The sequence below is a fragment of the Cupressus sempervirens genome, chromosome 10 (assembly GCF_028749045.1).
Source record: "Cupressus sempervirens isolate cs-2001-9-10 chromosome 10, ASM2874904v1, whole genome shotgun sequence".
NCBI lineage: Eukaryota > Viridiplantae > Streptophyta > Pinopsida > Cupressales > Cupressaceae > Cupressus > Cupressus sempervirens.
Genome location: NC_143127.1, coordinates 624,806,741 through 624,878,829, shown reverse-complemented (window position 1 = coordinate 624,878,829; position 72,089 = coordinate 624,806,741). Strand labels below are relative to the sequence as shown.

Genomic DNA, 72,089 nt, shown 5'->3' with positions numbered 1-72,089 from the left:
TCATATGTTACCTTTCCAACAGTAGGAAAGTAGTTCTGTACATAGAAAAATATAAAAACCAATAGGGACCAAACTTACATGATGTGTTCTTAGCTCTTCTTATTGCTTCCAGGTTCTGTGTAAGTTGTTGTAACTATAACCCAACAATATTGTAAGCATGATCTTTCTTCACAATTTTGTATCCCAAATGAACTGTAATGCATGACATATTATTCAATTTACTAGATTGAGAAAACTTGTGTGTGATTACATGAACAATGAATTCAATTAGTGGATTGTCAATGCTATCTATTGACATTCTATGACTATTCCACTTTTCCTTGATTAGGTTTTCAATTTTATTCCATGTTCCAATTTTGTGTATGCACACTAGCATCTATGTCTTCTGCTAATAGTACAGTAATTGCTCCTGATATGTCTTCAACATTTATCTCATAAGGCATAGGCCTCAACCATGTTACCCTTGGTATTACTAGCTGTGCATACACAAAATTGTGTCCAAAATGAAACATATTTCATCATAATATTTATCTACAACTAATTTTAGAATCCTCAAATTGTTCTTCATTTTAGTTTTGAATTCTTCGAAATAGTTGTCCATGACTACTTAAAAATGATCTCCTAACCTCTTTATTAGGTCATTTTTCTAATCTACAATAGTCATGTTCCTATCCCATGTTACCTTTCCAACAGTAGGAAAGTAGTTCTGTACATAGAAAAATATAAAAACCAATAGGGACCAAACTTACATGATGTGTTCTTAGCTCTTCTTATTGCTTCCAGGTTCTGTGTAAGTTGTTGTAACTATAACCCAACAATATTGTAAGCGTGATCTTTCTTCACAATTTTGTATCCCAAATGAACTGTAATGCATGACATATTATTCAGTTTACTAGATTGAGAAAACTTGTGTGTGATTACATGAACAATGAATTCAATTAGTGGATCATCAATGCTATCTATTGACATTCTATGACTATTCCACTTTTCCTTGATTAGGTTTTCAATTTTATTCCATGTTCCATTCCTTATGCTCTTAGGTTGATCCAATATAGGATACCTAGTTACTCTTCGAATGATTGCCTTGTTGATCTTGATTGGTATGCTTTCTAACCATAATTTCATGTCATGAACTCAACTTAAAACTTTTTTTTTATCCATTTGTTCTTGAAAAATTTAGGAAAATATAAGGCACAAGTCGAGCCTTTGTCTGCAACTATTTTGAATTCATTTTTTAGAATTCCATCTACACATTACTTGTCATAAGCTATCCTGAATTCAAAATCTCCAATTTCTCCAATCTTACATTGGTAACATGATCTAATTTCTTGCATAGTTGAGACTCTAGATGGAATAGATGATAGTGCACATTTCAATATTAACTATGATTCTAAAATTTGGTGGAGGTTGGTGATCTTTCCTTATGATTTGTGCATTGTTATCCTTTGACATTTCACTTCCAGACACCATTGTGAACTAGGGTTTTCAATAAAATCTTTTCAAAAAATACCTTACTCAAAAATAAGAGTAATACTTACTTCTCTTCACAAATTTGATGATAACTTGATGTGGTTCCTTGCTCTAGTTGCCGAGATCATTTTTAAATCTTTATGTGAGCTCCTTGATCATTGGGTAAGAAAAATAATCATTCAAATTCAATATATACCTTCAATCTTTCAATTTAGGTATGTGATAAACATCCTCCTACTTAGATAGTGTATGACAACTAGGCTTGGCCATAACTTTAGCTTGATCAAAGTTATGCACTTTGTCATAACCAACTTACTCTATCAGTATGTAATCCTTCTTGATCACTCAATTTGTACAGAAAGAATCGGTCAATATAGACTATCCCACTGATGCTTGATACTCACTGACTATTCATTTCTATCATTACTCATTGCATCTCCAATTATGAAGATATATATTTTCATCACTTTAATGCTAGGAACTAATGTGAAATATAGCTTTCAAGTATACAGTTCCTACATACCTCTTCCTTTTAGTGAGATGTGGTGTAATCACAAAATCCATTAGATTGGGTATCATAATGTCTTCTACTCTATTCCTTCTAGCTCTTACTACCTCTATCCATGTTTTATTCTTTTTTGGTTTGTCATTTTCATTTCTTGGTGTTGGTGCAGGTGTCCTAGTTTTGTAATTCTTACTAATTTGCCCCACTCTAAGACAACTGAAACATACTATCTCACCATTTAGCCATTTCTTGCAATTTCCTCTGAATTGTGTCTTGAAACAATTCATTGGAATGTGTCCATATTCTCCATAATAGTGACAACTGTACCATGTGTTATAATCCCAATCATAGGAATTTCCTTTCTTTTCTACATGATTATGTTTTCTAGGCGACCAATGTGATTTCTTCTTAATTACACACTCATAAGCCTTATGCCCATACTTTTGACAATTGTAGCAGTGACCTTAGAATCAAGAGACCTTTCTAGTTGAGTTTGTGTTTTTTGCTTTGAATTCATGAGCTTGATGTCCTACTTTCTTTAACTTAGAATAATTACCACTTGGCTTAGGTTTAGGAGTTTTCTTACCATTTTTTCTTGTGCAAATGTTTACTATATGTCCAATCTTTTAATGACAAGTAGATTTTCCTTTTACTTTTCCATTGCTTTGTTCTCCACTTTTAGATGATTCTCGTTCTTCAGTAGTTGAAAATTGCTTGTATATAAGTCTTGACATTTCTTTTTCTCTTGATGAATTCATCATGTCTTCAAAATACTTGATTTCTTCATTTGGTTTTTTCATCCTTTCCATGAGTTACTTTTCATGCCTTAACTCATTTTTCAATTGCTCATTTTGTAACTTTAAATTTGTGTTCTCCAAATTGTTTATGTTTGCTTCCTAATTTGCAATTACCAATTGATCTATCATATTATCAAACTAAGTATTTGTAAGCTTCTAGAGTTCAAATGACGTTTCTTCAAGTCTTCTAGCTATCTGCCTTTTGTCTTCTTTAGCTATGATCTTATCTTCTATTGCTTTCTTCTTTTGTTCAATGGCTTCATGTAGTGTGCTAGATTGGATTTCTTGTTCTGTCTTCATATCTTTTTCTTCCTTCACTAGGGCATTGTTCTTTTCTAGTAGTTCTATCATTGTTTCATCTTTATTACTAGTTCTTCCATTGTCTAGAAATCCTTTTGTATCTACTTCTATGCATTGAGTATCATTAAGTTGTATAGCCATCTCTCTTCTCTTTTGAGGGATTTTCTCAACTCTTCTTTAGTTGTCTCTAATTATTGCAACCCGATCTAGATTTTAATTATCTAGTTCTCAATGATCTTTCCTATCTTTTATACTTCCATCTTCATGATCTTATCTTCTCAAGTTGTTAAACTTCCTAACAAGAGAACTAGGCTCTGACACCAATTGTTGGAATATATATGGGAAAAAATATCTTGAGAGGGGGATGAATCAGGATATTAAACTTTTGACTACAAAATCAATTTTATTGAATCACACCAAATTAATCATTAAAATTGTAATGCTTAAACATAAAATAAATTCATCACATCTATAATAGTTCAACACATAACACACTGATTTGGGTACCCAGAAACACTTCAAGATAAAAGGTAAAATTGGGGTGTGGATAAAACCCACAAATATTTACTATTGCAATAATAAAGTTAACCTATTGAGGTTACAATTTTTGACCATAAGATATGATCTACTTGGTGAAAGGTCTTTCCTTCTAAAGAATTAAAAGACTATTAGGTCTTGCCTTGTTATAGGGCTTGACACTTACAATAAAGTAAGGACTCTATTAAGAGATTTACATAGACCTATTAGGACCACTCTATTAAGAAATTCACCCTGTGTTAATTACAAAATAATTAATTCAGTACCTGACCCTTGGTATGCTCTACAAGCTAATCTTGGGTCTTGTCTTTCCTCTATCTCTGATCTGATTCTCCCAATTGAATAAATCTATTCAGTCCTTCACTACTCTGATTACTCTCTCTGTTGGATTAGTTTCTTTAAATCCTTCACATGTGTAAATCCTTTCTGCATTTCATCCTTTTCGCATTTCATCCTTTCATTTTCATCTCTCACTCTTTATCAATATGTATATGGTTCTAGTGTTAGAATCCTCCTTAAATAAACTTCATGTGAAGTTTCTAGATCTTAATCAATGGTTTAAACTTCATAAGAATTTATCGCTTATATCCCTTTTTCTAAATGGTTAAATTGTTTACCTATGGATCATTACCTTCTACTAATGATGCATAATCAAAATCTAATCTAGCTTTACATATATTAAATCTTATAGAAATGTTAGTCAAAATGATTCACATATGAGTTTGTGCCATTACAAACTCATATATCAAAACTGCATTGCTCGACACTTGAGTGCTCTGACACTCGGTCATATATGTTGTTGCTCGATACTTGATAAATTCTCAATATTCTCAGCCATCATTATATAACTTGGCTCATATTATATTCCTTGGCTCACATATTTTCTTGGTCTCTAGTGAATGCTTGACAATTGCTATTCTCTTTGTTTCTTGCTCGATCTTTAATAGATAACTTGGTTGTCCTAGTAAATGATTTAAAAATGACTAATTGTTTGGTCACTAATCGACAACATAGGCTTAGATATCAAAATTTCCATTTTTTTTTATTAATGCAACATGCTTTCTAGGTTTCCATTTGGGTTCTTGAGTTTAGTAATTACTACTTTTATTAGCAATTTTTTGCATTCTGCATTTTCTTGTGTAGTTCTTTGTTTGTTTCTTGCCTTGTCAGAACTAACCATGTTGAACCTATTAAATGTGAATGGATGAGTGATGAACTTGTGTGGAATAATCTCAAGAAAGGTGGGATTACATTGTATTAGGTGAAACCACATGGACATGATTCATAAATAACAAAATCCTTTCTTAAAAGTTGGAATAACAAAATGTTACTATTAGTGGGAGGAGAGTCAAGATGACAAAATAATTAATCATTGAGTGAATGAGTCTTCCTATTTCATGTATAGAGTTTTTCAAGGATGTTAAAAATTCAAAATATTTTGTGATAAAATTTCCTAAAAATCAAAAGGAGAAGGGGCTTGTCAAGACTAGCTTGGATTTCTTTCAAATGTCTCAAATGAAGTCATTTTGGGCTAATATTGTTATGGATTACTTTACTCTAGATGGTAGGACTAGGGTTCACAAATTTTGTTTTGTATTTATCAACCGCTTTCATTATAAAATTCTCATCAACTTCCCCTATTATCTCTTGAACTCATTGGGGAGAAGTATTAAAAAGAATAGGAATAATTCTACTAAGTTGGTGCTCCATAAAGGTTTGATTTTGCTCACTGTTGAGCATTATGAGGACAATAAGGTGGGTTCTTTGCTTGAACCTAGAAAAGAGTAGGTTAAGACAAAAGGGGAGGAATCCTTGGAAGGAAGCTCTAAGAAGAAGAATAAATCTCCTCATGGTAAAGACAAGGACTTTGAAACATAAACATAGGTGTTCAATAGTGAAGACTATGCTGTAAAAGAAGAAGAGGATGATAGGTCATAGAGTGATTCCAACAAGGAGAAGACTGGTAGCCAGGAGAAGTCTGAAATGTCCCTTTACTGATTTTTTATGATATTTCCAGCCTCAAATCTGAACTTTAAAATCAAACAACCAATATAACAAAGATCTGCCAATTTTCCAATAAAACCCAAATCGGGTATGTCCAAATTAGTGCCAAAAACTTCACAACTTCACAAATTATTAATAAATCTGAAAATGGACATTTTTACAGAGATTTCAGCAGCATAACAGCCTACAAAATGACATTTCCAGATTTGTATAGCCCTTACACAACAGATCACAAATGTAGGGCAAAACTATGCTCAATCGGGCTCCCGAAATTAACACAAAAAATGCCCGGAAACACCACAAAACACTCATAAATTATCTCAGAAGTTTAATCACGACCCAATACATATATTCAGCTCTATTTTAACATCATAAAGTCTGAAATACAACAGCAAACCAAACTGATATGAAACACTCAACTGAAAACCCAAATTCAAACCAAAAACAACTCCGAAAACACCCAAATCGGCACTATTCAGCACAAGGGCAAACTCTGTATGAGCATGCACATGGAATGGCTTCAAACTCCCATCCTTAGCCTTCCTGGAAACCTGCAAACTCCCGTTCTTGGGTCTCCTTCTCCACAGGTTTGGCAGCCTCTGAAGAACAACAAGAAAATTATCAAGAATCAAGATGTAGAATGAGCCCAAAATGCCTCCAAACCCCTTTTAAAGAGGGAATAACCCTAACTCACGTCCAAGAGGGGTTAATAAAATATAATTTAATAATAATTTTTATTTATTAGTCCATTGGTTTCCAAAGATTAACCCTTTTTTCTGAAATTTCACCTTTTTGGAGCCTGCCTGCCTTAACAAAGTTTATTTTTTTTTAATTATTTGAATAGGGGACATGACAAGTCCTCCCCTCCCAAATATTGCTTGTCCTCAAGCAATGAAGGTTGGAATTTTCAAGAATATGTTCTCCTTCCCAAGTTGCATCCTCTAGTGGTAATCCTTTCCATTTGACCAAATGCTCTGTGATGCTCCTATTTCTCAACCTTTTCTCTCTTGTATCCAAAATCTCTTCTGGTATCAACACTAATTTCCCTTCATCATCAAGAGGTGGTAATTCTGTAGATACTATGGTTTGCTGGCCTAGAACCTTCTTTAAGCAAGATACATGAAAAATATTATGTATTTTGCTGTTTGGTGGGAGCTCTAATTCATAAGCTACCTCTCCTACCTTCTTGATGATTTTATAAGGCCCATAGAACCTTGGCTTGAGTTTCTCTGCCCCACTTCTCTTCAAGGTGCTTTGCTTATATGGCTGCAACCTCACAAATACCAAATCTCCCACCTCAAAAGATCTTTCAATCCTTTTCCTGTCAGCATATATCTTTTGTTGGTTTTGTGCATGTTGTAGATTATCCTTGAGGGACCTTATTATGTCTTGGCTTTGCTTGATGAAATCACTTGCTGCGGGTACTCTGCTATCGGAAAGTATTAGATCAACAAAGGAAAGGGCATCATAACCATAAAGAGCATGAAAAGGAGGCATACCAATAGACATGTGATGAGATGTATTGTAACAATACTCCCCTAGGTGTAACCATTTCACCCAAGCATGTTGTTGATTTGAAACATAGTTCCTCAAATATCCTTCTATCCATTTATTAACTATCTCTGTTTGTCCATCTGTTTGAGGGTGATAGCTAGTACTGGGAGTGAGCTCAGTTCCTGCCAAATGAAAGAGCTCCTTCCAAAAAGAGCTGAGGAATCTACTGTCCCAGTCACTAACAATGTTTCTAGGCAAACCATGTAATCTAAAAATTTCCTTGAAGAACAATTCGGCCACTTGTTATGCCTTGAAATCAGATGTGATAGGAAAGAAATGTGCATACTTAGTTAGTCTATCTACCACCACATATATGCAATCCTTACCTTGAACTTTGGGCAACCCAGTGATGAAATCCATGGAAATACTTTCCCATTTTTGTTCAGGAATAGGAAGTGGCTGCAACAACCCTGCAGGAAAATTTTGCTCACTCTTGCTTTGTTGGCATACCATACATTCCTTAATGTGTTTAAGGACATCCTCCTTCATACCCTTCCATGAAAACCGCTCTTGAATTTGCCTGTATGTCTTGAAGTATCCCTGGTGACCAGCCAAAGGTGTGTCATGAAAGGCCCTCAATATCCTCTCCTTAGTTTTTGACCCTGGCACTAAGAAGATCCTGTTCTTGTAATAAATCAATTCATCAACAACCTTGTACCTGTTATCATCCACTAACTTATCCAAAATCTTGGTGGCAAATGAATCTTTAGCATACTCTAAAATTATGGAGACTTTCCAATCAGCAGAGATAGATGATAAGGAACACAAAGTGGGCTTTCTTGAGAGAGCATCAGCAACCACATTATTCTTTCCTTTCATGTATTCAATATCAAAATCATAAGCTTGCAATTTTCTTACCCATTTTTGTTGACGATCATTCAAATCCCTTTGGTTCAAGAAGAACCTGAGGCTATTATGGTCTGTCTTTACAATGAATCTCCCACATACCAAATATTGTCTAAACTTATGAAGTGCATGCATGATTGCCAACATTTCCTTATCATAGATGGAGTACCCTTTCTCTGATTGATTTAATTTTCGACTCTCAAATGCTATTGGATGTCCCCTTTGAGTTAGGACAGCCCCTATACCTTCTCCCGAAGCATCACATTCAACAACAAAAGGTAAAGAGAAATCTGGAATTGCAAGCACAGGGCATGAACTCATTACCTCCTTAAGCTTATCAAATGTTTTTTGTGCCTCTTCTGTCCAAACAAAAGCTCCTTTCTTTGTCAAATCAGTCAAGGGGGCAGCAAGCTGAGAAAATCCCTTGGCAAATCTCCTATAGTAGCTACACAACCCGAAGAAACCTCTCAACTGTGTAAGATTAGTGGGTGGAGGCCAATCCAAAATTGCCTGGATTTTTTGTTGATCAACCTGTACTCCTTTAGAGCTTATAATATGTCCCAAATATAGGATCTCTGTCAAACCAAACTCACATTTAGATAGCTTAGCATAGAAGGATTGCTGCTCCAAGATTCCCAAAACAGTGTCTATGTGCTTTAGATGCTCTTCCCATGTTTTACTGTATATCAAGATATCATCAAAAAATACCAAAACAAATTTTCGAAGATGCTGACTGAATACCTTATTCATACAAGATTGGAATGTTGCTGGTGCATTAGTGAGTCCAAATGGCATAACAAGAAATTCAAAGTGCCCATAGTGACATCTGAAAGCAGTCTTTTCCACATCTTCACTCCTCATTCGGATTTGATGGTAGCCTGATCTTAAGTCAATTTTTGAGAAGTATACAGCACCATGTAACTCATCAATGAGTTCATCTATGCATGGTATGGGATACCTATTTTTTATGGTCTTCTTGTTTAGAGCCCTGTAGTCTATACACATTCTCATTGTACCATCCTTTTTCTTGACAAGTACCACAGATGATGCAAATGGACTAGAGCTAGGCCTTATGAATCCCATGTCTAGGAGTTCTTTAATAGTTTTTTCAATTTCTTCCTTATAACCTCTTGGATGGCGGTATGGGGTTGTTATAACTGGTTTGGCACCCTGTTCTAACTCTATAACATGCTCAAAACCTCTATCTGGTGGTAATCCTGGAGGCAAGTCATTGAAAACTATACTATGCTTATCAAGAATATTTTGAATTTCAAAATGGAAATTACCTTGATTCTTGGGAGAGCTTGTTGGTTGGATTATGACTCCTGCTGCCCATGTTACTTGTCCTCTTCGAAAAGTCCTCTCCATCCTCTTTGCAGAGACCGCCTTAGGTGCTCCATTCGATAACCCTCTCAATATGAATTCTTTCCCATTGGAATGAAATTTAAACTCCATAGTTTGATGGTTCATGTAATAGCCTTCGATAGAGTGCAACCATTGAACACCCAATACAAGATCTGTCTCCCCAATACCAACCACATAGAAGTCATCACATAACTCATAATCTCCTAAGGTCATCTTGAGTTGTTTCACCACCCGTGTGCAAGGCATAGTGAATCCATCAGCTACAGTAACATTGAATCCCTCAAAATCTTCTGCTTTAAGCCCTCTTTTCATGACAAATCCCTCATCAATAAAATTGTGAGTTGCCCCACTATCAAGAAGAACAGTCAACCTTTGCCCTGCTAGTACCCCTCGAATTCGGAAGGGATGGTATCTTGGGACTCCTGATAATGCTGCTAAAGTGCCATCCTTGCTGATTTCTTTTACTTTCTCTTCTTCTACCTCCTCCTTAGTATCATGAAATTCCTCATGCTCATCTGAATCAGATTCTGAAGCAACTTCAATATAGTGCACTTGACCTTTCCCCAAACATCTGTGTCCTGGAACCCATGGTTCTCTACAAGTAAAACAAAGCTTTTTCCTTCGTAATTCACTCCTAGTCTCTTCATCTACCTTCTTTTTTGCCACATTTGTCACATCTTTTGGTGGTAGTGTTGGGAAAATCTTTTTCTGAAAATTTCCCTTATGTTGCCAAAGATTTGGGGGTTTTTGATTAGTGACTGATTTCATAGGCACGCAAGTTTCAAGTTGCAAGCTTCTTTTGATAGCTTCCTGTAAGGTTGAGGGTGAGAAAGCCTTAACCAAACCCTTAACAGAATCTTCTAAACCATCAAGGAAAAGATAAATGATCCTCTTTTCACTCATATCAGGTACCATAACAGCCACTTTTTGAAATTCTTCTATATACTCATTAACTGATTTGGTTTGCTTCAACTTTGACAATTCTTTAAAGTACTCTTCATCATCCTTGAGGTCAAATCTATCTATCACCCTTTGACTGAAATCTTCAAATGTAGTTACCTGATCGTGACCTTGAGTAGTCATTCCATGATACCACCAATCATAGGCTGCATCTTCCAAGTGTAGACTTGCAAATTGAATAGCATCACTCTCTTTCATGGAGTTAAGTGTGAAGAAAGTTTGTAATTTTTGTAGCCATGCTCTAGCTGAAATTTTATTTGTTCCATCAAAAGTAGGCGCTGTAAACTTGCTTATTTTATTTTTGAGCTCTCTTCCACTTGTGTCATGCTCCCTCCTATTCTCTTTCTTGGGCATCAAAGCGTTCATCATATCCACATATTCTCTAAAAGGAACTGAACTACGAAAGTCATCATCTAAGCCATTGTAAGTAGCTCTTAATGTAACCAAATTACCTGTAACCTCTTCCACTGGATTAATGGCTGGATTTGGTACTGGTGGCTCATCTGCAGGCAAGAAAATGGATTTGGTTGATTTAGATGGTGTGGATCTCCCATTTCTCGGCTCCTCTGAAGTGCTCCCTTTCTCATTAATAGATGCAATTCCTTGTAATTTTTCTGTCAATATTCGCAAAGCCTCTCTAGTTTCCGCCAAACCATCCACTGTTTGCTTCTGAGTATTTTGGATGTCTTGGAAGAATTTCTTTGCCATCTCATCTGGATCAGCCATACCTTTTTCTTCCTTGGATTTTGTACTTTTGCTTTCAACTGGGGCTTTGATCAAAATTTCTTTATTCTTTTCTCGCTGTAAATATCTTTTTTCTCTTTCACTTAGTTGCATGCAATCATAAAATATGACATGCAAGATCTGGGTAGTTATCAAAACTTGACATGCAAGATCTGGGTAGTTGTTAAAACTGACATGCAACTTCTACAAACCCTCAGGCTGGCAAGATCACGGCTCTGATACCACTAAAATGTCCCTTTACTGATTTTTTATGATATTTCCAGCCTCAAATCTGAACTTTAAAATCAAACAACCAATATAACAAAGATCTGCCAATTTTCCAATAAAACCCAAATCGGGTATGTCCAAATTAGTGCCAAAAACTTCACAACTTCACAAATTATTAATAAATCTGAAAATGGACATTTTTACAGAGATTTCAGCAGCATAACAGCCTACAAAATGACATTTCCAGATTTGTATAGCCCTTACACAACAGATCACAAATGTAGGGCAAAACTATGCTCAATCGGGCTCCCGAAATTAACACAAAAAATGCCCGAAAACACCACAAAAAACTCATAAATTATCTCAGAAGTTTAATCACGACCCAATACATATATTCAGCTCTATTTTAACATCATAAAGTCTGAAATACAACAGCAAACCAAACTGATATGAAACACTCAACTGAAAACCCAAATTCAAACCAAAAACAACTCCGAAAACACCCAAATCGGCACTATTCAGCACAAGGGCAAACTCTGTATGAGCATGCACATGGAATGGCTTCAAACTCCCATCCTTAGCCTTCCTGGAAACCTGCAAACTCCCGTTCTTGGGTCTCCTTCTCCACAGGTTTGGCAGCCTCTGAAGAACAACAAGAAAATTATTAAGAATCAAGATGTAGAATGAGCCCAAAATGCCTCCAAACCCCTTTTAAAGAGGGCATAACCCTAACTCACATCCAAGAGGGGTTAATAAAATATAATTTAATAATAATTTTTATTTATTAGTCCATTGGTTTCCAAAGATTAACCCTTTTTTCCGAAATTTCACCTTTTTGGAGCCTGCCTGCCTTAACAAAGTTTATTTTTTTTTAATTATTTGAATAGGGGACATGACAAAGTCTAGAAAAAAGGACAAGTTAAGTGGTGAGTAAGCCTCAAAGTCTAAAGTTAATTATGAGGATCTCATGATTGAGGGTTCAAAGGATGAGAAAGTGACCACTCTAATAAAAATAATTACATTGAGAGTCAAAGTATTAAAAAAGTTAAGACAACCCCTAAAAAAATTGGTGAAGAATTTGAAGTGAAGATCAACATTGACTCTCCTATGGATGTGAAAAATAAAGAGGTCAATCATAAAGATAGGATTGTTATTGAGCTTGTTATGGATGTGGGTGTGGCAGATAAGGATAAGAATAATTAAGGGAGAAAAAAAGGTGAAATGTAGTGCCCACCTATAGTTTGTTTTTCCATTATATTTACCAAACAACGTTTATGCCTATTTCATGGATGTGTTAGTTTCAAAGATATTATTTCATTACTTGGACTAAAGATATATCAACGATGATTAATTAGTTGACTTTATTTCATGTGTTATTTAATGATTATGGTTACTGGTGCATTAATGATTCTTTAATGATTCATAGTTAATAAATGTGATTCCTTTCATAGCAATGTCAGATGATACTTTAATGATGATTACTTCATATTCGTAATGATGCGTTATTTTATCTTAGCATTTGATGTTTTACTTATAATTATTATGGTATTTACCCCATACTTGCATGTGTATGGTGCATGTGTCTATTTTATCTTTTTGTTTGTTGTGTTAGATGTGGTTAAGGGAGAGAGTCGTAGTCACTTGCTAGTCATGATCTGCACGATGTACCACTCCCTACCATTGGTTGTTTAGTTTAGATATATTTATATACATGTACATGCTCATCTTTTATGCAGAATATAGGTACTGGACATTGACTTTCTTGAATTGTCAGGATGAGCGTGCCCTATCACAATAAATCAATGGTAAGAATGGGTAGATAATGTTCAAGTTCAATCCTAGCCATAGCCAAAATACTTGTCTTGCAAGGAGACTTGTAATTGACTTTCCATCCTTTTTAAAACCCGTGAATTTATTTTTGTCTGTGTTGTTTGATTTTGAGTTTTGGTAATGTTGCTTCTATGTGGATTTCGCTATGTGATTTATTTGGTAAATGATTTAATTATAATATTTAGGTTAATCATATAATTAAATATTATTTACTTAAAGAGAAAATATTAAAGTATGAGAATATATAATTGATTAAAAAAACTAATTAAATATGTACTTTGATTTTAAAGGCATTAATTAGAAGTCTAAATTTAGAAATTTGGTTAAAGAGAAATTAGAATATGATGATATTTAATTAGTTATAAATTAATTAAATATGTACTTTAGTTTAAAAGATTTAATTTAAGAAGTTGGACAAAAAGAGAATTAAAATGTTAAAATATTAAAGATTTAATATTGATTTATTATAATTATTTATTTAATAATAATTAAATTAGAGTTGCATTTAAACACTGAACTTTGATTATTATTATTAATTTAAATAATAAACCATGCTTTAATTAGTGCTTGCACTAATTAATACATATGAGAAAAATAAAATATAAAAGAATGAAATCTAAAGATAAAGTTATAGTTCTAATTGTGGCGTATTATATTTATTTAATTTAATGATAATTATTTAAGAGTTTTATTTTAATAATAAACTCTAAATAATGTTATTAATTAAATTAATAAATTTATTAATAAAAATGTTTCAAATTTTTTTTTTAAAGAGGGGTAAACGCTTTGACCTGGAGCTATGAACCAGTGAGGCCACAAACGGGGGACCTCATCCCCATGAGATTTGAACCTTGATGGCAAGGATAACAACACAACAACTTAACCATCACAACATGCCACTATTGGAAAAAATGTTTCAAAAATTAATTAAAGAGATAAAACTAATTATTTAAATTAAGATATTTTGTAATTAAATATCTAAAAGAGTTGTGCATGAAAAGGTAAAAAGTAAAGGAATAGACAGTAATTGATTAGTGAGTTCGCTCTCATGATTGCACAATTAGAGCCCCAATTTAGGGAGAACTATTTATTAGAGATCTAGAACTTATTTTGCAATTACACACGTTTTGTGAGTGAAAAATTTAGAATTGGATCAAAGGAATTGTTGAAAGTTGAGGGTTTGGATTTGCATGCATTCACAGATTGTCTCAAATTTTAGCTTTGGTTTTGACGTAGGGTTTGAAAACCCGTTGTAGAATTTTATTGAAAGATCTGTCCACTTTGTGTCTTCCTAGGTGTTTGCATATTGCTTATTAATTTACTATATTGATTGTTGAATAAATAATCATGTTGTAGATTTTAAAAAAGGAAAACTTATTAAAAAAGAAAACTTGACTAAGGAAAATAATAGAAAAATTGTAGAAAATTATTGTGACTATATTCTTATAAACCCCTTTCTAATATAATAAAAAATTGATTATTGAAAATTGAAAGAAAATAATAAATTGAATAGTTAGGGTTTCAACTTTAAATTTGTCATTAGAACTATGTGATTACTACAAATTTTCTAAATATAGATGAATATTTTTCTTACATCTAAAATAATTTAATTGCAATATTTATTTGGAAAGAAAAAGATTAATTGAGAGGAAAGCACGTTGTAACTAAACACATACATACATGTAAAAATAAATAAGCTAAAAAAATAGAAAACTAAGTATAGTATAGTTACATGCATGTGAAAATAAATATGCTAAAAATAAAAAGCTAAATATAGTATGGTTACATGCATGTGAAGACAAATATGCTAAATATAGTATAGTTACACACATGTGAAAACAATTATGCTAAAAATAGAAAGCTCCGTATAGTAAGGTTACATGTATGTGAAAATAAATATGCTAAAAATAAAAAACTAAGTATAGTATGCTTGCATGATTTGAGAGATCAAAGACATGCAAAAATACTAATTGCATATTTTTTTTATTTTTATAAAAATATAATCTATTTTTCAAATTTATTTATTTAATAATAATTTATTAATTTTTAAATGCAATAAATATTTTCCATTTAGTTATAAAGTGAACGTTAGTATTAGCGATTATTTAAGTTTAATTAAACTCTTAATTGCATATAAATGATTTTATAATTATTAATGAAAGAGGGAAGTTATAAAATAAATATTTAGAATTTTATTATATTTTAAGAGAAGTTGTGGTAGAGTTCACTTTGTAATCATTTAGTTAATAACTATTTGACTTTATGAATTTTTTTATAAATAATTAAATTAAATTTATAATTTTATCTCTAGTTGCATTATTGAATTAAAGAAAAAGTAAATATAAACATTGAACTTAAATAGAAGTCAAATTAATATTTTAAAAATGAAATTGATATTAATATTTAATCTAATAATATAGATTTATGTTATTAATTAAATCATTAATGATTTAAGATTATTTAAATTAATAAGATGATAATATTGCATGATATTTTATATGCACAAAAGATTGGATATTTAAATACTTATTATTTTAAGTAAGTATATTAGCATAACAATTTATATTAACATGTATATTCTTACTTTATTTCTAAACACATCCTTATGACCCAAACTAAATAAGAGAAATTGGTGGAATCAAATCATGTGGTTGAAAACTATGCATTTTCAAATATTCAATTTATAGTCTTGTGATGTTTATTTTCTTGATAGTTTTTCTTTATGGGTTGTTTAGTTGGCCAAGTTAGGATGTGCACTAGAAACTTTTTTTGAGATTTCTTTTATGATTATTTGACTGGATGTCATGATGAACTTTATGATTTGAATTGAGATTTATGTTTTATGAGCTTTATGCTATTGAACATTTATGAGAACTTGGGTTTTGAGAACAAATGTTATTTTTTGGGTTGCTTGTTAAAGAACCACATTCGACCAATATTACTTTTGCGGTATGGTACACTATTGTGGTTTATGATTTTTGGGAAGGTAGTCTAGGTGCATGTCTATGGGAGTGGCTTGCAATGGGGGCTGAGGCCCAAAGTGGTTGCCAGGGTAACTCATTGTAAGTCGTGTAATAAGTGATAACATAGTAATTGAAATATCTTTCCTAGCCCTTTTCCTTAAGATATATTAAAAAGATAAATTAGAAATTTTTCCTTATCCATGCCTTGAGTGCTTGTATAGACTAAAGGATGAGATGGAGATGATACCTTGAGAGGTATGACTAGTTTCCTCATCATCATGAGAGGGTATTCTGATTCTGCATAGAGTCACTATGGGGCTGGGGTCTTGAGAGACTGCCAAGGTAACTTTAGAGTTGGCTCGTGTGATGACACTCCATAGTATGTAGCCTGAGTCTCCTTCATGATTTTAAAAAATATATTTACCTATAGTGGTGTACTTGTTGGATATTACTTTTGAAGGTATATTTATAGTGAGTTGTTACTCATTGATTGGATGTCATTTATTTTTGACACTTGACTTTTATTGATGAATGATTAGTTATTCATTAGAGGTGTTTTTTTTATTGTTGGAGTTAGTGAATGGTAGTTTACTTTTATTGATGATAGTTGTTATCTGTTGGTCACTGTGCTTGTGACACTTGACATTGATTTTGAGGTGGTTGTATATTTTTGGTATTGGTATTTATATGTTGATTTGGTATGAGATGTTAGTATTGGAATGAGTGTCCTTTCGATTTTGATTATCTCTTCTTCTTGAATAGTTAGTGTTACCCTTGAGGTAGTTTTGGCTATTAGAATTTATTACCTAGAATTATTTTATGATTTAATTATCTGTGTGTGGATCATACATTATCTCTCTTGCATGATGGGAGTGGGAACCTGATTAGGTGACCATGCCATTGGGAGGTAGTGTATTCTTACCATTTGGGTCCCCCTCAGATTGAAAGATGTTGGTTGTTCCTTGATATAGTGGTACCATTATCATTCTTCCTCTTACCTTGAAGATTTCTATTCATTTGATGTATCTATGTATCGTGTGTTTTGAGATTTTACAGGATATTGTATTGTATATTGATGTACTTGTATTTATTTTCACATACCCTGTGACATGTGCAGTGGATGTTATTCATTAGATGTTCTTTCATATTATTAGTTGTACTTATGCATTTTCTTATATGATTATGCATGTTTTTATTCATTTTATGATTATGGACATTGAAATTGAGACTTAAACTTATTAATATTTAACTTCCTTAAATGTGACTCAACGTGAAGGAATCCTCAAGGAATTGAAACTTTATTTGTAATTGATTACGTGTTCTTGATGTGTATGTATATATTTCTTCCACATTATTGTTACTTTGGTGTTTTTTAAACTTTAAAAAAAATAGTTCAGTAAACTTTGTAACATATTAGGTTTATTTCTTTTAGGTTCCCAAGCAGACTGTTCAATGAAAATCCTTAGGATGAAGAGTTGATTATGGACGAATTGACCCCTAATGTTAAACTAGGTGAGTTTCTTGCTAAAATTGAGAAATTAGGTGTGATGAATGTGATGCAGGGTGCTCCCCTAAATACCATAAACTCATAACAAAATTAAAAAAGCAACAACAAATGAGAGAGCAAAATATGGACTTCTTATTTGCACCACAAATGCGAAATTACATAATTCATAAGTAAAATATGCTAACCCACATGGGTACCTTACTACAATAATTTGTAAGATAGGTTGTGAACTATCACCCAGAGCTCTTCTAGACAATGTTCGGGCCTTTCTTAAATAGACAATTTTATGCCGCCTGAGAAGGTTCTAGATGCTCAAACATAATGCCTAGGGCCGACTGACCCTAACAAAATAGATAAAGTTGGCCAAAAACATCTTTGACAATTATTTTATAAATTTTGTGTAGCCCAACTTCAGAAGGCCATAACTTACAAACCATTGCTCTGATTGGTTATTATAACCAATTTTTGGAAATGCTAGCTCCTGATCTACAACCTTGAACTATGTTAGCACCCTTTCGTCGAGTTTTTAGACCCCATTTGGGTACTCTAAGGCCTCTAATGGTGAGCCTAAAGATTTTTCTTCAAATTTTTCTACTGAAAATCTGCAATAACTTCTCTGATACTTAAGTTAGAGCAATGATATTTTTATGGTAGGTTTATATCTCTAAAATGAACCTTCCTATAGAAAATGAGAATATTTTGAGCTCATATGAAAAAACTTACTAAAAATAGAAAATTCTCATAAATATTAACCACCTTGTCTACTAGTCCTTATGAAAATAGAAAAGACTGAAAATAAAATATTTTTGCGTTATGCAAGATTGCCCTTACACCTCGGATGCTCCTGCATCAAACACCTAGGGTAATTTGAAAAGTGACCTCGTCACGTCTCTTGTGTTCAGAGAAAAACCAAGACAGTTAACCTCCTCCCTTGCTAGCCATGATGAATCCTCTATTGGTCTCCCTTTCCATTTGTCCAAATATTCCTCATAAGTTCTGTTTCTAGTACTTTTACCAGCACAACTGTCCAATATCTCCTCAATTTGCTTTGTAGCCAAAGTAGCTGTTGGAATGCTCCACTGCACTTCTGCAACTTCCTCTCCATCACCTCCTTCATAATACCCTTTCAAATCTGAAATATTAAATATTGGTGAAATATTCAATTTAGTAGGCAACTCCACTTTATACACATTTCTAGAATCATGCCTCTTCACTATCTTGCATAGTCCAAACTTATTCATCTTTAGCTTATTATATGTACCTACTAGAAAATGCTCCTTTCTCAAATGAACCATGACTTTATCTCCAATCTAAAATTCTTTATATCTCCTTCTCACATCTACCTTAGCCTTATACTATGTATTCATATATATGATGTGTTTCCTCACCTCCTCATGGATGCTCTTCAAATGTTCAACAAAATCTTTTGCTTCAACACTACTTATCTCTCCTTTATCCAACTGCGTCAATTCATAAGCATTTATGGGACTACTCCCATATACAATTTGGAATGGTGATTCACTGGTACTCCTATTGATAGAATTATTATATGCAAATTCTGCTTGTAGTAAAATCATATCCCATCCTTTTGGTTTATCTCTAACCAAGCATCTCAGCAAGTTTCCCAAACTACGATTCACAGCTTCTGTCTGTCCATCAGTCTATGGATGATGTGATGAGTTGAACTTCCAATCTATCTTCAACTTATTGCACAATGTACGCTAGAAATACCCAACAAATTTGGTATCTCGATCTAAGACTATACTCTTTGGTAGACCATGTAGTCTCACTACTTCCTTGAAAAACAATTCTACCACATGAACAACATCGCTAACCTTCTTGAAAGGAATTAAATGTGCCATTTTTGAAAACATGTCAACCACCACAAAAATAGATTCATACACACACTATGTCCTCGGTAACCCCAAAACAAAATTTATGCTAACATCCTCCCATAGCTTCTCTGGTATAGGTAATGGCTGATACAACCCTATATTTTGCATCACTCCTTTCGCCATCTGACATACTCTACAAATCTGTACAAAATTCTTCACATCTTGCTACAACTTTGGCCAGTAATAATTCTCAGCAACCAAAGCTATGGTTTTATCTCTGCCAAAATGTTCAACCAATCCTCCACTATGCTTCTCCTTAAAAAGATTCTCTCTTATTGAACTTCTGGGAATGTACAATTGGCTTCCTTTGAACAACATATTATCTTGGATCATGAAATCCAACCACTTTGTCCTGTCAAGTGTAACAGGTTCTATACAAGCCTTCCACACATCACTAAAATCAGGATCATCTGGATACAAAGTACTGAGTTCCTTGAACCCAACCACCTCTATCTACATTTCTGTCAGCAAAAGTTTTCTTCTACTAAGAGCATCTACAACTTTGTTAGACTTCCCACTCCTATGTTTCAAAACAAATGTACAACTTTGCAAAAACTCAACACACTTTAAATGCCTTTGGTTCAATTTTTCTTGACTATTCAAATATTGTAAATCTTGATGATCAGTATACAAAACAAAATCCTTAGGAAGAAGATAGTGTCTCCACTTCTTCAATGCTTAAACTATAACATAAAATTCCTGATCATAAAAAAAATATTTTTCTTTTGCATCATTCAACTTCTCACTAAAATAAGTAATAGGTCTACCTTCTTGGCTCAAAACAACTCCTATTGTAGTACCACTAGCATCACAGTCTACTTGAAACACCTTGATAAAATCAAGAAGTGCTAAAATAGGCTACTCAGTAACTTTCTATTTCAAGAAATTAAAATTCTTATCTACTCCTACAATCCACTTAAACTCTTTCCTATCCCCTCTCATTGTTTTAGTCAAGGGTCTACAAATACTGCTAAAATTTTTTATGAACTTTCTGTAAAATGTAGCCAGTCCATTAAAAGATGTTACCTCTATCACAATCCTTGGAGTAGGCCATTCAAGGATGGCCTTCACTTTCTCTGTATCAATTTTTATACCTTCTCTTGAGACTACAAATCCCAGGTACATTGACTCCTTCTTTACAAAACTGCACTTCTTTAGGTTTATCAACAACTTCTCTTCCCTCAACTTACCAAACACTTTTCGAATATGAGTCAAATGCTCCTCCAATGCCTTACTAAAGATCAATATATCATCTAGGTAAAGAATGATAAACTACCTAGAAACTTCTTCAGTACCTCATTCATGAGCCTCATAAATGTGCTCAGTGCATTGGTTAACCAAAAAGGCATGACTAACCACTCATACAGTCCTTCTCTTGTCTTGAAAGTAGTCTTCCACTCATCACCTTCTCTAATACAAATCTGACGATACCCACTCTTCATATCTATCTTTGTGAAATACTTAGCTCTGCTCAAACAGTCCATAATATCATCCATCCTTACCAAAGAAAATATATACTTGATGGTTATCTTGTTGATAGCATGAGAATCCACGCACATCCTCCATTGTCCATTCTTCTTTGGTACTAATACTACTAGTACAACACATGGACTTAAACTCTCTGAAATCAACCCCTTCTGCAACAACTCATGAACTTGCATGTTCAACTCTTCACATTTCCTAGGTGTCATTCTGTGTGCCACCTTGTTTGGAAAATTGTCTCCTAGAACCAAATCCATCTGGTGACTGATCTTCCTCATTGGGGGCAACCCATCAGGTACATTATCAAATACAATATCAAATTTTTTTTCCAAGATATCTACAACTTCTGTAGGTACCTCCTCTACTTCTTTTTTACTATCTTTAGGAATTATATCAAAACACATATGCTCATGCTTCATACCTTTAAGAGACTCTTTTCCATCAATAAAACATATTCTAGCAGCATACATACTTTTTCTTCTTTATCCTTTAATGGCTTCAACTTATGTTTGACTCCATCCTTAGAGTGTAGGTATTTTCTCACCTATCATTTACAACATGCCTGTCCTGAATGCTAGGTCTTAACCCATTAAGATAATGGGTGACTTTCTCCTTATTAGCTTTTGCATGGCCAGTTCTAATGAGAACTCCGTAGAACTCTTTGGTATACTCTTGAACTGATTTTCCTGCTTGCTTCAATCCTTGCATCTTTTTCAATAGATCAAGCTCATAATCCATGGGAATGAATTGTCACTTTAGTTTATCCTTCATCCAATCCCATTTCATGAATTTTTCCTTTCCCTTTCTGTTTAGCTCAAACTGAACCTCCTGCCACCAGATCTTTGCATGTGCCTTCAGTTTTTCCTTCACAAACTTGACCTTGTTGGAAATATTCAAGATATGATAAGTTACTGAGAGGGCGAGGGGGAGGGGTGAATCAATAACTTCAAAACTTTTCTTTTAATTCACCATAAATCCATCTATACTACTGCATACATTAGTACTGAAAGATAAAACATTCATCACACAAAAGAACACAATGTTTTGTTGACCCAGACACCTTCCAAATAGAAAGTAAAACTGGGGTAGAGATGGTACCCACAAAACTTCACTACTGTAGTACAAAGTTGGCTTGTTAAGGCTTACATTGACCACTTCTAGTGATCTGCCCTATTAGGAGCACAAAGGACTGCTAGGTCCACCTTGTTAGAGGATTTACAAACATACAATGAAGTATGCACTCAGTTAAGAGATTTTTACAAAGATTGTTAAGTCTACCTTGTTAAAGAATTTAGAAACTGATTCACCTGATAGGATGAAGCAGTGGATATACTTACAACTGATTGCTAATAAGATCCTTTATGCATTGATCACCTTATGTGATAGATATGACTTTTCTGCTTCTGTATTGACCTTGTTGCATTCCTTAAATTGCTGCTGATAATCCTTCAAATGCACTTCTCAAAAATTACTGCAATTATAATTTTATACAATGATATCTTACAATACATCTTACATATATACCTTTCCAATTAAAAAAACTGCAAGGTCGACCAAAACACAAGTGAACAACACATTACAAAGTCGGCTCAATAGTAAATAACTTGGGTTCACTAAATTGACTTGGTGACCTTCTAATACTTGACATCCACTGTATTACATGACATCATCATGCACTCAGTAGAAGTGAAGGCTCGGCCCATACTAATCACTTGATGTAGTTTTGAACTCAGTGACCACTAGTGACTTGATAGATGCAGTGTCACTTAGTAGATAATGTTGAATTTACCTTGCTTCACTTGGTAAACACTGCTTCTTCCAATGCTTAGTTCACATTGAATTTCCATGACACAAACTTAATACTCGATAGACATTGAGAAGCTCAGTAGACACTACTAATCTTCACATTGCATGTATTCACTTGGTAGCCACTATTCTACTTAGTGTAAACTGCTAAACACTTCGAAGCTTGGTTAATACTAGAATTCTCAATGAGTGTAGGAAACTAAGTGCTGAGCTCGGTAGCTATACTGATATAGATAAGTTTTGTCACTAATGGCAATAATAACTTAATGCCAATAGACCCTATTAGGATCATCAATATCTTCATACTCAAAGTACTCCTCGAGTTCATTGATCCAATCAATCAGCTCCTCTGGGTTAAGATTTCTCAAAAATGTAGGAACTTCAAACTTAGGTCTTTTGTCAATCTTGGAGATGACCCTAAAAATCCTCTCTTCTTCTAGGTTTAGAATTGTGTCTTCTACAACATTTTCTTCTACTTCATCCCCATCCTCACTTTCATCTCTTATAGGAAGATTTATTCCTCTCCACATTTGTTCTTCCAATGCTTGCATTTTCCTTTGAAGGGCTTGAAAACCCTCAGGTGTAACACCTCTAGCTCTTCCACCATGCTCTCTTCATGGAGTCATTTTTGCACTTCTACTAATACCCTAGAGCAAATTGCCTCACAATCGACAATCTATCTACACGCTCAACCCAAACTATAGTTCTGGTGCAAACTGACTCACAGTCAGTGATTTGTACACACACTAAAGAACTCTAACTCTGATACCACTTGATGAAGGGTGATCTATTAGGAATAAGGTGTCTCAACCTTGGATAATTCCTATTCTTGTTATTTGTTTTGTAAAATGTATTTCTTGCAAATAATGTTGATGTGTCAACATCTTGAATTGTGTATAAGGAGATCATCACTAAAATGGTTATGACAGATTCCTATGACACATAAGAGCTATGTTAGGAAGATTCAATGACAGGTGAAGACATGTGGCAACTGATAAATTTGAGTACTGTACACTCTACCCCAATAGTGGAGTTCGAGGCATCACCCCAAATTTTTTTGGGGTTCCTATTTTCTCGGAGAATGGTAAAACCCTAATACGGTTATCTTTGGGAGTAGCCCAAAAGTGAAGCGCATGTTATAAGCATTTTTAGGGTTTCAAAGAGAAGTGATGCAAGAAAGTGTATAGTTGGTACTGTGAGTTGCTATTGGTGTCTTTTGTTGTTGCTGTTGAACTTGCATTGCAAGTGTATTGTAACCTTGTGTTGAAGATAATACATTATGCAGGTTCTGGAGGGGTGGGATTGTTTTACCGAAAGGTTTTTCCCCACTAGCAAATCTTTGTGTTATGTGTTTCTTTCTCTATCTATTTTCCTTATGCTTGATTTTCTGAAATATTGTTGTTTACATGATATTGAATCTGTAAGTGTAAAATATTTTAATAGGATTTGCACCATACTTCTCTTAAGAGATTAGTGTAGGAAGCTGTTTCTGCACCTGAGTTTCCTTACAAGTGGTATTAGAGCTTGATCAACTTTTGATCCTAGTTGTTGGGTACAATTTTTTGAGCTAATCTCAAGTTGAGTGGGAGTCTTGTGCAGAGCATTCTGAATCTTATTTGTAGATTGAGATGGCGAGTTCATCATATGGAAGAATGGAGGTGGAGAAATTTAATGACACTAATTTCGAGTTGTGGAAACTCAAGATGGAAGACATGTTGGAAGATCGTGACCTATGGGAAGAAACTTCAAATGCTAAAAGACCAACAACTATAACTCAAGCAGTTTGGGATATCAAAGACCATAAAGCTAAGGGCCTCATAAGACTCTGTTTAACCGATGCAGTTCTTCTGAATGTTCTAGATGCGAAAATCGCATATAGTTTGTGGGAAAGACTTGGGGTTGTGTATCAGGCCAAATATTTGGTGAACAAGTTTTTCTTGAGGAAGAAGTTGTACTCTTTGTGAATGGAGGAAGGTGGATCCTTAATGGATCATTTAAATGCATTTAATCTGCTGGCTGCACAATTGACATTAGCTGGTGTCAAGTTAGAGGAGGAGGATCATTGCTACACACTTTTGTGTTCTTTACTGGATTCATGGGACCATCTTGTGATGGCTCTCGAAAGCACGTTAGTCACTTTCAAAATGGATGATGTGGTGTCTTCGCTGCTATCAGAGGAGATGTGGAGAAAGGCTTCCATTTTAGAAAAAGAAGCCCTTGCTGTTCGTGGGAGATCCATAGAAAGAGGGAAGAAAAATGACAATAAGTCTAACAATAAGGGTAGATCCAAATCCCATTGGAAGTCAAAGACTTCCAATAAGTCCAAGGAAAAATGTTGGAATTGTGATAAACCTGGGCACTTTTGTAAAGATTGCAAAGAGCCGAAGAAGAAGAAGAAAGGTTCAGATTCAGCTTTAGAAAGATCTCAAGAAGATGGCAATGCATTCATCATAGCTTTGGTAGCCCATGCATCTGATGATGTGTGGTTGGTTGACTCGAGTGCATCTTTTCACATGACCTCTCATCAAAACTAGTTCTCAAAATATGAAGAGTTCGATGGTGGAAAGGTGTACTTGGGTATGATTCTCACCTAAAGATAGTTGGATGCGGAAGGGTCACTATCAAATTTCCTGATGGACAAGTAAAGGGAATCAATGGAGTTATGCACATTCTAGGTTTGGCATGAAACCTATTATTTGTAAGTATGATGAATGATATAGGTGTGCAATTTTTTTTTTCAAAAGAAGGATGCAAGATGATGAGAGGATCGATAGTGCTTGCAAGGGGTACTAGGAGAGGTACCTTATTTCAACTAGATGCATGTATTCCTATATGTAATAGTTCTTCATCCTCACCATATGAATGAGCAGTGAAGAATAATGTGGTTATTGGTTTTGATGGCAATGCAAACACTTTGGAAGGTAAGCTTCCTGTAGAAAAGACAATGTTATGGCATTTGAGATTTGGTCACATTGGTGAAAAGGGTCTCAGAACACTAAAAAATAAAAATCTCGTTGAGCGGTTAAATGATTGCAATCTCGAGTTTGACTTTTGTGAACATTGTGTCTATGGTAAACAAAATTGTGTTCAGTTTTACTCTAGTTCTCACAAATCTTCTGATATTTTGGATCTTATTCATTCTGATGTATTTGGTCCTATAAAAATTCCTTCAATCTCCAAGTCTATATTTTTTTGTATCTTTCATAGATGATTATAGTAGAAGGACATGGATTTATTTCCTTAAAAGTAAGACACAAGTCTTTAGTTGATTCAAGGAATTTAAAGCCCTTGTAGAGAATCCGACTAGTAAGAAGATTAAGTGTGTGAGAAGTGACAATGGTGGTGAGTTTTGCTCAGTAGAGTTTGAACAATTTTGTAAAGAACAAGGTATTGAGAGGCATAAGACAACTCCTTATACCCCATAGAAAAATGGAGTTGCAGAGAGAATGAATAGGACACTGACAGAGAAGGCTAGGAGTATGCTTAGTGGAGTTGGTTTAGAACAAAGGTTTTGGGCCGAAGCTGTGGCCACTGCTTGCTATCTGCTTAACAGATCTCTTACATCAGCCCTTGTTGGTAAGACACCCATGGAGGTGTGGTCTAGTAAGAAGCCTTCAATTAGACATCTTCATGTTTTTGGTTGTGAAGCTTATGCACATTTTCCAAAGGAGAAAAGATCTAAGTTGGAAAACAAAGTTGTTAAATGTATTTTCATTGGGTATAGTGCTGGTGTGAAAGGATACAAGCTTTGGGATTTTGTGACTAGTAAGGTGTTGTATAGTAGAAATGTTATTTTTAGAGAGCTAACATCTTCTCCTATTGTGCTACAACTAGATGAAAAAGAAAAGGAAAAAGATGTTGTTCAGTTGCCTGCTACCCTTGAGAAGACTGAACAGAGAGACCATGTTGGGTCTAATGATGAGGAGAGCTCTAGCAGCTTTGATAGTTTAGAAGAAGAGGAAGAACAACCTCAATCACAACCCTTGAGGAGATCCACGAGAGAAAGAAAGCAACTAGAAAGGTTTGGTTATTCTATGTTAGATTCTAGTTGTGCTTTTGCTTTAATTACTAACACTAATGAGCCTAGATCTATGAAAGAGGCTCTGCGCATGGAAGATGCAAGTTCCTAGATTGAGGCTATGGATGATGAGATGGCTTTATTAGAGAAAAAAAAAACTTGGGACCTTGTACCTTTGCCTAAAGGGAGAAAATCTATTGGCTGTAAATGGGTGTTCAAGAAGAAATTCTGTGTAGATAGCAGTGTTGAAAGGTACAAAGCTAGATTGGTTGCAAAGGGGTATTCACAGGTAGAGGGAATAGATTATGGTGAAATATTCTCTCCTGTTGCAAAGTTGACATCCATTAGATTTCTGTTATCTCTTGCTGCATCATATGATTTAGTGATAGAGAAGATGGATGTGAAGACAACTTTCCTTCATGGTGATTTGGAGGAAGAGATTTATATGTCACAGCTTGAGCACTACATTGTTAAAGGTAAAGAATCCTTAGTTTACAGATTAAAGAAATCTCTATATGGTTTGAAGCAATCTCCTAGGATGTGGTACCTTAAGTTTGATGCCTTTGTGTTGTCAATTGGATTTGTAAGATCGAAATTAGATCATTGTGTTTATTTCAGAGTTGAAAATGATCGCCTTCTTATTGTTGCATTATATGTTGATGATATGCTATTGTTTGGGAAGGGTAAGGGTATGATTTCTGATTTTAAATATCAGTTGTCTACACAGTTTGAGATGAAAGATCTTGGGGCAGCTAGGTACATCTTGGGTATGGAAATCAGTAGAGACAGGTCTAATAGAAAACTTTGGTTGAGTCAGAGTAAGTATGTGAAGTCTATGTTGGACAGGTTCAACATGGTAGATTGTAGACCACTATGTGTTCCTATTTTTGTGGGAACAAAGTTATCTGTAGATGATTGCCCAAAATCTCCTAGTGAGATGGAGGACATAAGTAGAGTACCTTATGCTAGTGTAGTTGGTAGTCTTATGTATGCTATGGTTTGTATTAGACCAAAGATTGCCCAAGCAGTGGGAGTCCTGAGTCAGTTTATGGCTAATCATAGATGGGTACATTGGGATACAGTTAAGCGAGTATTTAGATATTTGAGGGGTACATCAGATTACTCCATATGTTATCATGGTAACTCTTCTAGATCTCCACATTCAGTTTGTATTCATGGGTTTGTGGATTCAGATTGGGCAGGTGATATTGACCGCAGGAGATCCACTAGTGCTTATGTGTTCACTATGTTTGGTGGTGCCATCAGTTGGATGAGCAAGCAACAACCTGTGGTTGCTTTGTCCACTACAGAAGCTGAGTACATGGATGCTACTCATGCTTGTAAGGAAGCCATTTGGCTTAAGAGATTGTGTTCTAATGTTGGTGTTGATTCAAAATAGATTACTATTTGGTGTGACAGTTAGAGCGCTATTTGCCTTGTGAAGAATCCAACTTTCCATGCCAAAACGAAGCACATTGATGTGTAGTTTCACTTTGTGAGAGATATGGTGGAAGATGGAAAGGTAAATTTGGAGAAGGTAGATATTGTGAAGAATGTTGCAGATGCATTAATGAAACCAGTGGGCACTGAGAAGTTCAGATGGTGTTCGAAGTCTATCGGCCTTTTGACCTATAGCGGTTAGTTCCTGTTATGTTCCTGTTGCTCTTACAAGGTGTTCGGCAAGTGGGAGAATGTTAGGAATAAGGTGTCTCAACCTTGGATAATTCCTATTCTTATTATTTTCTTTTTAAAATGTATTTCTTGCAAATAATGTTGATGTGTCGACATCTTGAATTGTGTATATAAGGAGATCATCACTAAAATGGTTATGATAGATTCCTATGACACATAAGAGCTATGTTAGGAAGATTCAGTGATAGGTGAAGACATGTGGCAACTGATAAATTTGAGTACTGTACACTCTACCCCAATAGTGGGGTTCGAGGCATCGCCCCAAATTTTTTTTTGGGGTTCCTATTTTCTTGGAGAATGGTAAAAACCTAATACGGTTATCTTTGGGAGTAGCCCAAAAGTGAAGCGCATGTTATAAGCATTTTTAGGGTTGTGAAGAGAAGTGATGCGAGAAAGTGTATTGTTGGTACTGCGAGTTGCTATTGGTGTCTTCTATTGTCACTATTGAACTTGCATTGCAAGTGTATTGTAACCTTGTGTTGAAGATAATACATTGTACAGGTTCTGGAGGGGTGGGGTTGTTTTATCGAAAGGTTTTTCCCCACTGGCAAATCTTTGTGTTATGTGTTTCTTTCTCTATCTATTTTCTTTATGCTTGGTTTGCTGAAATATTGTTGTTTACATGATATTGAATCTGTAAGTGTAAAATATTTTAATAGAATTTGCACCATACTCTCTTAAGAGATTAGTGTAGGAAGCTATTTTCGCATTTGAGTTTCCTTACATGATCCCCATAATACCATAAACTCATAACAGAAATAAGAAACAACAACAAATGTGAGAGAAAAATATGGACTTCTTATTTGTGCCACAAGTATGAAATTATAGAATTCATAAGTACAATATGCTAACCCACATAGGTTCCTTAGTACAATAATTTGTAAGATAGGTTACAAACTGTCACCTAGAGCTCTTCTAGACAATGTTCAAGCCTTTCTTAAATAACCAGTTTTATGCTGCCCGGGAAGGTTCTAGATGCTAAAACTTAATACCTAGGGCTAACAGACCCTAACAAAACATATAGAGTTGGCCAAATACATCTTTGACAATTATTTTATAAATTTTGGGTAGCCCAAATTCAAAAGGCCATAACTTACGAACCGTTGCTCTGATTGACTATTATAATAATTTTTTGGAAATGCCATCTCCATATCTACAAGCTCTAAATTGCACTAGCACTGTTCCATCAAGTTTTTGGACCTCATCTGGGCACTCTAAGGTCTCCAACGGTGATCTTGAAGATTTTTCTGCAATTTTTTCCACCAAAAATCTGCAATAACTTCTTCGATACTTAAGCTGAAGCAATGAGATTTTTATGGTAGGTTTATATCTTGAAAATGAACCTTCATGTAGAAAATGAGAACATTTTGAGCTCATATGAAAAACTTAAAAATAAAAAGTTCCCATAAATAGTAACCACCCTGTCTACTAGTCCTTATTAAAATAAAAAAAATGAAAATAAAATATTTTTGGGTGATGCAATATTGCCCTTACACCCAGGATGCTCTTGCATTAGACACCTGAGGTAATTTGAGAAGTGACCCCGTCATGTCTCTTGTGTTCAGAGGAAAACTAAGATGGTTAACCTTCTCCCTTGCTAGCCATGATGAATCCTATACTGGTCTCCCTTTCCATTTGACCAAATATTCCTCATAAGTTCTATTTCTGGTACTTTTTCCAACATGACTATCTAGTATCTCCTCAATCTCTTTTATAGCTGAAGTAGTTGCTAGAATGCTCCACCACGCTTCTGCAACTTCATTTCCATCACGTCCTTCATAATACTCAGTCAAATATGAAATATTAAATACTGGTGAAATATTCAATTCAGTAGGCAACTCCACTTCATACGCATTTCCAGAATTATGGTTCTTCACTATCTTGCACGGTCCAAACTTCTTCATCTTTAGCTTATTATATATACCTACTGGAAAATGCTCCTTTCTAAAATGAACCATGACTTCATATATAATATGAAATTCCTTATATCTCCTTTTCACATCTGCCTTAGCCTTGTACTATGTATTCATCTTTATGATGTGCTTCCTCACCTCCTTATGGATGCTCTTCAAATGTTCAACAAAATCTTCTACTTCAACACTACTTATCTATCCTTTATCCAACTGCCTCAATTTAGATGCATTTTTGGGACTACTACCATATACAATCTAGAATGGTGATTTACCAGTACTCCTATTGACAAAATTATTACATGCAAATTTTGCATGTGGTAAAATCATATCCCATCCTTTTGGTTTATCTCCAACCAAGCATCTCAACAAGTTTCCCAAACTATGATTCACAGCTTCTGTCTATCCATCAGTCTGTGGATGATGTGATGAGCTAAACTTCAAATCTATCTTCAACTCCTTCCATAATGTATGCAAGAAATACCCAACAAATTTGGTATCTTGATTTGAAACTATACTCTTTGGTAGACCATGTAGTCTGACCACATCCTTGAAATTTTTTTTTGCCACATGAACAACATCACTAGTCCTCTTGCAAGGAATAAAATGTGCCATTTTTGAAAACTTGTCAACCACCACAAAAATAGAATCATAGCCATGTTATGTCCTTGGTAACCCCAGAACAAAATCCATGTTGACATCCTCCCATGGCTTCTCTAGTACAGGTAATGGCTGATACAACCCTGTATTTAGCTTCACTCCTTTCACCATTTGACATAGTCTACAATTCTATACAAAATTATTCACATCTTGCTGTAACTATGACCAGTAATAATTCTTAGCAACCAAAGCTATGGTTTTATCTCTATGAAAATGTCTAGACAATCCACCACTATGCTTCTCCTTAATGAGATTCTCTCTCATTCAACTTCTAGGAATGCACAACTGGCTTCCTTTGAACAATATATTATCGTGGATCATGAAATCCAACCACTTTGTCCTATCAAGTGTAATAGATTCTAGACAAGCCTTACACATGTTGCCAAAATTAGGATCATCTAGAGACAAAGTACCAAGTTCCTTGAACCCAACCACCTCTATTTGCATTTCTGTCAGCAAAAGTTGTTTTCTACTAAGAGCATTTGCAACTTTATTAGAATTTCCACTCCTATGTTTTAAATTTTTTTTATAACTTTACAAAAACTCAACCCAATTTAAATGCTTTGATTCAACTTTCCTTGACTATTCAAATATTGCAAAGCTTGATGATCAGTATACAAAACAAATTCCTTAGGAAGAAGACAATGTCTCCACTTCTTCAATGCTTGAACTATAGCATAAAATTCTTGACCATAAACAAAATATTTTCTTTTTGCATCATTCAACTTCTCACTAAAATAAGTCATAGGTCTACTTGCTTGGCTCAAAACAACTCCTATTGCAGTACGTCTAGCGTCACAATTTACTAGAAACACCTTGTTAAAATCAGGAAGTGCTAAAGGAGGCTACTCAGTAACTTTCTGTTTCAATAGATTAAAACTCTTATCTACTCCCATAGTCCACTTAAACTCTTTCCTATCCCCTCTCATTGTTTGAGTCAAGGGTCCACAAATACTGCTAAAACTTCTTATGAACTTTCTATAAAATGTAGCCTGTCCATGAACTCCAAGGATAGCCTTCACTTTCTCTAGGTCCATTTTTAGACCTTCTCCTGAGACTACAAATCCCAGGTACACCGACTACTTCTTTAAAAAACTATAATTCTTTAGGTTTATCAACAACTTCTCTTCCCTCATCTTACCAAACACCTTGCTAAATGAATCAAATACTCCTCCAATGTCCTACTAAAGATCAATATATCATCTAGCTAAACAATGACAAACTTACCTAGAAACTCCTTCAATACCTCATTCTTGAGCCTCATGAAAGTTCTCAAGGTATTGGTTAGCCCAAAAGGCATGACTAACCACTCATATAGTCCTTCCCTTTTCTTGAAAATAGTCTTCCATTCATCATCTTCTTTGATACAAATCTGATGGTACCCACTCTTCAGATATATCTATTTGAAATACTTAGCTCCACTCAAATAATCCATAATATCATCCATCCATGGCAAAGGAAATCTATACTTGATGGTGATCTTGTTGATAGCACAAGAATTTGTGCACATCCTACGTTCTTCATTCTTCTTTGGTGCTAATACTACTAGTACAACATATGGTCTCAAACTCTCTTGAATCAACCCCTTCTACAACCATTCATGAACTTGCTTGTTCAACTCTTCACTTTCTGCTAGTCTCATTTTGTGTGCTTCTTTGTTTGGAAAACTGGCTCCTAGAACCAAATCTATTTGGTGACTAATCTTCCTCACTGGGGGCAACCCATCAGGTACATTATCTGATACAATATCAGAAAACTCTCCCAACATATCTACAACTTTTGTAGGTACCTCCTCTACTTCTTCTTTACTATCTTTAGGAATTATAGAAAACCACATATGCTCATGCTTTATACCTTTAAGAAACTCTTTTCCATCAACAAAGCACTACATACCTTTTCTTCTTTATCCTTCAACGATTTTAGCTTATGTTTCACTCCATCCTTAGTTAGATTGTAGGTATTTTCTTGTCCATCATGTACAACGTGCCTGTCAAACTGCCACAACCTACCCAACAACATATGACATATGTCCATAGGTATGATATTACATAGTACCTCATCCTAGTAGCTTCCAATCTTGAACTTTATTGAGCATTGCTCATTTACCATGATCTTGTGGTCATCTTGCACCCAAGCAATACAGTATGGACGTGGGTGTTTTTGCCTCTTCAACTTCAACTTGGTGACCATTGTTTCTAACACTAGCTTGTTAGTACTTCCACTATCAATGATCACATCACAACACTTATCCTCACATCTGCACCTTGTATGAAACAAGCTCCTTCTTTGTTCGGGTTCATTCTCACCACTCAGCAAGACCTTTTTGTTAACTAGGACTTCTCCTCTTTCAGCATTTTCAAAATGTGAGGATTTGGCATCTTCATCAAAATGTTCAACTCTGGCTTGGCCTTCTGTTCTTTGATCTATCCTTTCTTGGCACTGGGTACATTCAAATGCTCCATGCCCTTCTTCTCTGCAATGAAAACATTTCCCACAGAAGCCTCCTCTTCTAGATCCTTGTCTTCTACCTCTTCCTCTCTAATCTCTATTGTTCTGATCATAGAAATGATTGGAATTGTTTCCCCTCTATTTTTGACTACTACTTCTAGCCTCATCCTTGTTCTTTTGATCATCATTATGACCACCATAAGATCTCCCACCAAATTTTCCACCATGACCTCTTCCACTATTCTTATTGTCAAAATTCTTGCTCAATTTCTCCTTGACTCTTAGGAAAAACTGGCATGCCTCCTCAATACTACTCATTCAATCCAAACTCAGCTCATCCTGAATGATAGGTCTTAACCCATTAAGATAACAGGCGACATTCTCCTTATCAGCTTCTGCATGGCCAGTTCTAATGAGAACTCGAAGGAAATCTTCGGTATACTGTTGAATAGATTTTCCCACTTGCTTCAACCCTTGCATCTTCTCCAATAGATCAAGTTCATAATCTACAAGAATGAATTGTTGCTTCAGTTTATCCTTTATTTGATCCCATCTGGTGTTTTTGTCCTTTCCCTTTCTATTTCGCTCCAACTGAACCTCCTACCACCAGATCTTCGCATGTGCCTTCAGTTTTGCCTTGACAAATTTGACCCTATCAGGATCATCAATATCTTCATACTCAAAGTACTCCTCCAGTTCATTGATCCAATCAATTAGCTCCTCTGGGTTAAGATTTCCTAAAAATGTGGGTACTTCAAACTTAGGTCTTTTTCCAATCTTGGAGATGTCCCTAAAAAGCCTCTCTTCTTCTAGGTTTAGAACTGCTTCTTCTCCGACATTTTCTTCTACTTCGTTGTCATCCTTGGCTTTCATCTCTTATAAGAAGATTTATTCCTCTTCACATTTGTTCTTCCAATGCTTGCATTTTCCTTTGGAGGGCTCGAAAACCCTTAGGTGTAACACCTCCAGCTCTTCCACCATGCTCTCTTCATGGAGGCACTTTCATATTTTTAGTGTAACCCTAGTACAAAGTGCCTCACAATTGGTAATCTTTCTATATGCTCAGCCCAAACCATAGTCTTGGTGCGAATTACCTCATAGTCGGCGATTTGTACACACACTCAAGAACTCTAGCTCTAATACCACTTGATGCAGGGTGCTCCCTTTAATACCATAAACTCATAACATAGACAAAGAAACAACAAAAAATGCAAGAGAAAAATATGGACCTCTTATTTGTTCCACAAATGCGAAAAATTACAGAATTCATAAGTACAATATGGTAACCCACATGGGCGCCTTACTACAATAATTTGCAAGACATGTTGCAAACTGTCACCTAGAGCTCTTCTAGACAATGTTCGAGCCTTTCTTAAATAGGCACTTTTATGCCGCCCAAGAAGGTTGTAGATGCTCAACTTAATACCTAGGGCCAATAGACCCTAACAAAACATATAGAGTCGGCCAAATACATCTTTGACAATTATTTTATAAATTTCAGGTAGCCCAACTTTGGAAGGCCATAACTCACAAAATGATTGGCTATTATAATCACTTTTCAAAAATGTCAAATCCTAATCTATAGTCTCATAATTGCATTAGCACCCTTCTATTGAGTTTTTGGACCTCATCTAGGCACTCTAAAGCCTCCAACAGTGAGCCTAAAGATTTTTCTGCAAATTTTTCCACTGAAAATCCACAATAACTTCTCTGATACTTAAGCTAGAGCAATGATATTTTTATGGTAGGTTTATATCTCTAAAATAAATCTTCTTGTAAAAAATGAGAACATTCTGAGCTCATTTGAAAAACTTACTAAAAATAGCAAGTTCCCATAAATAGTAACCACCCTGTCTACTAGTCCTTATTAAAATAGAAAATACTAAAAATAAAATATTTTTGGGTGATGCAAGATTTCCCTTACACCCAGGATGCTCCTACATTAGAATTAGTATGAAGAAATGAATCCCCAATTGGTGGATTATGCGATTTTTGAATCTCCTAAGTAGAATAGTTCTAGTACTGGTCATAGTGATCCCATTGACAACAACAAAGCTGATAAATTGAAAAAATAATCCATCCAATTTGAGTTTGAAGATATAAAAAATGAAAGAGGCAACACTATGGGAGTCCTTTAGACAACTAAGGTAAGGTACTTTTACTCTTTGTGTGTTGATAAATGTATGGTCAAAGAAATCTCTAACCTGCATAGTAAAATTTCTAAGACTGAAGAAAAGCTAGTTTCCTTACTAAAGGTAACCAGTGTATTGAGAAGGCCAACATTAGTTGTGTTTTTGAGGATAAGCAATTTAAGGAAAAAGTTGACAAGAAAGTTCATTATATTATGGAGAAAAAGACGTTGATATTTAATAACAAAATAGGGAAAAATGAAACTCTTCTAAAATATATTCTTCTCCATGAGCATGAGGGTCTTAAATCTTCTACAACTAATTTAAAGAGCCTCTATGCTATGCTAGAGAAAAACAACAAACAAGTTGTGAAGGTGGAACTTGAGGAGGAGTTAGTGGCTAGTCAAAAAGAAGGCCAAGGAAAGAGAACCAAACGATGCCTAATAAAGAAAGTTGCCTTTAAGGAAACAAAGATCATGACCAATATTGACACAATAGAAATCAAAATGGCCTTTCAAAGGATTCAAGATCTTGAGATGCAGTTTGCTAGGATCCTTAAGAAACTATTGTAATGGTCCTTTTTTCTATTTTGGTCTATTTGTTGGTCAAGTTTTCTAGAACTGTTACTATTACATTTTTTGGTTATTTTATCTTGTTTCATCTGGGTTGTTGGATCTATTGGTTAAGAAGGTTATTGTTTATTTCATTGTTATGGTCTTTGTGTTGAATGACTATGGTCTGATAAGTCATATCTCATTTTGATGCTCTTTTTTTACTGATGATGTAAAGGGTTTTGAGTCCCTTCAAAACCCATTTTTGAATTAATTGAAAACAATTTGTTCATAAAAAAATGTATATATAAAAAACACTAGTCTATTTCAATGTAATTATGATTTTTGTCAAAATCAACCATTTAAATTCCCTTGAGTTTGCTTTGAGATTTATCTTGGAGATGAAAAACCAAGAAAGTCAACATCAAAAACTTGTTCAAAATATTTATTTGATGTTCCAATCTTGGAAGATATGGCCAATGACTTTTTGTATTTGAATTTGATGAAATGGAAATGAGATATTATGATGCTTTATTATAAATTCATTAAATATTTTTTTTTTCTACATGCATGTTAGTACCCAATATGTACAGGGTTTTAAAACTTGTAATTTGTGTTTTTGAACCACCTTGAACCTTAGTTCAAAGTAGTTCAAAATGGTTCAATGGTTTAGATGATCCATCCTATAGGTTCAATACAAGCAAAATTCAAACTCATGGTTCAAAGTGTAGAATGGTCGACTCAGAAAAGTTCACAATTCATGATCAAATTTTGTCAGTTCAGTAGTTGCAAAGGTTCAATGAGTTTGATGTTTCAAAGGATCAACAGTTCAAACTTCAAGTGTAGAGTCTTGAACCATTTTGAATTGAAGTTTGAATTAGTTCAAACTAGTTCAAAACTGTTCAATTTGTTCATGCAGGTTTAATGATCTATTTTGAGAGGTTCACATGTACATTTCAGTGGCTTGGTTTAAATAATTCATTTCCCAAGTTAGAATTGCAGTTTGTTATCTCACAAAATTGGAGGCTCCATGATACAAAGTTCATATTAAGGTCAAGTTCAGAGGTTCAACATTCAGTTCATTGGTTCAATATGTTCAAAGCACAGGTTCAACCAAAGAGCACTAGAGACAACTATTGGCATTAAATATTTAAAATGTATATTGATATTCCACCTAATGTACTCAATGAAGGTTCTAAATACTTTTCTATTGCATGTTAAACAATGAGAACACAACATTAATGAGGCAACACTCAAACATATGCCAATGGGAAAACATGCATACAAATGAATAGATTGTACCACTCAGAGCTCATGGTTGTAGAAGATGAATGCATCTATTTGGAGCCAAGGAAATATATATTTTTAACATAAATGGTCTAACATTTCTATATGTTATTAGATGGGCTGTGTTTTGAATAAAAAAAATAGATCAAGATTTGTTGAAATTGGATGTTTGTTGTTCTAGAAAAATTATCTCAGTTCGAGTTGGATCTTTTTGAAATTGAAATATGTTGGAAATAATCAAGATATCTAAATTCTCACCAAAGTGATCTCAAAAATTCAGCTTGGTTTGTGAGATATAGGTGACTGTGTGCAGGTCTATCAGAATTATCCCGAATAGCCACAAATGTAGATGACAAAAAAAAGTCAAATTTCAAGGGCCATATCTCTCAATTCGACCATTGGATCTGGCTAAGTTTAAGATATTTCTTGGAAAATCTGATTATCTAAATATTTTTCAAAGCGTTTTGTCAGATTAATTATGGATCGAAAGTTATAGGTTCTTGAGTGCACCACTATCAGATCAACAATAACAGTCATTAATTGCAGATGATAGAAAAATAATTATATTTCGGGGGCCATATCTCTCAATCTGACCATTGGATCAAGCTGCATTTAAGATATTTGTTGGAAAACCTAATTATATAAATCTTCTGAAAATATTTTTATGAAATTCATTATGGATCAAAAGTTATGGGTTTCTATTTGCACTTCTATCGGATCAGAAATGATAGTCACAAATGCAAATGACAGGAAAATAAGTCTTGTTGCAGGGGCTATATCTCCTAATGCAGCCATTGGATCAAGATAAATTTTGGATACATTTTAAAAAACCAAATTCTATAAAATCTCTCCAAGCGGTTTTTCTTGATTATTTATGGATCAAAAGTTACAGGTTTTTTAGTGTAACACTATTGGATCAACACTCTGTCACCAGCAAATGCCACCTGTCAGCATGCATATATTGTAGGGCACTTGTGTTAGCAAAAATATAAGAAAATTTTTATAATGATATAAACACATTAAGAAGGGGGAGATTGAAAATATTAAAAGGAAAAGGGGAAGTCATAAAGTTTTTCAAGATTCAATTAGGGAAACTAAAGAGCCATAGGAAGTGAAAAGATAAATAAGCCAACATCAACAAAGAAGGGGGTTCCATCTTTCCTTTCGAAGTAGGAGATTTTATGATACTGTAGGGGGGAGATTTTACAGTTCTTTGGGAGAAGAAGGAAGACTTTGAGCTGTAGCAGAATAGAGCTTTATTTGGCTAAACTTTGTGTTGGTTATTAGAGGGAAATTTGATTTCGAAATGTAATGTATGGGAGAGGGTTTTCATTTTCTTCTAAATAGTAAATTTGATGCAGTGTGTAATAAGAACTATGCTGTCTTTTACATCTTAAAGAAGGGAGATTTGAAAGATGATTGCAACTAAAGCTTTGTGTTTAGGCAGTTTACTTTCCATTGATGGTTATCTTTTTGTGACTTTCAGTTTTCTTTAAGTGCATCTGATGTTGCCATTTTCTGAACATGTTTTGATATCAAGATCTCTTTGAAGCTTTGATTCTTCTTTTCTTAGGAGAATGAAAATGGTTCCTTTGATCTTTGTCTTTTGTAATGCAATATACAACAAATGAACTTTGTGTAATCTTCTGTATTATGTTTTCTTCCTTTTCAGTCATTAAAGTTTACACATCTATGCTATATTTACAGATAGGTGTTTGAAATCCTTTAGTGCTTTCTGGTAAAAAAGATCCACACTTAATTCATTGTATATTTTACATGGGGAGCTATACCCGATAAAACTTAGGGGAAGGTTGTCAATCTAATGCTAACATGTCCAACTATTGGTGCTGATCTATCCTCTCACTTGGGCTTTCAGGGTCATATTGGCACACATTTTCTTGCAGGAAAATTTGTTCACTAACAATGCATTATGGCCAAAGTTTGAATTGATATACAACCCATTCTATGCTTATGATACTATAAGATTAAAAACAAACTTCATTGTTTTTTTTACCAAGTTTTATTACTCTTCTAAATGTTTAACATAAAATCATAACTAAGAAATTGATGAAAATATGTTTATTATTCGTAACTCATATTTTTAAAATTTCATGCCACTTTGGATGTGACTCAATTAACTTATGATTAGAATGTTAGGAAAATACATTTTAAATAGACATGGTACTCTTAGGGAACAATCAAAAGATAACATTGATGACATATTGAAATCTATTCATTGCAATTTCAAATTAGTATCTTTTATATTCATACAATAGTTAATCTTATATAGACTTATAATTTTCTATAGGTCAATCCCCAGTGACATGAAATTGATGTTAAATTTAATATATACATTTGAATTTTTGAAATGTATATGCTAATTTATCCCCACATCCATTTGTCTAATTATGTTTAAAAAGATTATTATATTCAACAAATCATCAAAATCAAGTTCCCTAGCTCTAGAAGCTCTCCAAAACCATTATAAGACTAAATGAAAATATGCATATGAAATGTGTTATTTGACACCTATAAATTAATTATCTTAAATGTTAGTTTAATTAATGTTTCCTCTAATCTAATATAGAAATAAATATCCTTAAATTTCTAAACATACTAAATGATTGTTAAAATTCTAAGCATACTAAATGATTGTTAAAATGTATGTTGCATGGGAAAGATAAGAAGTGTAAAAGTATCAAGTGAATAAGGAAAAGTAGAAGGATTGAGTCCATGAAGGCCATAACACAAAACCTTCCTAGAAACCGTGACACATCAATGAACAATAAGGGTCCCAATGATCAGTCCATTTAGTTGTTTTGCTCATCTCTCATTTGTTGGCTCTAGATAATTTTATTAGAATTCAAGAGTATTTTTAAGGAATAATCATCAAGGATAACATTGATGGTTTATGGAAATTATTTATTATGAATTGATAGTTTTCAAAAGAAAAGAAAAGATTATTTATTATAAATAGATGGTTTTAAAATAAATAAATAAATGAAATGATATAGATCTTAAATCACATGTAATGGATAATGAGTTGTTAACAAAATACAAAAAATTATAAAATTTGAAATGTGTATGTATTCTTTAGTAAGAGAAAATAAGCACATATATTTGGATCCACAAATTGAATGTTAAAAAATGATAAGAAGAAATCATATCTTTAAACAAATAAAATTTCATAATATAAGAGTTATATATATATGACTATATATATATATATATATATATATATATAGTCATTTTAATAATAAATAATAAATAGGTAAAGGTCAAGTGAGTTGTGATTATACTTGCACTGCGGCGCACGATTGGGAGGACTTTACCCTAATCTTCCGTGGGTTAAAAACTCTTTTATAGGAGTACTTTTTTGGTTTTTAATGTTAGTCTTCCTCTCGTCTATAGCGGGACGTCTGAGCAAGTTCTCAACAATAATGGCGTGGAGCGCTATCGACGATCAAATTACGCGCGAGTTCTCATTGTAAGAATTTTTCAGTGTTTTGATGCAGCGTGTTATGTTCTTTAGCTGATCAGTTTCTGGCATTATGTGTGAAATAAATTGATATTATTTGATGAATATTTCTGATAACGCAGCATACAGGAGATGGTATGGAGAGCGCCTTACAGAAACCCTTTCCCTTCCTGCACTAACAAGTCAGTTATGCCAGATCTGATGAATTTACATGAAGAGAAAAAGGTTTTTCAGAAATTAAAACAATTCAGGACATTTTCCGTAATTTGATAAATTTTACCCTTCTTTCATGCAGGATAATATCAGATCTGAAGGCGCTCAATGTCTCTCTCTCTTCAAATCGATATAAATCTTTTCGGAATGAGAACGCTGCCAGAACTTCAAAATTGGATGCTTCTGCCAGAATCCTCGACTGCGATGCACTCAAGCTGATAGAACTTCGAAGACTTTATTGTAACAGGTTGCTTAAATTGCAGCGGGTTTTAGGAGGTAAATGAAATATTTACTTGTAATTTGTCTTTCAAAATTTATCTTTATTCTTTAAAGATCCGTCGTAAAGAATATATTCTTTTATTTTCCAGAGGAAAAGCTCTTGGACCTTGAAAATAAAGTCGACAGGATCCTCGTTCAACACATACAGAGGGCCTGGTTCTGCTTTTTTCCTCTACTCTTGGACTACGAATATTTTCTCTACAGAATTTTTAAGCAGAAATTTGAACTGCAAACTATTAGTTTATGGAATCTTGTTTTTGGCAATATTTTGGCCAAATTTATTTCGCTCAGACTTATGAAAATGATCGAAAATCCTAATTTCCCTCAGACTTATGAAAATGATCGAAATCTTTGCAAACAGAAATGCTTGCTCTCCTTTATACTGTCGTTTCTGTTAAAATTTGCAGGCAAAATGGTTTGGAAGGCAGTCACCAGGTGGATTGGATGATTGAATCTACACGTATCGATTTCACGGTGCTCGACAAGTCGGTGTCTCAAATGCTTGACTGCTTTCAGAGGGAAAATAAAATTAAACCGGAAGATTTGTCACATTCCAATCGAGATAATCTTAAGGTGATTGATCAGCTCGCTGATAAAGTTTGTCAAAAGCTCTAAAAGTTATTTAGTTCGGCCGAAGTTAGGTGTAATTTAGAGATTAAGTTCTTTAAAGCCAATCGAAATTTCTCTGCTCAAATATTATTCCCTAGATTGATTTCTGTGTGAATTTAGGGAAGAATAATTCATGCACAATTGCCAGCGGAAATTTCTTCACAATCGCTCATTTGTTGAGAATTTGTGAGGAAGGTTGAAATTTGGAACCACAGTAACTTTAACTGAGCAAGGTACAATTTCTGATGAGATAATGTGTAGAGATTAACATTAATATTTTCCAGAACGCGGACAAAGTTTCCCGGGTTGAAGATCCGCGATTGACGGAGCAGAGCTCGTGCTCTCCACAAGCATTCTCAGACAACGAGGAAGAAAGTTCTTGCGATTCATCCAACGAATCGCTCCCAAAGAGTTCATTAATCCCTTCTGAAAACAAGACGGATGAAGAACTCATTGAACTCGAAGACGACAAGCTGTGCATTCACTCGCCAAACACAAACAAGACTGTTCGCTTAGCACATCTGGCGAAAGGTGGAGCGAGAATCGGCTACAGTCCTCTATCTTGGCCCCAAATTCCGCCAAATTCGCAGCGGAAGAATCAATCGAGTCCACATCTAGAAGTGGAAATGGTGATGAAGAGTCGTTTGAGGAGAAATCCAGAGCAGGGAGGAGCATACTTGTGGCATATTATATTCGGGCTGGTAAATCACGGGGCCTGCAAACTAGAGGTTAACTCATTATCTTTCTGGTCAATTGATAGAAGCAGCGGTTCAGACGTTTGCAGCATAAAATGGCCAAAAGGCGATGTGATTCTATTGGAAGGCCCCTCGTTTCTGTGCTACAGCACCAAAATGCCATGCAATCAAGCCAATTATGACTCTCCAAGAGTCGCTTACAGCTGGAAGTACAGGTCCAAATCTTGTTAAACCGAAAACCTACGAATTCATTTTAAGATGGAAACAATAACAGTATTGCATTCAAATCTATTGTCTGAAGGGAATATTTTTCCCGCCTAATTTGCAGGAGATTGGAAAAGATCAGATCTAGCAGCAGTAAACGGCATGAAGGCGTGCATGCAACATCAATGTGCGAGTCGCCAACAGAAAAGGTGATTGTTAAGATTAACTCATAGCAACCGTTTCAGCACTAATAACTTTGTGGGTAAAATATTGACATGGCTGGATCATTTTGAGTTGTTGCAGGGAGAAGAGAATTTTGAAGCCGGAGAAGATAAAAAGGACAGTAACCTAAAAACGCCAATTTACAAACGTCTGGGGAGCATAATGCTGGACTGGAGTGCTAATTCCCTCAAAAGAATGAGGCGTTCTCCTCTTGATATCTGAACCTGCGACCATTATATTTTTCACAACATAGTTACTAAACATAAATTCTGTATTTTGTTGGTTTCCCTCGCTGGTATTCTGTTTTCTCGAAACAATATAAAAGAGATAAGATCATTGCTGCCATTGATATTGTCTGAATAGTTGATCGACGTGTTTTCTATTTCCTATGAGTACAGTTTCATGCTCGAGCGAGGCGGGTAAAATTTATGATTGGATGTTACAAATTTTTTTCAATGGGGGATCTTATTAATATTTTACTTCAATTTAAACTGGTAGTTATAAATTAAAATATTTTCCAAGTATTAATCGAGTTTTAGACGTGTACTTGTATGGGGAATTCAATATGAAAATGTTTTAAGAATATTTTGTATGAATTATTAACAATAACATATGATAGTAATATTATTATTAATTAACTATATAGTGTTTTCACTTTTGGTTAAAAAACATACATGGTAGTATTATTTATATTATAATATATCCAATAAAAAAAAAGTGAACTTAACATTAAGATTATACTTAGAGTTAACATTGAGAGTATAGGTTATGAATAAGTTTAAAAATCTCATTAGAATTATGTTTTAATGGTAAGAATAGATTGATGAATATGATTACAATTTTTATTAAATGTTATCATAAAATTTATAATGAAATTAATGTTCACTTAATATTGAAAATAGCAATTTTATAAATCAAAGATCCTGAAGAAGAACTTGTGGAGGAAAAGTTGAAGGAAAAGGAAGTCATTGCTCCTAGTCCTAACTATGATTGTCTAAACAACATCAGTAAGTTTGAGGATAAAGTGGAGGCATCAATAGCTTTTGTAAATTGTGTTATTAAAGAAATGAAAAAGAGATCAAGGCCAAAAGAAGATTGGAAGAAGGTAGTCTGGGAAATACAGGAGTTGAAGGAAATTATTGGGGACAGTGACTCCAAAATCCAATGGTTGGTAAAGAAGCTAATCACTGGTAAAGAAAAAGTGGATATAAAGGGCATTGAACTTAGGGTGGACTTAACTAGGGAGGACAAATGGCACTAGGAAGAAGTGGTGGGAGACCTTGATAAAAGAAAAAAGGAAAAAGTTGATTAGGAAATCCACTATAACATCGAATAATATAAAGAAGGACATGGACATAGATGAAATCTAGGTGGCCAAGCTAATGAAGGAGTTGGCTTCTACTTCTGGTTCTCTATTTATTTTTTAGTTTTTTTCTTTTGCTGGTCTACTCTGTGTGCTAGTTTTTTCCTTTTGTGCTATCTTTGTTAGCATGAATGTTGATGATACTACATTGGGGTGTTGGAAATATAGGAGTAACTGAGGGGGGGGGGGGGGGGCGGGGTGGGGGAGCGGGTGGGTGAGGTAGTTACTACTAAAATAAATCCCAAATCCCTTAGACATTAATAATAAAAATTCGATTGAGAAAACTAATTGCTATTGTCACTCGATAAACACATAGAAAATGCTGTACCTCGATATACGTAGGGTGTGAATTACTTTTATCAGATCTTAAAACATTAATAGTAATTAATTTGCAAGCATAAGAGAAATAACATGAACACATGAGACACCAGGATTTAATGTGGAAACCCAATTTGGGAAAAACTACCAATGTAACTAGTTACTATTTTTCACTCTTCTAAAGTGAGCCTTGCTAAGAGCCAACCCTGTTAAAGGTTACAAAACACACTATTAGGTGTGACCTTATTAGAGGATTTAATCACCCTGTTAGGAGTGGCCTTGCAAGAGGTCTTAAAACAATTTAATGGAATTGCCACCTTGTTAGAGGATTTACAATTGGTTGTTAAACTAACTCTGTTAAGAGATTTTAGATCACTACTACAATGGTTAGAAAGTAACAATGAAATGACCTGATTGTGATGCAACTGAATTGCTGAATTTAGATCTCTATTTTGCTTATACTTTGATCCTTCCTAATTGAATATTTACTTTTATGCTCCACAAGGATACTTTCTTATCCTTCAAGTTTGCACCCTCTCTTTTCTTTTCAATTCAATCAACACAATTGCACACACACTTGAAAATCACAAATTGACGTTATATTTATATCATCCAGATTGTCAAGTGGGCTCATTACAAATTAGAGTGACCAATAATCATTACCATAGTTAGCTAGAACCAATACTTGAAATAGTTAAGCTTCATATACCAAAACAAAATCCTTCATTAGCCAACCCTTCTTGGTAAACACTAGTTTTGAGATGATTTCCTATGTTAACCAACAGAAGCTCGATTAACACTATGAACTTGCAAAAATCCTTTGGTAACCGAGTGAACTTGGTTAGCACAAACTCTGTCCAACTTTCCTTTGTTAACCATGTGAACTTGGTTAACACCATTTTCACCATAATTTCCTTTGATGCTCGAGTGAGCTCGATAGACACTATCTTCACAGAGTAAACTTCAGAAACTCTTGGTAGACAAGGAAAACTGTCTTACTGACCAAGTGAGGTAAGCACTAATTGACAATTGATATGAAATTTGTGTGACATCAAAGACAACACACAATTAGACAATTGTGTCCAACAATCTCCCTCTTTGGCATTGATGGCAACACAAACATGTCATAGCACAATGAAATTTGAGAATAAGATTCTTTTGATAGAACATTTTTCCCTCTTTGATTTTACATAAGAACTCCTTCTTTCATGCAATAATCTACCTTTGTGAAGGAATTACATAACTTATCCCTCTTGAAATGACAAAAAAAAATTTCAAAAATATATGACAATAATCTTCTCCCTCTTTGACAACACATGCCAAAGACAACACATACCAAATTAGTATAAATGTACCTTGAGTACTGATTCATATGCAATATTCTCTTGACTATGCTGCATCAACTGATTGATCTTCAACTTGGTTCCTATTGATGTATTACTAAAACTTCATTTAGTGAGCTTCATATAGGGGAATGACCCCTAATGTACCTTTTAGATACAAGAATGCATCCTTAGGTAATGGCTTAGTAAATATGTTTGCAATCTGTTCCCTTTTATGGACATATTCCAATTTGATTTCTTTATCTTGCACCAATTCTCTAACAAAATGATATTTTATAGCAATGTGCTTAGTTTTGGAGTACATCACTAGGTTCTTGGATATGTTGATTGCATTGGTGTTATCACAAAACATAACTACTAGCTCTTTGATTTCAACCTTCATTCCTTCCAGCAATTGTTTGAACCAAAAAATGTTAGAACAATTTACTGCTACTGCTACATACTCTTCTTCTACTGTGGATTGGGATGTGTAGTTTTACTTCTCGCTTGTCCAAGATACCAACTTTTTACCAAGAAAGAAAGCTCCACCACTTGTTCTTTTTCTATCATCAAGATTTCCTGCCCAATCAGTATCAGTGAATACCTTTAGGTCCAGGTTTCCTCCAAGTTTGTACCATAAGCCATAGTCCTCAGTACCTTTCAGATGTCTCAAGATTCTTTTGATTGCCATCATATGATTTTCTCTAGTTTTAGCTGAGAATCTTGCCACTATCCCAACTGCTAAGGCAATATTAGGCCTCATGTGAACTACATAGTGTAATTTTCCAATCATTGATCTACATAAGGTTTGATCTACTTCTTTGGAATCATCATCTTTGGTAAGTTTGAGTCTAGTACACATAAGGGTACCAATTGGTTTAGAATCTTCCATACCAAACTTCTTGAGTATCTCTTTTACATACTTGGATTGGGTGATATAGATACCATTCTTGTTTTGCTATATCTGCAATCTAATAAAGAATTTTATTTCACCAAACATCGACATCTCAAACTCTTTGTTCATTTGTTCTGAAAATGCTTTGCATAGATCACCACTTCCTATAAATAAAGTATCATCCACAAATATCTCCGCCAACACAATTTTGTTATCTGGTCCTTCCTTGATGTATAGACTACTGTTATCATTTGTTCTTTGAAAACCAATCTATATCAAGTAGTTATGTAGTCTTTCATACGATGCTCTAGGAGCTTATTTGAGACCATATAGTGCTTTGTGCAATTTATAAACCATGTCTCCTTTGTCAAGATCAACAAAACCTTCTAGTTGTTCAATGTAGACTTCTTCATCAAGAATTCCATTCAGAAATGTAGATTTAACATCCATTTGATATAATTTGAATCCTCTGTGAGTTGCATATGCAAGTAGGGTCCTAACACCTTCTAATCTTGCAATAGGAGCAAAAGTTTCACCATAATCAAATCCTTCTTGAGAATAGCCTTTACACACTAATCTGGCTTTGTTTCTTGATACTTGTCCATCTTCATTTAGCTTATTTTTGAATACCCATTTTGTTCCAATCATATTTTTATCTTTAGGCCTACGTACAAGAGTCCAAGTTTTGTTCTTTTCTATCTGTTCTATTTATTCATCCATTGCCTCAATCCAAATTTTATTTTCTATAGCATCCTTAACACTTCTAGGTTCAAAATCAACAAGTAAACATGTACCTTTCAATTTTCTTCTTGTCATAGTACCTTCTAATTTATCTTCAATAATTTGATGAGGTGCATGATGCCTTTTGACATATTTGGCCCATACAGGTTCTTTTCCTTTTGAATGAATTGTACTATCTTCATTTTGAATTTTAACTTCAGGCTCAGGTCATTCAGACTTGGTAGGCATTGGCTCAGTAGCTTCAGAATGTGACTCAAGTCCTTGTGCCTCAGTTTGTACTTCTTGCAACTCAGTAGCTATGGAGGACTCAAGAGATGAAGTCTCCTTATTGTTAGATGTGCTTGGCAATGTATCAAGTTCGAAGTATTATAGAGTTTTAGACATGTAGTTGTATGGGGAATTCAATATGAAAATGTTTTAAGAATATTTTATATGAATTATTAACAATAACATATGATAGTAATATTATTATTAATTAACTATATAGTGTTTTCACTTTTGGTTAAAAAACATATATGGTAGTATTATTTATATTATAATATATCCAATAAAAAAAAAGTGAACTTAACATTAAGATTATACTTAGAGTTAACATTAAGACTATAGGTTATGAACAAATTTAAAAATATCATTAGAATTATGTTTTAATTGTAAGAATAGATTGATGAATATGATTACAATTTGTATTAAATGTTATCATAATTTTTTTAATGAAATTAATGTTCACTTAATATTGAAAATAACAATTTTATAAATCAAAGATCCTAAAGAAGAACTTGTGGAGGAAAAGTTGAAGGAAAAGGAAGTCATTGCTCCTAGTCCTAACTATGATTGTCTAAACAAAATTGGTAAGTTTAAGGATAAAGTGGAGGCATCAATAGCTTTTGTAAATTGTGTTATTAAAGAAATGAAAAAGAGATTGAGGCCAGAAGAAGATTGGAAGAGGGTAGTCTGGGAAATACAGGAGCTGAAGGAAGTTATTGGGGACAATGACTCCAAAATCCAATGGTTGGTAAAGAAACTAATCACTAGTAAAGGAAAAGTGGATACAGAGGGCATTGAACTTAGGGTAGACTTTATTGGAGAGGACAAATGACACTAGGAAGAAGTGGTTGGAGGCTTTGATAAAAGAAAAAAGGAAAAAATTGATTAGGAAATCCATTGCAACATCAAATAATATGAAGGAGGACCTGGAGGTAGATGAAATCTAGGTGGCCAAGCTCATGAAGGAGTTGGCTTCTACCTTTGGTTCCCTATTTATTTTTTAGTTTTTTTCTTTTGCTGGTCTACTCTATGTGCTAGTTTTTTCCTTTTGTCCTATCTTTGTTAGCATGAATGTTGATGATACTACATTGTGGGAGCATCATAAGCATTGAAGAGTATTGATATGTTGCATTCATGACTGGATTTATCATTGATGTCAACATAGCAATAATTCAATAAAGACTAGAAGAATAACAATTATTAATCTTAGTATGCATAGAAGCTGAGGACACTTTAGATGATGCATAGTGGAGGAAATATTCCTAAATTTTTCCTGATGACATGGTTAAGAGGACTAAGTCTGAGTCAATGGTGTACGAAAGTTATACTTGATTTACTAGAAGTAGTGTAGAAATAAAGTATCAGAAAATAGAGTTCTAATGATATATTGCTATCTTTCATCTGAGATGTAATGAAGAGATGTGCAGTTCAATAGTGATAGAGGATAGTTGTTTGATGATGGCAGCATGTGCGCAAGATGTGGTCTCACACATGTGAAGTTTTATATAGACTATGAGCTAATGTAGTGTTATTGTAATCATGAATTAATTAACTATCTTATTTTAATTAACTAGGAAAGCCTCAAGGCTGAATCAAGGAATTATTATGAAGATATGGTTAAAAGGAAAGTTGTTTTCCTTGCTTGTGATGTGATCTTGATTTAGACGATCAAGTGAAATGTGAATTATTAGTTCAGAGTGCAAGAAGGAGAAGAATTCTTACTGAATGCATGTAAGTGATTGAAGGGATCATTAGATGCACTGTATGAGATTTGGTTACAAGATTTGAAGGAGCAAAAGTCTGGCTAATAAGTCAGAGATAGAGGAAGGAAGTACATTTCAGTTCTATTATTCTGAAAAGGAATAATATAGTGATCATTTGGATAGGGGGTTCTTTGATCTTCACCTTGGAGCTATTTGGGCAGTGGGTCTAGCTATCTCCCACAACTCCTAACAGGGTTGGCACAACTCTTAACAGGGTTGGAATCTCTTGAAAGGGATTCAAAGTCTCCTAATAGGGACTCATATGTACTAAATGTTGTAACATACTCCTAACAAGGTCTATCCTCCAACAAGGAATATTTATATTAGTACATCATCTTATGGGTACTATCCCCACTGGAGTTTTCCCTTTGATCAAGGGTTTACCTAGTTAACATATTTGGTATTAATTATGTATGAGTATGTTCTTGTGGTTTTAGTTAACATTACTCATATGGTTAAGATTGTTTAAAGTAAATGATTTTAATAGTAGTTATATAGTTTTGATTGACCCCCACTGCGCCCACACCCCACTCCCCCCCCTCTCAGTTATATTAGTGGACTATATATTCTAACAATATTTTGATAGCATAGTTGTAATTTTGGACTTCATCTTTTAAATAATTTGATTTTGATATCAGGACCCTATAAAACCTTCTTTTACCTTAATCCAAAAAATTTTATAAATCAAAATTTGAATAAAAAATTATTTAAAATTAAATTATTATAATTCTTTTTAGAAATTCACAGTAAATAAATGTTATAAATATCTATACTTGTTGTAGATTTTTCTCCATTTTTACCAGCTTTTTAGTCAAGGTCCTTTTAAAATTCAGAAATAATTCAGGATAATAATTGTTAAAGAATAAAACTTAAAAAGTACATACTCCTACATGAATACCAAAATAGAGGAAGGATTAATGGAAAAGAAATCAAACTACCTAGTTAAATTAGGGATTAAATCAAAGCAATAGGTTTATTTCTTATTGATTTCATATTGATGTAGAAACTTGTAGAATATTTATGAAATCAACAAGCAAAGATATTTATATCAATCAATTGATCCAAAAAGGCTCCATACCAATCAAAACTTTAAGTGATAATAAATTGCAAATATATAAAGAAACTAAAAGCACTCCTAAATGCAAATAAAGAAAGCATAAAAGGTAAAATGGGAAACTTAAAGAATTGACAAAAAAATTAGGATCCTCAGAATAAGAGATTTTTTCCTTTCTTTTTTGGTTACTCTTGGCTAATAGTTTCATGTGAGTTTGAAGTTTCTTGTAGAAGACAAAAAGAGATAAAGGATTCCAAGTTTGTATGTAGTTAAATGTGTTAAGGAAAAAGAAAGATGCTCAAATTTGGACAATCAATCACTATGTAAAAATTGACATAAGGAATCCACAAGATACAAAGGAAGGAATATTTTCCAAAACCCCAATAAGGATGAGGGCACCTAAATATAATATCAAGAAAACCAAATTGGAAAATAGATGAAAACATTGAAATTTCTTGTAAAAAAGGCTATATCTCTAGTAGGCTAGGAAAACTAGGGTACACCCCTTTTATTTTGTGCTTTGTATAGGACCTTGGTCCTGGGAAAGACTGAAGGTTTTCCTTCTTCGTTCTTTCCTACCAAAGTCCATTTGAATTAATATTTTGTAATTTTATTTTAATAATATAATCTCTAGGGCTTCAAAATTTTATTGATAAAATAAAATTGTTATAAATATTCGAATTAAACATGAAATTAATGCTTTTAAATTATTTTGAACCACAACTAGACCTCTCCAAATATATATTACTTCTATTAATAAAAAACCATTTTAATCCCCACGAACCATTTCCCTATTATGTTCTTCCAAATAAAAATATGATCTTGAAGCATCCCCTGCATTAGAATTTTCATAAACATTCAAAGTTTGAGCAAAATTGTAGGATAGTATTCTTTACCGAGGATTGAGTAAGAAAGACCAAAGCCAATGTCTAATTTAAATTTAAGGTTTTTAACACCTCTCTTGCATACTTATATGTTTGCATAGGCTACCTATATCAAAATAGTGTTAGGAACGAATCATGACAAGTTACGATCATGTGGAGGGTTAGAATCAAAGTTAAGGTTTAAAGTTATATTATAGTAAAATTTACGATCAAAACTAAAATTTGTAAATGTATTTCTACAATTAATAGTGTTTTTAAATCTTGTTTCTAGATTCATATTGTATGTATCTTTCACACTCTCAAAGACCATAATTTTTCATCTCCTTGCTTCTCTCTAGCCCTGATGATGGTTCATGGTGTGTGACCCAAAATGTTGCCTCAAAATATACACACAGTCTAAATCCATAAGAAAAATATTAATTAATTAATGAAAGTTAAAGATAAAAATAGAATTAAGGTTGGTATTAGAATTGGAGTTGAAGATAGATTTGATATAACTGGGGCTATCATTAGGGTTAAGTTTGGTGTTCCTATTAAATTAGCATTAGTTTAGTGTTATGTTTAAATTTATTTATTTTTGATTGGTATGTGTTAGGTTGAGTATTATATTTCTATTTATATAAAAAGTTAGGATTACTTCTAGCATATTTTAGCATGTAATGATTTTTTGAGTATCAGTTACCTACTATTTTCAACTAATTTTGTTAATGTTCATATATGACTCAATCTCCTATAATAGGAATATGATATCTATTTATACATCTCTTTCATTCATGCTATATTAGACATATAAACTTATAAATAATGTGTGAAGTTGATATAAATAAGTGCCATTTCATAAAGTATGATGATCTAGTTGAAATGTGTGTAAGAAAGGAGGATTTTGTAAAAATTTAAAACTTGTAATATGGATTCCATGAAACCATTATATTTATAGATTAATATGTTTCCATGTCATATAACTTCATCCTGGTTAACTTTTCTTTGTTAATGATACATCATACAAATCTATAACCCTCGAGGAGAAGCATGATCAAAATAATTTCAAGAGTCACATTGTAACGCCCCACCAAGGGATCCAAAATAATTAACCTAAAGTTTTACTAAGTTTTCCAAACATTTTTTTTTTTCGAACAAGAAGAATAACATACACATCAAACACATAGTAGCGGAAGTAATATCATACAATCAGCTAAAAGCATACATTACAGGTTACATTCCTTAAGGATCCCATGACATTGAATCACATTTAAATTTAATTATTACTAAGTCCATCAAATACCACATCCATATGAATGAATAATTATAAAGTCCAATGTCCATTTAAATAATATGCATTTATTCTGAATGCCTCTTGGTAGTAAAATTCAAAATTCTCAATCATCCACTATACATGTCACAGGGTATGAAAGGCTAAAAGAATATACATATATAGAAATAGAAATACATCATCCTCTTTGGATCCATGATACAAGTACAATAAAATAAATGAAACCATCCACCATACATGATACATCCATCATGAAATATAACCATCCATCATAATGATACATAGATAGAATAAAAAGGAATGCAGATAAGGAAGTTCTAGCCACGATGACTACGAACGGATCTCAAAGGCTGCTACCATGGTAGTGCCACTCCTATAGTAGCAACAATGTACTACCATAAAGGCTGTACCTACTGCTACGATAGTAGTCATAGCTACCATGCAACATATTCACATGTGCCATGGGGAAGGTAAGAAGGGGGGGTGGGGGGTTGGTTGCCCCTGCTCTCCTGATCAATTTTATATGTATAATAGATGTAACACCCTGCCAAGGACTCATAAAACAAAATATGAAAACCCATCATAGCAAAACACATTCAAAATCAAACTAAAGAGTTATAATCACAAATTAACATCATCTGATGCATTCAAAGGGTAGACAACTTAGATACTTTTCCTAATTTTCTAGGAAAAATGACTTAAAGGTTTGGGATTTGGACTTAAGAATTTATCTCTCCTCTCTTTCCATTGAGATAATGCGATAGGGTACACTCATCCTGGCAATTCAGGGAAGTTAATACCCGGTACCTATAACCTATATAATATCCACACATGTACAAACACAATATTCTAAGCTAAACATGCAATGGCAAGAACTAGTGCATTGTGTAGATCCTGACTAGTAGGTGACTACGACTCCCTTCCTTAACCACGTCAGAAATGCCATACATAAAGAAAACATACTTGCACACCATACACATGCACTATGGGGTAAGTATCCATAAGAGAACACATATGATAATCCATCTAACTAATCATCATCAATAATTGAAAACACTGTAATAATCATCATGCATACATGAAGTATAGAGTACCAAGTAATCTCATGATAAAATTAACTGAATGTGAAACAATATCTAATAATCTCAAAACAATACTACTAATCATCAAACATAAAACTAGCCTAAAAGAGTTTGGCAATATAGGAAAATGTAAACTAGGGTAGGCACTACATCCACCCCACTAGACTTAGGTTTACTCTTGGAAGCCTACAAGTATGGTAAAAACTAAAGGACTCACTATGCGCGCCCCATTAGAGCCTTTCCCCCTGTAGGAGGATATGACTCCACTAAGAACACTACAACAATAATATCCAAGATAACATGATGCTATATTAACCAAAAAGCATACTACTGTAAAGCATAGATAAAAGAAAAATGTTTTGAAACATTTTAAGTGCAATTTTTAGTTTTAAGTATAATTTTAGTTTTGAAGTCTAAGTGTTGAAGTATGAAAAATATACAACTAAAAGTTTAAGTTCTATTTTAGTTCAACTAGTTCAAGTTTTAGTTTGAAAAAGATATACATAATAGTTTAAAGTTTTCATTTTTGTTCAACTGGATAACACTAGTGGCATTCCAATATAGCCAAAGCTCCCAATGTAGAAACTCAGGCTCTGATACTAGATGTAACACCATGCCAAGGACTCATAAAATAAAATATGAAAACCCATCATAGAAAAAAACATTCAAAATAAAACTAAAGGGTTATAATAATGAACTAATGTCATCCAACACATTTAGAGGGTAGATGACTCAGATACTTGTCCTAATTGTCTAGGAAAAATGCCTTAAAGGTTTTGGATTTGGACTTAAGTATTTATCTCCCCTCTCTTACCATTGAGATAATGCGATAGGGTATGCTCATCCTAGCAATTTAGGGAAGTCGATACTCAGTATCTGTAACCTACATAAAATCCACACATGTACAAACACTATATTCTAAGCTAAATAGGCAATGGTAGGAAGAGGTGCATCATGTAGATCTTGACTAGCAAGTGACTATGAATCCCTTCCTTAACCACATCAAAAATGCCATACATAAAGAAAACACACACACACACACCATACACATGTAGTATGGGGTAAGTATCCATAAGAAAACACATATGATAATCCATCTAACTAATCATCATCAACAACTTAAAATACTATAATAATCATCATGCATACATGAAGTATAGAGAACCAAGTAATCTCATCATAGAATTAACTGAATCTGAAACAATATTTGATAATCTCAAAACAGTAGTACTAATCATCAAACATGAAATTGGCCTAAAAGAGTTTGGAAATATAGTAAAATGTAAACTAGTGTAGGCACTACACACATGTGGAAGGATAGGTGACTATTTTGAATTTTAAAATTTTTTTTCCCTTGTCAATGTTGAAGTGATAGCATTTAACTTGAAATCCAAGCAATTAACTCAAGTTATGGGATGTGAAACCTAGTGCATGTTTCTTGTAGTCATTCCATCAATGATGATAAAAAGTTTACAAAATTTAGAATTGTATAAAGTGATCTGATAGATAGGAGTATCCATCATAGATTTATAGAAGGAATTTAATCCATCTTAAAGAAAAATAGACTATATGTATATTTTTCTAATGCAATTCCAATGTTAAATCCTTTCTTCAAAGGTTTTTTAAAATGATAATTTCTTATAGAAGAATATGATTTCTCTTGAACAAGTATAAATAATTACATATCTATTTATTTTTCATTTTTGCACTAGACAAAGGGTAATCTTGTGTAGTTTTATTTTTACTCCAATTTCTATTTTTGTATTGTAGTGATGATGCAAAATGATAATAGGTCAAGTTAAGCCCCAAGTTAGATATACAGATATGTGTTAGGAAAGGAGAATTTTTTTGGAGATTCTATTGGTGTTTCATGGATGAGTGATGGAGAAATATTTTCAACCAAAACAATGGTTCTTCTATTAGCAACACATCAACATAACATTCTAATTAGTACAAAAAATCAAGTGTAGAGAAATGTAGAATCAAATAAGACTAGGGGGTGAGAGGGGGTGTGTGTGTGGGGGGGGGGGGGGGGGGGGTGGGGGAGGGGTGTGGGTGAATTAATTTTCATTCTTATCGATAGATTTATTAAATTTAAACTAGATTTATTAAATTTAAACAAGACTTATGAAGTACTACAAACATAAAAAATAGCATGGACATCCATAACATCATAACAGGTTTTTAGCTTTGAGTCAATCGAGAGTGACATAAAACCCACCAAGAGGAAGATACCTCACCAAGACATTGGGAAGAATCCTGTCTCTAGCCCTCATAGTCCCTCTCACATTTATTATCCACTCGATGCTGCCCCATCCCCAGGTAGAAGTGGGGAGGAGGATATCACCTCCCCCATGAAAGGTACTCCTAAAGGTGGGGGAAAAAATGGGAAGCATAGCCATGGCTAGAGACAAAGGAAGGTTTAATTGGATAGGCTAGAGTAGTCAGTGAAGGAGATGGCAGACAATAACATTGACATCTACCTAAAATTTGAGACTATGGTGGAATTCTCCACAAAAGTTATGCATTTCACTACCACTACCCTTCATTTCTTATAGGTGAATAAGGACAAGAAAGACTTTGGCAGGGAGAGCAAGATTACCCACTCCATCTATGATTTTCTAGTGGAGGACTGGCTAAAGACACTTTTGGACAAACCTATCAAAAAGGAGGAGGTGGGTATGAATAGGGGCAAACCTAAGAAGAAGAAGGATGAGGAACCTAAAAAGAATGAGGGCAGCTAGCCTTGTTTATGTTTTTTCTTTTTTCTATTATGTTGTTAATCACTTTGAACTTGATGCCCTATGGGGTTTTAATTTTTATGTATATTTCTAAGTGTTGAACATATAGCAGTAATACGTTTCCTTACTGCTAGAATGTTTTTCTATTTTATTCACTGATCAATAACAAGACTGATGGTATTGATAGTTCTATTCTGGAACTTACTTGTCTTTTGAAGTATAAAACTAGTATTGGTTAGATGATTGGGAAGCAACCTCTGACTGATCCTTTAGCCTTTTTGTACTCTGACATTAGCTCGTCATCTTTTTGGCTACTATCTAATACTTCAAAAACATCATAACACCATGATTTTTATGTTGGAATCCTGAAAAAGGTAGAAATGTGGTGGGGATGCAATCCAAAAATTAATTTGCTAAAAGTAATACCCTTTTAAGGGATTTAGTACAAGGCATGTGTACTTGCATACAAGATCATTACTTAGATTATAATATGAAAGGCTCACTTTATTATAATACGAATATGGATTATTGTTAGAAATATGATCTTGATGACATCATTATCTACGTGTGAATAATTTCATAGAATAGTAGGGTGAATGCACAAAGTTAGGTCTTAATTTTGCAAAAATCAACAAGTTGAAAAAATTAGTCACTAGAAATAGGTGCTCGTCTTGCTTTAATAGTTTGACTAAAACATATAAATTGGGTGCATATTTTGTAAACAAATAATTTTTTTTGACCCATTTTCACTCATTTCTAATGTTTCAAAAATGTGATATCGATTTGGAGCTCACAGATGCCCAATCATATCAACCTTGTGGACCAACTCTACCCATCTATTTTTTAGTCACCAAGTTTGCTTATTGATTTTTGTTTAGTTTCTTTTAGTTTTTATGTTAAAAAAAATATTGTATATTATTTTTTCTCTATAAATAATTATTTTTTATATTTTTAAAAAATGTTTTTTTATTAGCAATATTTATTTTACAATATAAAAAACATAAAACTTGAAAAATAGCTTAAATAGTAAATCCTAAGTAGAAAATACAAACAAAGCATAGGAATAAAACATAAACATAAACCTTAGGCATAAAATAAAAATAAAAATTAATCCTATGCATAAAATAAACAAAAAAGGTAAAACCTATGTGAAAAACAAAAAAGAAGCATAAGTTATAATACACCTATAGATAAAAAAATTAGAAATGTAAACCAAATACGTTGAAACTCTCTCTCTCTCTCTCCCAATATTTCTGGTATCTGTAGATAATATTTTATCTTCTAAAATGGCTTTTAGGTGCTATTTTATCACCTTTTTGGCCATATCTTCTGGATACTTTATTATCTTCATATTATTTTTGCACCTTCTCTTAGACCTCTAGGACCTTCAATTTCATGCTTCCTCATTAATCAATCAACATTTATTAGAAGGGTTTTAATTAGGTCAATCTCTTCCTCAAAGATTTTTTAATTGTGGGACTCAAAGTGTCTCATTTTTCTAAACTATTGAATATTGCTCCCTAACTTACCTGCTTCGTATTTGTTCCCATTAAAAAAGTATATAAGGAGGATTGGAATTTTTTAAAAATCCATCATAATAATTCTACAATTAATCAAGAGAGATCATAGAGACATTAGTGATTTTTCAAGAGAGTGTCTTCGAGCATTCATCGAGTTTAAGCATTTTCATCTTACAACAAGATTCTTCCTTTAAGGTGGTAGTGGAGTATGGATTCTAATGAGGACATCTTTATTCCAAATCATCCAAGTTATTTCATTCTTCATCATGACATGCCACATAAATTTGTCTTCATAAGGTTTTAACTTCTATTGTTTCCATTTCTTTTCTTTGAGTAAAGGCTATTATAGTTGGATACTTGATCACATATCAAATCAATGACATTAAAAAAATTGATTGTATATTTTTAATAATATCACATATTAAAATAGAAATAGTGACATGTTGTGATGGTTAAGTTGTTAAGTTGTTATCCTTTCCATCAAGGTTCAAATCTTGTGGGGATGAGGTCCCCCATTTGTGGCCTCACTGGTTCATAGCTCTAGGTCAAAGCATTTACCCGTCAAAAATAAAAATATAATATCACAAATTAAATTAGCGTTTATCTATCATTCCTTTTACATCTTGATTTCAAGGTTAATTCCATAATCTAGGTCAAAACCAAGGTGAATCCCCATCAAACCAAAAATAATAACCAAGTTTTACTATGTGCATGAGTAGGATACTTGAATTGTGACTACATATCTAGAAACTAGTCGAAGAATTTTTTATAGAAGAAATTGGGTTGTCTTTATCAATATGTCCTAGGACTACAATGAGTTTATTGTAAAGCATTCAGAAACATTACCAACAAGTCAATGTCTTCCCAGTGCCCATGGAAAAACAACATTTTCTAGGTTTTTGTTTTGTTTTGTTTTGTTTTTTTTTTTCTCAGATTGTGAATTCCTAGTTGGAATTTTTTTTCACGAGTTCAAATCCATAATTTTTATATTGAAGAATTATATTTCTCTATATATTTCAAGGTGATTACTCTATCATTCATTTTACTTTTTTTTTTTCTCGATCCATTTTCATTTCTTAATTATGAAGACCACATATATTTAGCACCTAGATCAATCTTATACTTCTCATTAGATTAATTAGTTCAATTTTACATTTACAGTTAGAAAAATTTAGTCTAACTTAGTATGACTTGAAAGTGCCTACACAGTTTCTCGCTATAATTTAAATTTATAATTAGTACCCATTTCTCTCCTTGAGTTATTCTAATCTAACTTGGGTTATATTAAGAGTTACGTTTAAAAGCTCCTATTTCTCTTGTATTGAATTTTAGCATGAAATGGAGTTTGTATCCTACTGGACACTTCCATTTAACCACTGAACATTTTGGTTAACCCAACACATCTCCTTTTTATGACTTTTGAGTTAAATCTTGTGATTTCTCTTTTTTTGTATCAATTATAATTGAAAAAATTAGTGAACCTTATTTGTGCCCCATTCTATTTGGAGTTAGATTATTTTATTATTATTAGGTTTTCATATTCTTGTAGTGAACCTAATATCCTATATTATCTAGTTAGATTTTCCTATCTCGTGTATTTAAATCTTGCTTTGTAGTGATGACATTTTCTAAGCTATTATGGTGCATACTTATTTTTATGGTAACTATTATTCTTACATCTGTTTATCATTCCTATGATATTTTTGCAAATTTATTTCATTTCATAGTGTTCATATCTTTATATGGATTTCTTTCATATGTTATTATGAGGTTAACTAATAGAAGGTTTCTTGATAAAGCACATTTCAAGACAACCATTACAATTGAACATGTAAATTTTTCATTCTTTTTAAGATAAAATTAGACTCTTTTTTAGTGATGCTCCTAATCCTATGCCCAATCCTACCCACATTCATTCTCCTTTTACCCCTTCTAATTTTCAATACATACAAAGTATGGTTCATGACTGTGATATCAAATGGTTCTTAAGTGTATCATTTCTTCATTATCAACCATACTTACCCTTCAATGTCCTATATATACTTGCTCCAAATAGAATTCCTCCTTACACTACATTTACTCACCACCCACAAGACAAAACATTCTCTCCATCCATGCTTCACACTACTTATACCACACACACTAATATTATCACTAGACAATGTTCGAAAGGTGTAATTATTTTTATCGAGGAACATGGTATTAAGCTTCACATTCACATTCCTCAAAGACAATATATGTGAGTTCTTGGTTATGATTACCCTACCAATAATCCTCCTCATTTATCCCATCCATAACCTCCTCTTTACCTTCTTTTTCAAATTGGACAATCTTATCTCCTAATCATACTTGAGAAGCCTTATCATTAAGAGTTTACTACTACCTTTTGACTACACCTAGGATAAGATATCATCCTTACAAAAATAATGCTACTACTATAATTTTATGTATTTTTTCCTACAATAATGAAAATTTACTTTGTAATTATGTGGAATTCATTTTGTATGTTAATCATAAAGTTAAAAATGGTAAGATTACTTATATGAAAGATATATTATTCCTTCTTCATAAATACCACTTAGTATTTCTCCTCCCTATTGGTACTAGTCTCTATTATTTAACATAAAATGTTCAAGAGTGGCACAATAGGCCTTTCACTTTGTTCCTTTTTACTGGTGGAAACAAATTATCTTTTGTGAGATCTATTTTATTTCTTTGAAACATGTCTTCTATAGTTTAATATCCTTCCTATAAGATGCATACTTGTTAACTAGGAGATGTGTTTTAGTGTACTTAATATATGATATCCTTCCTTTCACATTCTAGGATGTGTATTTTGTAGAATATTTGTACATTGATTTGTTGTGTTGCATATATTAAGTATTGATAAAAAAATACATCAAGTCTTCTAGCTAAAAGTAGAGTAGCTGAAAAGTATTTTTTCTATTATAGTATCAATATACTCTAGAAAGCTAAAAATTATAATAGTAATATATTTATTTTCAAAAGATTAATAATATAGTCATAAGAAAAGATAAATGAAATTATCTATCTAGGCCACTTAATCCCAAGATCCAACAATATTATTGGAGAATTATGATTCATTGGCACTGACTAGAGGATCAAGAATGTTGGAAATCTAATGGAAAAGTGAGATGTTGAAAGGGGGACAGGTGAATTAGGATCTCAAAAATCTTTCACTACTTCAAAAATAAACTATAGACAATTAATTCACCAACTGCTCATTAACAAAAATCATCAACATCATGTAATGATATGTAATATCAGATCTAGAACATCTACTATCATGAATAAAATACATAAACAAGTAATCAATACATGACACAAGTTTTGTAATGCATAAACCCTCCAATGTGAAGGTAAAATTGTAGTGGGGATGGCACCAAAAAAATTCACTACTATAGTAACAGAATACTTGTTAGGGCTACGAATTGATCACTTCTAATAATCTACCCTATGAGAGATTTCCTTTGCTAAAAGAAAGTAAGATAGTTAAGTCTACCTTACAAAAGGATTTCAACTTCACAAAGTACTTTGTTAGGAGGTTTACAGCAGGCCTATTAGGACCACTCTGTTAAGAGATTCACCTGGTACACTGTTTAGAATGTAACAATACCTTAGTCCTTCAGTTCACACTAAAATCCTAATAAAATATCCTCACTATCCAATAACTGCTCGATCACCTTACTCCTTCAACATTGAGTTTCCTTCAAATTTTCATACATGCATTCCTCCAATTTGAAACATCAAAATTTTATATTGAAAGTATACTTGCATATACATTGAAATAAACTTCTAGATCTCAATTAATGATCCACATTCATCCTTTTTCCTGCTTAACATTTCCAATTTTCTAATTGGTTCTTCAGATTGCATACGGATTAATGATACAAAATTATAGGTGTAATTAACTCCTTGGTCTTCACCTCAATAGTAGAAACACATTTCATGCTTGGAAAAATAGTTTATAAAAGAATTTGTGTCATTCCAAACTAATATAATTAAACTCTATAACTCGATACATATAGCCTCTAATGTGCCATTGTTCTTAGTTTCTTCTATTGTTTCTCGACATATGCTATGCTCAACTTGAACTATTTTATCCTTAAATTAATTGGCTTATATAAAACTTAACTTAGATGATGTGTTTCCTCCTTGATAACTCGATAACTAATGAATGCTTGGTGACTATACATTGCTCTCGACACAAACTGAACTTATGCACTTCTACTCTTTATTGCTCATCCTTCACTATAGCTTGGTCATAGTGTTGACCAACCAACTCTTCCTTGTGAATGACTAAGTGTTTTTTGCTAATAGACAATACTAATATTTCCTTTAGGGTCAACAATCTCCGCCTTTGGGATTACTGGAAAAAACATTTATCATGATCAAAATTTGTCATAAAAAAATCTTCAAACATTTCTCTCTCTCTTAGGGTGTACTTTTTACATATAGCTTGGCCATCATGTAAAAACAATTCAAAATATTTTCCAAAATATTTTTGTTTAGCATCGGATCAATAAATTGTCTAGACTTATTAACTCCATTTCCCCCTTGTGCTTCTTAGTCATAATATACATAAAATTTTACATTTCCCTTCATACTCATATTTGATCATATAAAAATTTCCCTATTTTTTTAAACTTATGCCAAGTAGTGACATTCATTTGTGGATCAGGGATTTACAAAATTCATTCAAAAATGGGTGGTGCAATCCTATACACAATAGCTATGAGTTTATCCCAATTTCTCTTGAGTGTCTCGAGAGGTTGTCTTTCTTGTTAGAATATATAAAATAATGGAGAGGAGGGGGTGAACCATTTATCCTTAGGTCTAAATGCACCAACTTGAAACAACTTAAATAATCTCATAAAACCACTCATCACATATAGAAACTCATCAACAACTTAACATATTCATTCATCACTTAACTCTCTATTCTGTATATGCTAACTAATAGTATATAAAAAACACTAAATAGTATCCATCACACATATAAAATTCACTCATATATGATACCATAATTTTTTTAGCATGAATGCTGATGGTATTCCTTTGGGGGAGTATCCTAAACATTGTTGTAGTAGTTACGGAGATTTGCATGTTGCATTCTATTAGAAATGTTTAGAATAACTGAGAGGGGTGGGGGTGAATCAATTACTCAAGGTCCTTAAGTACCATTTGAACAATTAAACAATAAAACTCTTACTGTTATGCTTATCTTGCTATTGCTCAATCTCTATTGTAAACAAAATTTACAATTCAAAATATAACATGCTTTGCTAAACATAAAATCTAAAGCATATAAAGAGTTCAACACAGTTTTGACAATAGGATTTTTATGTGGAAACCCAATTTGGGAAAAACCACCAACAAAATATCACCAATTTTCACTCTTTTAGAGTGAGCTATGTTAGGAGCCAACCCTATTAAAGGTTACAATACATATTGTTAAATGTGACCTTGTTAGAGGATTTAATCACCTTGTTAGGAGTGGCCTTGTTAAAGGACTTTGATCATTCCAATTAGAATCTCACCTTGTGAAAGGATTTACAAAGACTATCAAGTCTTCCAAAAATGATGGTTAGGTCAACCTCTATTAAAAGTATTTCAATACAAATTGTTTACAATGATTAGAAAGAAAATAATAGGATTTTGATTTGTGTGATTACAGCTCACTTTGCATGTTTAAATCTCTATTTGGTTTAGGTTTTGATTCACTAATAAGCTCTCCATTTTCATCTCTATTATTGATTTTCTAAGCAACCCTTCAAGCAATCAATCTTCTCCCTTCAAAAACACTTAATACTTCTTGCTCAAATTTTTCTTATCACTATCAACAATATCTTTACAAGATTTCTCTGTTAGCTTCACATTCACTCACACAGTTGTGCATTTATGATCCACCTATATCTGTATCTGCGTCTCACATAAACTTGTACTCCTCTATTATTTTTTAGCTCCTTACTTCTTTAAACAGGAAATTATTTTTCTACCATTTTCCATGAACACCATAGATCTAGAGTTTATGATTAGGTTTAATACAATTCATTGTATCTATCCATCTTGTTGATTTTCTTGTAGAAAAATCTCTAGAATTCATCTATTAGGTCTTTATGTAATCTTTCCCTTGAATTTAATGATCCAAATTAATACTCAAGTGCTGTAAAACTTCTTGGCTCAACATTGACTAACTTGCTTGATTGATACTGATGCTTGGTCAACACTAGATTTTCTTGGCACTAATTGTAGCTTGGTTGTGTTGGAAATAGAAAGGAGTAACTAAGAGGGGATGGGTGAATCAGTTACTACAAAAACAAACCAAAAGTCCCTTTTAAGATGTCAACATAATATAAAACCAAATCCTACTATAACCCATTTAACATTGAATATTTCATTGTAACTCAGTTGGTACTGAGTACATTATTGTCACTTAGTCAGCACAAAGATAATTAGATCTTTATATATTAATGTGATTATCTTTTATTAACTTAGTTGCATAAACATAAAGGAAATAACATGAACATGAGAGACACTAAGATTTAATGTAGAAACCCAATTTGGGAAAACCATCAATTTCAACTAGTTACTATTTTTCACTCTTCTAAAGTGAACCCTATTAGGAGCCAACACTGTTAAAGGTTACACAAAACATTGTTAGGTGTGACCTTGTTAGAGGTTTTATTTCACCCTGTTAGGAGTGGCCTTATTAGAGGTCTTCATACACTTCAATCTAGAAATGCCATCTTGTTAGAAGATTTGCTTAATAACTATTAGGTTGACTCTATTAAGAGATTTGATTCACTACAACAATTATTAAAGAGTAAAAATGACTTGACTTGATTGTTGATGCAATTGAATTTTTTGATTCAGTTTCCAGTTCTGGCTTGATTACTTGATCCTTCTTGATCAGAATTTTTTTTTACAGCTCAGTCAACTTGGAGGTTCTGCCCTTTGTATATATCCTTTAAATTAGCTTCCTTAATTCATCTTCTTCAATTCTACTTTTCAATCCTCAGCTTTCATATATATGATTCACCTTGTCAAGTCAACTTGAATAATATTTTAATCAAACAATTTCTATTTCTTAAGTAAGCTTGTATTAACCAATAAATTTATCAAACTTAATATGCTAATAGTCAACTAATATAAAATTGAGTACTCAATCAATACTGAAGAACCAACTCGGTCAATAAAAACTTCATGCTAACTTTCCTTTGATAACTGATTGAGCTCAGTTAATATAGGCTTTTCTTCATTAACTGATTGAGCTCGATCAATACTACCTCTAAACTTGGCTATAACTAAATGCTTGACATAGACAAGAAACTACCTTTGATGCTCGAGTGTGATTGTCTATCACCAACTTCTTAGTAAAGGCTTGACATTTTGTGTAACATCAAAGACAACATAAAGCTGAAAAATTATTTTCAACAATCTCCCTCTTTGGCATTGATGGCAACGCGACATGTCATAATATATAAAGAAATTTTAGAGAAAAAAAGAGATAAGGATAATATCCTTAGTTTCATAATGATTCTCATCCATGAGAACTCCCTCTATTAGTGAGAACTCCCTTTGACAACAATCTCTCCTTTTGGAATGATTTTGTCTAACTAAAATGTCTCTCTATGACTTACTGATCTCTTCTTATGCAAACTAAACTTGCTGATACAAAATTTCTTTGATATGACAACAAACTTTCCCTCTTTGACATCTCATGCCAAAGATAATAATGAATGTATTTTTCATCTACCTGATGTAATGATTCATATGCAATCTACTCTGAGAATACTTCATCAACTTGACTAATCTTCAAAATTCTTGATTGATGCATCACTAAACTTTGTTTAGTGAGCTTTAGATAGGGGAATGACCCCTAGCTTACCTCTTAGATATAAAAATGCATCCTTAGGTATTGGCTTGGTGAATATGTCTTAAATTTGTTCCTTTGTATTCACATCTTCCAATCTAACCTCTTTGTCTTGCACTAATTCTCTCAGAAAATGATACTTTATTACAATGTTCTTTTCCTTGGTATGTATCATTGGAGTCTTGGATGTGTTAATTGCACTAGTGTTATCATAGAAGATAACTTTCAGATCCTTTATTTCTTCCTTCATACCTAAATAAAATTGTTTGAACCAAATGATGATTGAACAATTAACTACTGATGGAACATATTCTACTTCTGCTGTAGACTAAGAGATGCAATTCTATTTCTTTCTTGTTCAAGACACTAGCATCTTTCTAAGAAAGAATGCTCTACCACTAACACTTTTCCTATCATCAATACTTCCTTCCCAATCAACATCAATAAAGGATTTCAATTCAAAGTTTCCCCCTTTCTTATACCACAAACCATAATCTTTAGTACCTTCTAGATACCTTATTATTCTTTTATTGTCATCATATGATTTTCCTTTGGATTGGTGGAAAATCTTGCCACCATACCAATTGCTAATGGGCATGTGCAGGGTCATGGTTAACAAAACTATGCCCTTAAGTGACAATGAAAAATCAACAAATCAAGGTTATGTAAACTTGGTGTGCAATTTTTAACTTGTTTTGAACTTTATATCAAAAATTTGATAGAATATAATCTCTAAGAAATTCAATTCAGTTTCTAAACTACTAGAACTTATTTGAATTTTTTTTATTTTTCTTAGAATTATTAATTTTAATGCAATAGTACAAATCTTTTAGGACAAAAATAAGAAGTAGATGTATGTCTGACCACCTTAAGAAAAATAAAATGATGATAATTTTTAATAAGATTCTAGATATAAGAATTAGACACATTCATGGATGTGACATATATTTTTGGGTATTTTTATTCTAAATAGACAATTAATTATTATTTTTCTACTATAGAATTTTTGAAATAAGAAAACTCTCGTGTCAAACCACCTTAACTAATTCAAAACTCCACAAAATTTAATTTAATTTTTTTTCACTTATAGTAGAAGAAGCATATAATGTGGTGCATCTTTTAGATTTTAAAAATGCTCTACCATCTAAAAGTTATAGTTGCTTTTAAATCAATGTGTCAATCAACACTTTATGTGTAACTCCATTAGAAAATGAGTAATAATTACTTACTAAACTCGTAATTTTATAGACATTAAATTTATGGAAATCTAAGAATATTATTAAGAAAGCCTTTTCATTTTATCAGATTTGGGTGAAAAAAAAGTTGTTAGCTACATGTTTGAAGTAAAAAAACACACAAGAATATGCCAAAAGTACATTTTTGGGACAATGTAAAAGTTAACCATGTAGGGTTTCTATCCAAAGATATAATAGGCCTTATAAAGGTATTTTTTTTGGGTTTGGTATTAGGATGGTTGAGAAAAATGTTGGAATAGATTTTGAATAGTGTTGAGGCATTTTAGAACTACACAATTTTTAGGTCACCATATTTTGGCACAGTATGATCCTACACGTGCCCTAATAATATATCAAGCCTTGTGTGTACTACATATTGAAGTTTTCCAATTATTGATCTATATGTAGTTTGATCTACCTCTTTGGAATCATCATTTTTGGAAAACTTATGTCCAGTAGACATAGCTGTTCCAACTGGTCTAGAATCCTCCATTCTAAATTTCTTCAATATCTCCTTCATGTAATGTAGATACCATATTTATTCTATTAATTTGCAAGACAACAAAGAATTTAATCTCTCCAAACATTCACATTTTAAATTTTTTACTCATTTCCTTAGGAAAGGATTTGCATAAGTCATCATGTCTGGTGAATAATATATCATCTACAAATATTTCTACCAACACTATCTTCTTATCTAGTCCTTCCTTGATGTATAGACTGCTATTGTCATTTGTCCTTTGAAAACCAATATTTACCAGATGACTATGCAATATTTCATACTAGGTTCTGGGGGCTTGTTTGAAACCATTTAAAGCTTTGTGTAATCTACAAACCATATCCCTTTTGTTAGGATCTATGAAACATTCAGGTTCCTCAATGCAAACTTCTTCTAGGATTCCATTCAAGAAAGCTAACTTTACATTCATCTAATATACTTTCAATCCTTTATGTGTATCATAAGAAAGTAGTGTTCTAACTATTGGTCTTAGAATGGTTTTGACATTTGAGTGTCAACACACTTAACCACTTTCTATAGTGAAGCCAAGTACACTATGTATGTTGAGCCATAGTATGTGTCGAGTCAAAATTTCAATAGGTGCCGAGTGATATACAAGTGCTGAGTTACAGTTGATGCCAAGCAAGTTACAATGCTACATATGTTGAGTAAGCTAGAGTCATATATGTGTCAAGCAAGACAAAATGTAATAGGTGCTGAGAAAACTAGGATCAAATATGTGTCAAGCACTAGTAGTCCAGTATGTGCCGAGTAACATAGAATCAACATATGAGTTTGTGCCCTCAAAAACTCAGATGTAAACTATTTTTGGAGCTAACATAGAAAGATTTCAAAGGAAAATAAGGATAAGAATAAATATTTTATATTTCTTATACAACCAGCATGCAACCAATCAAAAAAATGGAGAAGGCATGCAACCAATGAGAAAAATGAAAGGAATGAGCGAGAATTCAAGATTTAATATGGATCGTAGATCCATACCTAACCCTAATTCTATGAAGTCTTTATAAGGAGGCTTGGAACCTATGATTTTAAGGTTGATGAAGAGAAGTTTAAGAAGTTGCTAAGTAGACAGCAAAATTGCAGAATAGAGAAAACAACAGGAGCATCATAGACTTAGTGAACTGAGCAACAATTACACATCCAGTTGATTAGAACAAAGCAAGGGATATGAATAGATATTAGATCAAGAAAGGATCACATCATAATGAGCAGATCAAGTGCCTACAATCAACAATTGAAGATTGTAAGCAATTAGGTCAAAGATTTCTAATACTCTCTAGCCATTGTATTAGATAGTGAAAATCCTATGTTGATAGGTTAGCTTAATAGCTATTTTGTAGATCCTTTGAAGATGTGACTAAATCCTTTAGCAGGGTAGCACTTCATGTAAAGTGTTTGTAAATCCTTTAACCAAGTCACTATTAACATAGTGTAAAGCCTTTAATAGGGCAGACCATCAGAAGTGGTCAAACAATTATTGTTGCAGTGATTTTTGTGGGTATCATCCCCACCCCAGTTTTACCTTTTTATTCCTGGAGGGTTTCTGGATTACCAAGTCCGGTGTTGTGTGTGTTGATGCATGTGTTTACTTTATGTTTATTTATTTTTCTTACATGTATGCAATTTACTTTCAGTTATTTTTTTTAAAGGATTAGAAAAGATTAAAAGTGTGGTACTTCTGATTCACCCCCCTCTCTTAGAAGTACTCTTCCCATTTGAATATTCCAAAAATTGGTATCAAAGCAAAGGTTCTCACAAAGAGAAGCCTAATAGCTTGGAGAAAAAGGTCAGAAGATGGAAGTCTTCAAACTTGGGAAGATCATAGACAATCAGGTGATAGATGTGCACATCACTCTACATAAGTTGGAAGAAGCTAGAGAAGAATTGAGAGAGTCCTTGAAAAGAAGGAAGGATATAGACATAGCTGAAAATCACATACACTACAAGGAGATTGATACCACACAAGTATTTTCCAATGGAGATTGTAAGGAATTTTATGCAACAATGGCTGAATTGATGGAGAAAAATAGAGCACAAGCTGAAGAAATCATAATACTCAAACTTGAACAAGAATCACAATACATAATGCTTTGTGAAGTAATTGAACAAAAGAAGAGAGCCATTGAAGACAAAGCCATGATATAAGATGACAAGAGAAATCTTATCAATAGACTAGAGGAGAAGGTAGTTGTGTTTGAAAGAATCTCAAACATGTAGTTTGACACCTTAAGTCAGATGATGAATGCTCATCATGAGCTAAACATGAAAAACAGTGATATCTCCACCTTGAGAATGCAAAATGAACAATTGCAAAATGACTTGAAAAAAGAGAAGGAGATAGTAGAAATATTCAACAAACCCAATGAGGCTATTAAGTACTTTTAGAAACTATTGAAATCACCAAGGGCTAGTAATGATACTTTAGGACTTGGTTACACCAGCATTGAGCAAGGAGAATCATCCAAGACTGCAGAAAAAAAGAGTAACAAAAGTAAGAATAGTAAACTTACTTGTCATTTCTATGATAAAAAGGGACATACCTCTAATGTATGTAGGAGCAAGAATGGTCATCAACATGATAAGCCTAAGAAAGCAAGCTACTGTCATAAGTGCCAAAAAGAAGGAAATCAAGCACATGAATGCAGAACCAAGACCATGTGGACACCAAGATTTGAGGGTCACTATTACAACTGCAAAAAGTATGGACATAAAAAATTTGAATGTAGATCAAAGCCTATGTGGACACCCAATCAACTTGCAAAGGAAAGCAATCATGGAAATCATTGCAATTGGGACTATAGGACCAAGTATAATTGTCATTGCTATCAAGAGTATGGACACATTCCAAAAAAATTGTATAAGGACACATTTTAGAGGAAACTACAATAGATGGGTGAGCCAAACCACATGTTTCAGTTGCTTGAAAACTGGTCATATCAGCAAAAATTGCCCAACAAAGTCAAAAGCACCCAAGACAAAAATAAACAAAGGAAAAGAGAAGGTTGATGTTGAACAAATCAGAGGGAAAATGAATAAGACTTGGAAGAAGAAAGATGAGTGCAACACATCAAATGGAGGGATCACTTCACCCAAAAGGTCAAGTGATCACATCTCATCCAACTAAGCAAGAATAGGTGTATGGGACTGATATACAAAGTTATATCATACATCAGTCCCAAGACATAGAAGTACAGTTTCAAGGAAGAAATTTGCATGAGCAAAGATGCCAAGTTAATTTTTTTAAAAATTTTTTAAAATTACAAATACTGCTGAACTATCCTTAGATGCCAAGTAAAGTAGAAATCTAGTGGAAGCCAAGTAAACAAAATTCAATGGGAAGCTGAGTCATGGTGAAATCTTCAAGTGCCAAGTTTATAGTTGTATGCACTAAGCATTTAATGCTAGGTTTTGGAAGCTATAAGGTCAAATTTTGATCATTTTCACATCATTCAAACACAGAGTAAAGAAAAAAGAGTGTAGGAGCGATCACACAACAAACTTGAAGCCATTTGCACCAATCTCAATAGCAATTTAGCATACATTTTGATAATCTAAGGTATTTATCAAGTGTTGAGCTATGTAGTGTTAAATTTTTTAATACATTAAAACTCTAGTTCAGTATAATGGCCTCGAGCTCAAGAGAACCCAAAGGAAAGGAAGGTCATGAGGTCTAGTTAGTTAGTAATGAGGTAAAACAACCAGAGTTTAGGCCAATCCCTAAAGTCACCTACAAAAACAATCCAGTTGGCACAATGTCCATCATTCCCCCAAAAGTTGTCATGGTACAAGATGTGAGAAAGTGTTATAGCTACAAGATAGGTGCAATAGGTGATCTTTAGATATTCCAAGCCTATGACAAACTATGTGAAAACAAAATTTTGAAGGATGAATTTCAAATAGTCAAGAAAAAGGGTTTGACCAATGCCCTAGTTTACCCTACAAGTTTCAAAACTAAATGAATATGAATTGTCCTCAACATAATTCACAATGGATGTTTGTGGTTAGAAACAAGATCAATTAAGATTACCAAAAGGATAATACATAGGGTTA

The 72,089-nt window shown here is 33.4% G+C and overlaps 1 protein-coding gene across 1 annotated transcript; it reads left to right on the top strand.

Annotated features, from left to right (window-relative positions):
* The first annotated feature begins 40,858 nt into the window (after nt 1-40,858).
* LOC149535393 (uncharacterized) lies at nt 40,859-43,691 on the top strand. The gene is made up of 8 exons (XM_089807740.1): nt 40,859-40,954; nt 41,068-41,127; nt 41,241-41,434; nt 41,527-41,593; nt 41,845-42,010; nt 42,331-42,956; nt 43,070-43,154; nt 43,249-43,691. Exons 1-8 carry the CDS (start codon nt 40,908-40,910, stop codon nt 43,387-43,389), a joined length of 1,386 nt encoding a protein of 461 aa, XP_089663866.1. The 5' UTR covers nt 40,859-40,907; the 3' UTR covers nt 43,390-43,691.
* Nucleotides 43,692-72,089: the final 28,398 nt, after the last annotated feature.

Excerpts from the sequence above, each read along its gene's own strand:
- LOC149535393 (XM_089807740.1), top strand. The coding sequence starts at position 40,908 with ATGGCGTGGAGCGCTATCGACGATCAAATTACGCGCGAGTTCTCATT. Across the intron at positions 41,128-41,240 it reads TTCCCTTCCTGCACTAACAA|GATAATATCAGATCTGAAGG; the intron begins GTCAGTTATGCC and ends TCTTTCATGCAG. Across the intron at positions 42,011-42,330 it reads CCAATCGAGATAATCTTAAG|AACGCGGACAAAGTTTCCCG; the intron begins GTGATTGATCAG and ends AATATTTTCCAG.